Source organism: Dreissena polymorpha, chromosome 5, assembly GCF_020536995.1.
Source record: "Dreissena polymorpha isolate Duluth1 chromosome 5, UMN_Dpol_1.0, whole genome shotgun sequence".
Classification (NCBI taxonomy): domain Eukaryota; kingdom Metazoa; phylum Mollusca; class Bivalvia; order Myida; family Dreissenidae; genus Dreissena; species Dreissena polymorpha.
Window position 1 is genome coordinate 107432165 of NC_068359.1, and position 72089 is coordinate 107504253.

Consider the following 72089-nt stretch of genomic DNA (forward strand, 5'->3'; position numbering starts at 1 on the left):
ATTTTGGAAATACATTGATCCAATTTAGAAGGATGAGAGAGTCAACTAGGCTTAAATGGGTTAATTATAGTCTTGAAGGCCCTGTATTTACATGCCTGTTTACTTGGCACCACACACTCGTGTTACGTCACATGTTCATTGCCTCGCTAGCCGCCTTTCCGTGTAAATTATTTCTGTGAAAAACAATGTCACGTGAGAAGTTTTCGAAAATAAACATTTATCACTCAGTCCAATTATAAAATCACCCATTGTCCGACCTTTTTTTGTTTGAAAAATAAACAAAAGAAAACTCATACATACTGCCTCGTACTATGTGTATGCAGAAGTACGTATCCCCGTATCTATTGTTTTCACTCTTCGGATGCTGTAAGCCGCATAACTATTTTTGAAAGATCAACAGTTTGCAAAGATGACATTGACCTGACATTGGAGCGCAACGATGAGACAATAAGTGCATAATCAGACTATCCTATTAATTGTCCCCCCCCCCCCGTTAAAAACAAAGGGGTGGGGTATACTGACATTAACATGGACGTCTGTCCATCTGTCTGCCCGTTGACAAAAACATGTCCGCGGGTATTCTTATATACTTTCAACGTACAATATTGTCTTTACCGTAGAATAAAATATATAATCAAAAACTTTTTTGTTTTCAGCTTAATTGTTATTTTTGTTTCAACATACTGTATAGATCTCGCTTAAACTTTCATATTTGAATTACCTTAATGTGTAGATGATCGTTAAAGTCCCTATAACGCTCAAAATCAACGAAAATTTCGTAAAATAAAGTTAACAACTTAACAATCAGTGCTTATAGCAATAGCCACAATTTCAAAGCTAGATGTGGTATGATTACATAGATTTGTGTAGATACAAAATGCTCGTTTTTATTTATTTGTGGCCACGATAAATTCCATGTTAATTTCCTGCGATTATATCTATTGATACGACACACGAACACTAAAATGGTACCATGTTAAAACCATAATAAAAACGAGCATTTTGTATCCACAAATATCTATTTTACCAGACCACATCTGGCGTTAAAATTTCGACAATGGTCATAAAGAACAATGATTTTTAATTGTTTAGCTTTATATTAAGACATATTGTACGAAATGTTCGTTGATTTTTAGTAGTAATTCCTTTAAGAAAGGAATATTTGCTTAGACGAGTTTTGCAAAAGTTCAATTATATTTTACGTCCGTTCGTCTCTGCTACCAGAATCTTGTGTTCTCAATTCCTCTTTAATCTCTGGATTTGTGTCGCTCATACATTCGTAGTTTATGACATTAATATGAAGATATTCGTCAAGAAAGGAATTTTACCTGCGATTTGAGTTTTCCTAACTATGGTCATTTGTGCGTTTTTCTCTATAATTTATAGTCCTAAAATAGAGTGTTTGAAGCTTCTCTACTACTAAGTGAATCTCGATCAAACCTTTTACATTTCAATAACCTTACTGTGTAGATGGTTTTAAAGAATGGAATATTGGCTTCGAAGAGGTTTTACAGAATTATTTCCCTATGTATGTTTGTCCACTTTAGAAAATCTAGTTGACTTATCACGTCCAACCATCTGTGAGGCGTTCTAGTTTTCAATTATTGAACACATTATTTCATTAATTTGTCAAATACAGATGCAATTTACATAATGTAACAAGTAAATATAATAATAATTTTCCATAGGAAGAACATAAAGCTCTCATACGTGAGAAATGAAAACCTACGAATATCTGTAAATAACGTTATCTGTGTGTGGCCACTGGGATTATTGCGTGGGATTGTACAAGAGCAAAACATACGTTATTCCTCCTTGACTCGTGTCCACGTTTTCGTTAGAAGGCATTTGCACACACAAATATCTTACTAATGTTCAAGGTAATGTCAAAATACTAATTTAAGCGTATTTTCTTTATATAATTATTTTTAATTTACCTACCTTTTGAAAGGTTAAAATACTAACTAAAATATTTTCTTTATAGAACTATTTTTAATTTACCTCCTTTTTGAAATGTTAAAATACTAACTTAAGCGTATTTTCTTTATATAATTATTTCTAATTTACCTCCTTTGTGAAGTATAGTTACACGATAAGAACGCATGAATTATCATATTACACTCTATTCGACGACGTCCAAAATAGAATGATTTATCAATATTCTATTTCCGTGTGCTTAGTTCGCTAGACTAATTTCTCATGACCTATACTATATTTCAGAATTAATACCCTAAGTTTATTGCGAATTTATTCCATCTTTCGTGGACGCATTATTTGCGAAACGCTCGACTGTGATCTTTGGTCAGGAGAGCGGACGATGAATAGGTTTCTCACAAAGAATTGCCTACAATCGGCGCTTCGAGGCCGAACGCGATTGAGGACGTTCAAATTTATAACCCTTTATATTCAACATTAAACCGTCTTGACGACATTCATTTCACTTATGGTGTCAAATGCCAATCGGTTGTCGTAAATCCTGAATTCACATTGAAAATGCGGCAGTTGTGGAGCGTACTCAGTGTTTCTGCTCTCAGCATCTCACGTTGTATATTCCGTGACCATAGAAATGCACTGAACCCATAAGGATGTCCTAAGAGAGGTTTTATATGAAGGCATATATTGCTAAAAATAGCGTTTAACAATATTTATGTGGGCTCTTTGTTCAGAGACACGGTCCGTATGACGTATATTCGTGTGTGAAGGGGTATAGTAAAGTAGATTTAGGGGTGTTGCTGCAGTTTTGCTGATTTCTTTCCACCAAATAGATTTTGTTCAAAACTTATTTTCAAGTACTATATACAAATACTATATGAAAAATAAAATAAAAATATAAGGTCACCGGCCTTGTTTTGATTTTATTCACCATTTTATAACATGTACTTTTTCATTTAATCTGGAAAATCTCCAATTGCCTCAAATCAATTAATAACCTATGAAATAGACAACATATAGATATTATAAAAGCTGAGATACATAAAATACCATTTAATTAAAAAACACAATGCCAAAAAAATGGAGAACACAAGTTAAATAAGTTAAATTTAAAAAAATTAAATTTTTATGTCGTCCCAAAAAACATCAATTTTTCACTATTTTTAACACTAAAATGTAATTTTGAAAAATTATGTCAAATAGAATTCTGCAAAACTGCTCAAATATGTTCATCTACGTGTTGCCATCATAAAACACAAACAAAAAAGGAGCTCACCGCACTTTTAAGCGAGATTTTTTGTTTTAACTATCCCTACCCTCTACGTCGAATTTTATAAAAATACATCAATTAGGCAAAACCCAAGTACCGGTACATAGATTGTAAGGAATATGCATAAACATTAGACATTGTTTACAATCTTAACTTGGATCACAACAGCTTACCAAAAGACATTAATAAAAAACAATATTTAATCACGAACATAATACCATACAGTATCAAACTCGACCTTAATCATTAATAACTTATATGTACTTGTTCACAGATTTCGGCTTGTTTTGAAGTTTGTGATTAAATGCTTTAAATTGATTAATTTAAAATACATGACTAAAAAGCTCCAGTATGAAACAAGAATGAAATTTAAGAAATAAAAAAAAAAGTAAAAAAAAGTTAACCCCACCTGGGATCGAACCACTGACAATTGAATTATGAACCAACTCGGTCATTTCTGATGATACTGATAACAAAACTATTGAGTTGTGATAATAGCATCATCGGTGTTGCTATAAATATATTCTCGGTTAAATAAACTGCCGCAACACCCCTTAAGATAATGCTTCAACATATATTAACACTTCTAGTAACTGTACATGCTAAGCTCATTTTCTTCTAAATGGGTTTTCACTGGTATATCAATTTTAAAGTGAATTGAAGAACGGCGAAAAAAGATATAGAATATCGCAAAGTAAACGAGTTAATAGTGTTTTTATATTGATAATCTGTAACAGTGAAAGTAAGTTTTTTTTTAAATTAATATACAGATACTAAACGTAACCGAAAACATGTTCGATTCGCCGACCTTTGCAGGTACTGTCAGAAGACACACTGATTATCACTATTTAATGATAAGTTTCTGTGAACGATGTAATTCGCTATCTAAGTGAATATGGTTGTACAGATAAGATAATTAAACCATCGTTTGCCTTTATTTTCGCGCGATTAAAGGGAAACATTTCATTGGCACGTGTTGGGTGAAAAAGAGCCAAGTCGCTTTGTCATGTGTTGTGTTGAAAAGAGCAAAGTCTCTTTGTCATGTGTTGTGTGAAAATAGCAAAGTCGCTTTGTCATGTGTTGTGTGAAAAGAGCAAAGTCGCTTTGTCATGTGTTGTGTGGAAAAGAGCAAAGTCGCTTTGTCATGTGTTGTGTGGAAAGCAGAAAAGTCGCTTTGTCATGTTTTATGTAAAAGGAGAAAAGTCGCCTTTTCATATGGTGTGGAAAAGGAGCAAAGTCGCTTTGTTATGTGTTGTGAGAAAAAGAGTAAAGTCGCTTTGTCATGTGTTGTGTGAAAAGGAGCAAAGTCGCTCTGTCATGTGTTGTGTGGAAAAGAGCAAAGTCCATTTGTCATGTGTTGTGTGGAAAAGAGCAAAGTCGCTTTGTCGTGTGTTGTGTGAAAAGGAGCAAAGTGGCTTTTGTCATTTGTTGTGTGGAAAAGAGCAAAGTCGCTTTGTCATGTGGTGTGTGGAAAAGAGCAAAGTAGCTTTGGCATGTGTTGTGGGGGCAAAAGCAAAGTCGCTTTGTCATGTGTTGTGTGGAAAAGAGCAAAGTCGCTTTGTCATGTGTTGTGTAAAATCGAGAAAGGTCGACTTATAATGTGTTATGTAAAAGCAGCAAAGTCGCTTTGCCATGTGCTGTGTTAAAGGAGCAAAGTCGCTGTGTCATGTATTGTGTGAAAAAGAAAAAATCGCTTTGTCATGTGTTGTGTGGAAAGGAAAAAAAGTCGCTTTGTCATGAGTTGTGTAGAAAAGAGCTAAGTCGCTTTGTCATGTGTTGTGTGGAAAAGAGCAAAGTCGCTTTGTCATTTTTTGTTTGAATATAAGCAAAGACGCTTTGTCATGTGTTGTGTGAAAAGCCGCAAAGTCGCTCTGTAATGTGTTGTGTAAAAAGGAGCAACGTCGCTCTGTTAAGTGTTGTTTTAAAAGGAGCAAAGTCGCTCTGTTATGTGTTGTGTGAAACAGAGCGAAGTCGCCTTGTCATATGCTTTGCAAAAGGAGAAACACCGCTTTGTCAAGTGTTATGTAAAAAGGAGCAAAGTCGCATTGGCATGCGTTGTGTGAAAAGGAGAAACGTCGATGTGTCATGTGTTGTGTAAAAGAAGCAAAGTCGCTTTGTCATGTGCTGTGTGCAACTGAGCGAAGTCACTTTGTAATATGCCATGTTAACGGAGCAAAGTCGCTTTGTCATGTGTTGTGTGAAAAGGAGTAAAGTCACTTTGTTATGTGTTGTGTAAAATGGAGCAAAGTCGCTTTGTCATGTATTGTGTAAAACGGAGCAAAGTCGCTTTGTCATATGTAGGTGGAAAGGAGCAAAGTCGCATTGTCATGTGTTGTGTAAAAAGGAACAAAGTCGCATTGTCATGTGTTGTGTGAAAAGCAGCAAAGTCGCTTTGTTATGTGTTGTGTAAAATGGAGCAAAGTCGCTTTGTCATGTGTTGTGTGAAAAGGATCAAAGTCCCTTTATCATGTTTTGTATGAGAAGAAGCACAGTCGCTTTGGCGTGTGTTGTGTGAAAAGGATCAAAGTCGGTTTAGCTTGTGTTTTGTAGAAAGGAGCAAAGTTGCTTTGTCATATGTTGTGTGAAATGGAGCAAAGTTGATTAGACATGTGTTGTGTGGAAAAGAACAAAGTCGCCTTGCATGTGTTGTATGAAAGAGAGCAAAGTCGCTTTTGCGTGTGTTGTGTAAAATGAGCAAAGTCGCTTTACATGTGTTGTGTGAAAAGGAGCAAAGTCGCGTTGTCATGTGTTGTGTGAAAAGGAGCAAAGTTGCTTTGGCATGTGCTGTGTAAAAAGGAGCAAAGACACTGTGTCGTGTGTTGTGTGAAAAGGACCAAAGTAGCTTTGTGATGTGTTGTGTGAAAAAGGCAAAGTCGCTTTGTGATGTGTTGTGTGAAAAGGAACAATATTGATTTGTGTTGTGTTGCGTGAAAAAGGATCAGACTCGCATTGTTATGTGTTTTGTGAAAAGGAGCAAAGTCGCTTTGTCATATGTTGTGTGAAAAGGAGCAAAGCCGCTTCGTCATAATATGATGTGTGAAAATGAGAAAAGTCAATTAGTCATGTGTTGTGTAAAAAAGAGCAAAGTAGCTTTTTCATGTGTTGTGTAAAAAGGAGAAAAGTCGCTTTCATCATGTGTTGTTTGGAAAGGAGCAAAGTCGCTTTGTCATGTGTTGTGTAAAAAGGAGAAAGTCGCTTTCATCATGTGTTGTTTGGAAAGGAGCAAAGTCGCCTTGTCATGTGTTGTGTGAAAATAAACAGTCGATTTGGCATTTGTTGTATGAACGTATGAACGAGAGCAACGAAACCTTGCGTGACTTTAAAGTGGACAGGCTAGCTCCTGACCAGACGTTACGGCTGCGTTGACTGGTGTGAAGCTGCTCTGATAGACGTTACGGCTGCGCCGACTGGTGTGAAGCTGCTCTGATAGACGTTACGGCTGCGCCGACTGGTGTGAAGCTGCTCTAATAGACGTTACGACTGCGCCGACTGGTGTGAAGCTGCTCTGGTAGACGTTACGGCTGCGCTGACTGGTGTGAAGCTGCTCAGGTAGACGTTACGGCTGCGCTGACTGGTGTGAAGCTGCTCTGGTAGACGTTACGGCTGCGCTGACTGGTGTGAAGCTGCTCTGATAGACGTTACGGCTGCGCCGACTGGTGTGAAGCTGCTCTGATAGACGTTACGGCTGCGCCGACTGGTGTGAAGATGCTCTGGTACATTTTACGCATTACTCGGGTACATTTCTCGTGTAAATACTTTTGCCCAATTAACTTTTAATATTCTGAGAGATTCATGTTATAACTTTATTGAACATGTCGATTGCCATTGCATGTAACATGGTCCTCATGCTTTTTTTATCGCTGCAAATCTTGACATAAATGCACTCTTGTGAATTGCTTTAAAAGGTTCGTTTTGTCGAATTTGCAGTTGCATTCGGATTATAGCGAAATCAATTAAGCATATTGTGGTATTTAATTTTGATAAGTGTTTGAACGAATAGCTCTATTAAAATTTCTAAAAAATATCACTTCAATAAAGCAATTTAGTATAAAGTTATCCCATGGTGTATTTGTGTGTCCTTCATTTCTAAGCACATGCTACACGCACGAAAGGGTTTAGGAAAGATGACAAACCACATGTTTGAATAATAGTGTCATTTCTCATTTTCAAAGAAGTGCATTATTAAACATCATTTATCATCTGAGCTTATAATGTTCACAGACCCAGTTTTGCATGACGCCAGCCATCTATCGATCAGCCTATGCTTATGATTTTGAATCGTACGCTCCAAATGTAATCTGGAACTGTTCAAATAATGCACGGGTTACGTAGAACCTATAATGTGTTTTAATAGAAATAGTTTAGGAGATGGTTTTCATTACTTACTGTGATGCGATCATTTTGTATAATAACTAAGACGATAATATGTTCTTCCTCTTGCATCACCATATTTATCTTACATTCGACCGGTGATTGAATACACCAACACAGATATGATTGTTTAACATTCATACCTTTTGCACATCCTAGTTACCAACGAATGAGGACGAAATAATGTTTTACTTTATCGAATATAATAGATGGGCTTTCTCAAATTGTTTCTACGGATGACATGGCTTTAAAATTGTACCTTTAACGTATAAAGTCCTGCTGTTTTGTGGTACAGGAAAACGTTTCTTTATATTTCTTAAATAATAAAATCATACAAGTTGTTTTCTGGAATTAAACGTTGTTTAATTAAAGTCTTGATATATATTAATGTTTGTCCCAGAACTGAATAAAAACATGAATTGTTTTAATTTAATTTATAAATAAGTCAATACGCATTTAAAATATGAATTACCAAAATGTACCTTATATTAATTTCTCAATATTCTGTTATTAATAATCTAATGGTTTGACTTCCATTCCGGATTTCGTTTTTATGCTATTATGCCAACCATGTCATACATATTATTCTCCGTTTACGAAAATTTACCAATTTACTTGCAAGTTTTACACGAATCACAAATAGTTAATGGGCATAAACAATCAATTTATTCTATCCCATATTATATAAACCCTATTCGGTTGTATATGAAATGATCTTATTTGAATATTTCTTTTCTTCCAAGCGATACTATTCATTTGTTTTATGTCAAATATACTAGTATGTATTCCCAAGAATTTTGCTTTGAAACATGTTATATTATACGTGCTCTTCGCAAAGTGTACGAATATGTTTACTATATTAAATATGTCAAGTAGTATAGTTTCCTAATACAAATTCCCCATATCCTAGTATCAGAACAATAAGACAAGTTTTATGTTAATGCAATTCAAAACAACATCTTTGAAATAATGTATGTTTTTATATACAAGTATAATGATATTGTATAAAGAAATATAATACATCTTAGTGCAAATGAACGTGTTAAATTTGAAAATAAAAGTTACAATTATTATGTTAGGCCAGAGTTTTGTCAACGTAAAGTAATAATACTATAAAATATATGCAGAGCAATACTTGATGTCATCTCTACCAGTTATGAAACAGCGATGTGCAACTTTTACACATACTGTCAAAACGACGAGAACCACACGACGACCTATCAATTCACACTACACTATTGATTTAACCATTTACACTACACAATAGACATTTACACTAAATTTTGAACGTTTTCTTGTACACAGAAACCGTGTTGCGTCAAATAAAAACAAGGTCCCATACGTATTATCACTGATATACGAATAGCCATGTTTAGTATGACAATTCTGCGTGCGTTGATGAGTTCAATAGAGACATGTCAATGACATTTCATAAGAAATAAAAGTAATCTGTCTAACGTCGTGTCAGGCGTAAATGTCGTCTCTATCCTTTTCATGCATTTGTGTGCAATGCGTCGCAGCCGGAATGGTTTTTTAGCTTTGGAGTTTTGTTCAACAATTCTCAATCTAAAGGTATTTTAGAGTTAAAGCGCTGGCGTTTACTGAGAAATATCCTATTTTTATTTACTGCAATATACATGCAATTAAATATATAGAATCAGTTCATACAACAAACATCATAGCAGGCAACGCAACCCATCCAATCACATATATGTATTATTAATGCTGTTTAATGTCATCAATATAAATGTTATACTGCCCAGATTGTTAATGATCAGAATGAAATATGAATATGACAACGACAAAGTGTTACTTATGTTAATATTAAATATAAACACATACAGGATTTCAGTTACAGTATACGCCTATAAATGTCGATAAAGCTGAGTCACACGTGCTTTTTACATATAGTATACGCCTATACATGTCGATATAGGGGCCAACAATCTCCATATACAAAAATGCATTTTCTGAGGTGACGTCATGAAAGTTAGTTATGTTTCGCGACAGTATGCGCACAACAATACATTTAGTAACAAATAAATTTATTAATAACAGTTTAACACACTTGAAATTAACAGCATATTCGTATGGATGTGGTTTATGATATTACATGCTAACGTCTTTAAAGGTTGAACATTTGTGATATTTTTCTACACTTTCAATTTACATATTGCAATGCTTTGACAGTTTGACTGTGTCACTGTCCTATGACAATTTCACTATGTTACAATCCCTTGACAGTATGACTCTTTAACAAGCCTCTTACAGTATGACTGTTTAACAATCCTTTGTCAGTAAGACTGTAACAATTATTGAAAGTTTAACTGTCATACTTTTAAATAGCGAAATTTCTTTTAATAAGGTAAATGGTAATATGCCATTCTTTGGCAAGATGAAAGGGAAGTACTTACAATAAGCATTTTAACCCCTTGTCGGAATTAAATAAACACACATATAGTTTTCGCTTTAGTCGCTGAAATAAAACCAATTTAGCCGTTTATCCTTGTATTTAGGCTAAGACGCAATTTGTAGGTTACATAACAAATCATCATCGTTAATAAGTGATTATTTCTTTTTTTTTAAAGTCAACAAATGCTTTCTTAAATTATTAAATACTCTCAGCATTTTCTTCAATATCGTTAACTAAACATATTTTAATACATTTATAAATGAGAAAACATGTCTTTGAAAAGGTCCTGTAACTTGTTATCTACTCTTATATTTGTTGTTTACGTATGCAAGGTTCGCAGAACTACCCAACAGTAGTTCAAACTGTTAAACACATACGTTTTGTGTGGTGTGAAAGTCGGATGAAATCATCCATGTCAGACTAAAATCCATACCTTAACCATCATCTTTTAGATGATATGTATTAAAATATACTGCTATAGGAACATTCACGACGTGTTTGCCAACCACTTTATGCAACCAGAGCACACTAGTTTTTTTTAAATAAGTGATAAAATGACGATTTTGGAAAATATATCGCATGTTTATAACCAAACTGTTCTTAACAACATGAACGTGATGCATTCAGATGTCTGTTTCACAATTAAGATTTAAAAAACACACATTAACAATCTTATTTTTATGACATGAAAAGAATAAGTAAGAAATTAGTCCGTTATATATATATATATATTTTTTTTTGGTTTCAAGTATTATTTCTTGTAGTTCATTACCGAACAAATAATATTATATTATTTTCGGCAAATGTTATATAGGCACATCCAACATATGTTTCTGAGATTGAAACATACATAAAAATGTATTGTAGAGCTTGTACACGTCGGTTCCAGAAAATAATGATTCACAACCAAACATTTCTCTATTATTAAAAAAATTGAAACTCCATAACAATTAACAGGAGAAACATTTAATATTTGTATGTATTTTGTTTAAGGCAAGTTTACAATTGCCTATAATATACATTACTTTACTAACAACTCAAAACTAATATTACAATGATTGGAGCTGGTATTAAAGCCTTGGGACTGTCAATTCTACGCATTTGCAGGTTAAATACACTTGAAATGCATGTCGTACCTCACACTTAGTTATTTAAAAAAAAAATCACCATATCAAGCGTGTCGCCTTTCAATAAATATAAATATTGTTATTAAGATATTTTTTTTTATAAATCTTGTTATTAAGAAACAATGTGTGCAACAATCGCGCGTACAAAATAACGGTCTTTTAGTCAAGTGGATATATTACTCAATCACGTATTTCATACCGATGTCGTGCAGTTTGTAACATCTTATGTGATTTCATAGCGGTTACATCTCCATCGTATTGTTGCTATTGGTATTCATACGGCCAAAGAACCGCTCTCAATTGTCCTATCGGGACATGTCATCGTATGGTCACGTGATTCACAACTCTATCACATGGTGCGGAGGCGCAATATAAAGGAACGTTCGCAGAAAAAGGAACGGAATGAATTACCATACAGCAGAAGAGAATATTAACGCAACATTCAACTAATAGTTCCAACATAGGCTAACAGAAGAAGATAATTTAAGAACACGGACTTCGACTTAAGTTCTGGTGGATAACCAGCGACTGGTGTGGTTCAAACAGGCCTCGGAGGTAAGCGCCTATCAATAACAATAATAACGCTTATGTAATTAGAATACCATGTCAGATTTAGCTTTCTTACCAATGTCAGATTATATGTTTTTATAGTGTTGCTTCTTTAGAATTGGTGAAATACCTCTTCAAGCAAATATTTTTTTGTTAGGATCCTGAAGGCTCAATGAGTTATCGCGATAGGTCACTTGTATATGTTTGCAAACGGTTTGCGAAGAAGAAATATACATTAGTAAGGCGATAAAATTTTAACTAAGATATTATGCAAAAGGAAAACATATCTACTTCATTTAAATAAAGGATAACAAGCCTATTTGACATTACTGTCAATCGAAATAACAGTTCATGCTTGTCAGCTCATGAATTCAGCTTATTTTGTTCTCAAGTAGTCATCGTCAGCGATATTGCCAATGAAAAAGAACTTAATGTTTTACAGCGATAATAAGCCAAACTGAAATCTGTTGTGCCATCGTGTGGAATAATGAAAGAATAGCGTTCTTGCGACATGCTAGCTAATGAGAGTACCGAAGGTTACATGTTGGAACTAATTTTATTTTCTCTGTGTCGGTGCACTTTGTTGCTTTTTGTATCAGACGAGTGAAAAGACACATACAACCTTTTATATTCTTATGCGTTGTTGGAAATTTAATTAATTGCGTGGCGTCGTTAAACTATCAATATTTTAATTGTTCAAAATGCACGCTTTTATTCTATGCGTTGGTCCGAACACTTGTAATTGAATGTAATTAAAGTGAATCATGTAGCTGTAAAAATGAACACGGATCAACGAGAATGTTTTTATTGATTTTTATTCATTTAAAGTATTTGTAACTCAGATAGCAATAATTTGTGGAACAGAAATAATTGTCCTAAATCTTTAAAATTGTGGTCGATGTGTAACAGGCTATACAATTTATATGTGGACATACATATATTTAGAAACACGACATTTCATATATTGAAGTCTGCTTCACAAATAACTGTTGCGAGAACACCGAACGCACAATATTAAACATCGAAAGAAAAACCTTATAATATGAATGAAACGCTCTTTGGTGTAAATTATTCACCGAAATACTGTAAGGAAATTAAACGCTTGGAAAGCAGTTTGTCCTAATTTTCCTTTATGGGTTAGGTGGTAATAATTTAACCTAACAAAAGCAGCAAAGGAATGTAACTCATGCGCGACGCAATCCTTTATCCGCTGACAATATATATGTCCACGGCCATTACAGGGAAATCTATTCATTGCCAGAACATCGTGAACACTTTGATTATTTCGTCCTTCGTATTGAATGAATTGCATTCCTTTGAATTGGGTCGAGTAATGGCAAAATATATTCGACTGAAATGAGTTCAGTTCGTGTTTTAAATTACCTCAAAGTAATTCCGAAGATAATAAAAAAGAAAGAAATGGTCGTTTTATTATAACTAGTTAACTTGTAATAGGTTCACAGACTTTTCATTGATTATACATGTTTAGTTTGTCGCAACTTTTATTATATTGAATTGAAAAAGAATACAATCCGTTACATGTTTAGCTGTATGTTTTGTTTCAGACAGCATTTGATAGAAGCATACTATTGTGTTTTGCCTACATATTGAGAAGGTGATGTAGCTCTGTTTGAAAAAAAAGACACTATTTGATCGTAGTAGATGCATCTCTGGAACTTGTAAATACGACTTTACAATATTTTTGTCATGTATACTGTTTATATTTTAATTTAAATGTAAAAGCAATACCAGTACAACTAATTCATCAACATTCTAATGAGCTATTTCATTTCTTACTAACTCATTTTTAGAGAATGGCTTGAAGCATTGTGTAGTTTTTTTCTATTCTGGTTAAATGACCATGTTATATCGCATTAAAACCTAACATGTTCGTTTGCACGCGTTTTTACTTTGTTGTCAGTCAATATTGTAATTGCAGAATAATCTTTCCATATTTGTCTATTTAATCTCTTTAATTAAAGAAACGATTACAAAGATATGATTTTTTTAATAAGATATATACAAACCTGTAAAATAGCTAATATTTTTTAAATCAACGAAGCCTTTTGTACGCTTGGGCATTTAAATTTTTTTTAAAGCAAATATGGTAGATAACTGGATTAGTAGTAGGAAGCTTAAAACAATTAATGTGTTAGTCACATTTTGTGAAAACTGCGGTATATTTTACAGTTTTGCTTTAATTTCCATTGACGATACCAGGTTATGCTTATCTTATAGGATTAACTCCTCACGAGAATGTGAATGCGTTACTTTAAGTTATATACTTTCGTCCAAACAATCGAAATGCGTCATGTTTATATTAACACGGTTTTATATAATTCACGAGTATGCAGTCCATAGGGAGTATTTCTCATCTATATATGAGTTTTTTTCCTGTTAACGTTAAACAAAAAGAGAAAGCTGTGAGTTTGATGGTTTGCTCACAAAGTCACACATGTGACAAAAAAGCGAAATTCCTGAATACATTTATTTTTGTTTCAATTAATCTTTCATGTTGTTAATAACATTTTCCCCACTGGTCCGTATATGTTTAAATGGGCTAATGATTCAATTAAAAACAGTACCTAGATAATTAAAATCATCAACTGCGTCGATTGGTTGGCTATTCTAGGTCCTTTTGTTCATGTGCTAATAGTGCCTGCGTTTTCGAAAAACGACTATTTTTGTTTTTGTAGAATTTACAGTTAAACACCATGAACCACAATATGAAAACAGAAGATCTTAGTGCCTCTGAGTTTCTTCAGGAGTTTTACCTATAATAGCCATATCATCAGTAAATATAGAAGGCATGAAGTTCTAGTTTGCCTTCATGAAAACTATTGCTAAAACGTTTAGTTAATGGCTGCGGTCAAAGAATGCTAACTTTTGGAATGAATCGCAAAATCGCCGAGTGTTTCTGATATATTATATATGGAGTGTACATTGAATCGGATACAAGCATCACGTTTCCTTTTCAACCAATGGTATAAGCAGATTGTTTTCATCCTGATTAACAAGATAAGGGTTACGACTGATTTGTGTCAACACTTCACTTTCTGTATCAATAAGGAAATTGAAGGGTTTATGGCAATGGAGGCCGTATAGAGTCAATCAAATAAAGGCATGATTTTTGTTTACGGTCAGTCCCAAGCGGTTTTATAAGATCTGCGTACAAATGTATAACCGAGGCGTCTTTGGGAATCTCCGATTAATAAAAACAATATTTAACAGAGAGCTTTTGCATATTAACCAAAACCTATTATGTAAAAGAAATAAGATTTCATTTGTTTAAATTAGGTTTGGTATACTGTATGATTATGGGTTTGTAGTATAAAGCACTGTTAACAAATTATGTTTAAAGGTGTGTATTTAAACAACGTTCATTCAACTTTTTAATTTGAAAAAAATACAGCTCATTTAAAAGGTACTGAGCAGAACATTCAATTTAGAAAGATAATTTAGAAGTGGAATTGAAAAAACAATTATTTTCATTTACTGAAACGTATCGTGACAAGGTTACATTCCTTTAATATTCTTAATCCGTTCATCAAGGGGTAAACTAATACACGGCAATTGTTATTAAGTGTTTGATTTCGTACTTGATTAGAAATATTTGCCAATTTGATAAGCATATTAAAAAATAAATTTATATCATTTTATTTTCTATCGAACTCCTCAAAGTTTGCTTTAATAACAAGCAGCAACCTGTTAAATTAACACGTTCAATTATTGCACTTAATGTCACAAATTATTGACAAAATTTCCAGCCTGTTGTCTCTTTTCGTCGAAATATTGTCAAACGGTTTCGTTAAGTCCTCCTTTAGTGCATATTTGTATTCATTGAGAAAAAATAATTCTTAAGGTTTCTTCATTGCGAGATGCCAATTTTTCTGTTCTGAACTCAGGTCTTTAAATACGCATTTGCATTTTGGAAATGCAGAATATTCATAACTAATTCCATGAAACAGATTTGAATATAAAGACGACTGTTTATTCCAAATGTTTTTAGTATTACAAACACAACATGAAATACGTTTTTAAGTCATTTGGAAATTTGGTTAAACTAATGTATATATAGTGCCCATATGTGTGTAACTGAACGTTTATTATACGATAACTTATAACAGGCTCTGAGGAAGGATGGAGATTAGTAAAGATCCTATTCTTCTTATCAATTTTAATTTTAAGGCGTTAACCGAAGACTTTTGATTTAATTTAAGCGTTTTACTTGTTGCTACATAACAATATATTACAGTACCGCTTTGCAACATTTGCTACATTATTAGTCTCCTGTGGATTTCACGGTTTTGCAAAAATCTATCGGACGTATACAATGTAGATACAATTATCTCCGGATTATGTTGCAGAAGTTTCAATACCTCAAATTTGTTTTCAACATTAAACACAAACATACTTAAGGCAACAATATTGCTCCTGACATTCAAATCGTACAATCAATGTGTATTTTGTTCGCAGAAAAGAGAGCACTAGGTCTGTGTTTTGCTGATAATACGTTTAAATGTTACATGAGTACGTTGCATATGCACATACGGAATGATAAAGCTGAAAATTAAAATAAGTAAAGACGAAATTATTGTCATTTTATAACGAGACATACGGCAGATTAAATTATTGCTAATATTATGATATAAGTGTTCACATGTACAAACAAACGCAATATAGTTAAATTAATTCAGACAGTATACACAGTAGGTATTCATAAATTTATGTCAGTATGTGGTAATAACATTCTCGGTCGAGACGGCATCATACACTTGTTCTAAGGAGTACGGTTAGGACAAATAAATGCATGACACATAATTTATGTGTTTATTCAACCTTATTGTTATGAGCATGGACAACCAATGAAGATGTACACACAAATATATAAAAAGCGTATAACACAAACGCAATGTTTGAAGTTTACACGATTTAATGTATTTACATGACACAGCTTTTAACATGCTATTCGTCAGTAAAATCACATGATTAAATACACATCGAGTTTATTGATAATTACGGAGGTTATTGAGTAGTTCGTAATAAATAATTTTCGACATTTGTTAAATATTAAAAATTTAAATAAAGTAATACAGTGGACCAAAATAACACTAAAGACCACACATACATAATGACGAGTATTTCATTTCTACTCATGTTTCAACGTTTCAAAAATTAAGCCCGCTTATGTACATAAAGCTAGACATCTGCTGACAGTTAAAATAAAAGCCAAAATAATTTCCTTCATAGTAGCACCCTTTTCTGTACAACCTTTACTATAAATTTGATCAGAAAAAGAGAGATGCAAAAAGAGAAATACATACACAAAAGTTCAATAACTATAGACGAAATAAAGTAACACATTTAATAACCCGGTAAACAGAAATAATAGAATCCTTAATAATTCGTATTTAATGGATGCTTGCAGACCAGTGCAGCATAATAAATGCATAGTATACATGATTACAAATAAGCATAAGCATGTAAGCAAATGTATTTGTTCATAAACCGGTGTATTATAAGAAAAGTGTCTTTAAGGTTAGTCACTCATAAGAAGAATGGTGAACGTCTGAAGCATTTGATGTTGATTATTACAAATGCATGCAATTAATACGTTTCTACTTTCAGTAGAAATGTTTTTGCTTAAATGCAGATACTAAAATAACAACATGTCTTGACCATAATGAATGGCTTATTTTCTGTTTCATCGAATGAATTTCTGCTTATATAATTAGGTGTCATTATAAAAATATAATCCGTTTTATTCGTGACGATTTGCTTAGTACCAATTGAAGGGAACAGTACTTCTTTTCTTGATGAAATGAAGAGAAAATTATACAGCAACACTCACTAATAATCCCGATTCTGAATTCATTTATGCATTTTCAGAATAAGTGTTTGTTACGGGAGTCATGACCGTTGTTAAGGACTGAGATTGGTTTGCATTTGACGAGAATATCAATGAGATACCTTTGCCGGAAAACATTTTGCTTCAATGATTAACAACACCTTCAAAGCGCGCTGCTTTTCATCTTTTCGCCAATTAAAGCTGAAAGACAAATGGCATCAGGTTCACAATGATTTTTGCAAAAGTTTTATTCTGAATATGTATTGAGGTTATTGCGTTCAATTGCCATTGTAAGATTTAATTTTAGAACAGAGTGTACGCGGTTATCATTATATGCATGGTATGTCAGAGGTAATAAGACAAATCTATCTCTACGAATGTGTTGTTTCTGGACAAAAATGTGTTTGATGGGAGACTCATACATTCTTCACACTAATTAGTGTCGTCTTTGAAAAAAGTGATATGTAGAGGTTATTGTCCTCGCGCTAGCAATGGTACCGTCTTTTAACTGATTGAAGACAATAGCAATAGCTCAATGTATTGTTATGTCGTCATCATGCAACTACAGTGTATTAAAACTGATTGTACTTGTCATCAAAAGAGACAAAAAGCTTTGAAAAAATATTTTTATCGTAATTGACTTACACATCTCATTTTATTTTGAAATGTTTTTTCCTTGTCAAGCAAAGATCTAATTTAGATTTTTGATATCACAGGTTTTTCCCATTTTTAACAAATTCAAATAACTTTAGCCAATTAAATTTTTGTTTTATTTATCGATTCTGTTTGTTCTATTTAATGTTTAAACAATGAAGTATCCTTCTTTTAACTGATGTTGTTGATATTGATGAAGAACTCTTAAAAACCTTTGGAACAATTCTTCTGCTAAGATAAAATAAAAACTTTCTTTGTGAGTTATTCGTTATCGTTACAGAAGCGACAGCTGTAAAAAAATACTTGCTTATATCCTTCTCAAGGTAAAAAACAATCATTTAATATATTTTGTATAGCTACACACAAATACATTGTGCGTGTGTCCTTTTCAATTTAGTGTTTAAACAGTTTGCAATTCACAAATCTTTCGGGTATATCGTGATTGAAAACTTGATTATTAAAACATAATTGACACAGTGTTTTATTTTAAAATAGTGTCACAAGACTTGCGCCGGCCAACACTTATATTAGTACCCATAATATAATATAATATTAACATTTTATATCACGACAATTTTTAATTTGAATAACCATTATTTGATGATGTCATACATATATTAAATATACGAGAAGAGGTTGCTTTTGTAGCATCGTCTGTAGTGGATAATACAAATTCTGTTCTGTACACAATCATTTGAAAATTCTTAAGGAAATCATTATGTAACAACAGTAAAGTTTTTTTATGAGGCTTGCAATTAAGGTTTAGTTCAGTGTTGGGCATACCCGTTCTTATCAAACAATAATCATATACCGTGAAGCATGATGTACGAGTGTATTGGTTTTATATGAACCATTATTAATATATGAATTAAATAAACACTGAGAACATAATGGATAGAAGAGTAAGCCGTTTCTATCATAAAACTTCAGCCGCGCATACGTGTCCTAGTTACACGTGGTATCCCCCTTTACGTCCCCGTGATCTCAACATTAATAACTAGCATCTCAAAATAAATGTAACAAGTTTATGAAATTAAATACAGTCATTAAAACACTGAACAATTACATACATTTGTTCTCACATGGCATGCTTATTGTTATTATGATACTGAAAAGGATTGAAATATTGTTGGAGCATAGCGCAAGACATTGGTACCATATGTTGAATGTAGGTCTACAATGTGTATTTCAAAGTCAACAACTAGTTCATATTACTTTATTTTATTCAACTTTGGCAAAAACGCAATGGATATATCTACACATTAATTGACGGTCGGAATTTCGATCATATTTAGTTGACGTTAAAATGATACTTAAACAGATTTTGTCGATTAATGATGAAAATTCAACAATCAGTGAAGATCAAAGTGCGTTCGATCCTCCGAATATACCGTAGTTCTCAAAAAGCCTCAGTAAAATGCGTCAGAGCGATTAGGTAGACGTAGTAAACACATTACCACAATTCAAGATACATGTACTTACATACTTTGAGGTGATTGAACAATTAGTTTAGTCATAGGATGCTAAATATTCTGTAAACAATGCAGTCTCACATATTTCTTACTTCTATTAGCAGTATTATCGCTATACCATGTTGGTTTTTGATATTTCCACAGCCATTTTGGTATTTTTTCCCTCCCCAGAATATTATGTTTCTTACTCTTTCATCAAAACGTTGTTGTCTTTTATATTGAGTTATAATTTTAAGACAGTTTACTGTGTTTATTTATATCGCTTTTGTTGCTGATTTGTGTTTAGATGAATTTTAAGCTAAAATACATGTGCATGCTAATCCTGCTTCAATTGCAATGCATAATGTTACTTTTCCGGCTAGATTGAACTTTACCGGTACTCAGTTGTTTACCACTATCGACAAAACGGTATCGGCGGTAGCCCCTGATACTAAGAAAATATATAGGATAGAACTGATTATTAGCTGTTGCGTTAGGTGTTAGGTTTTAGGTGTTGCGCGCTTAGCAACAATAATATTATACGCTTTTCCATTCTTTTTTACGTATCGGTAAAGTTCAATGGTCCCACTTTTACTTTCAGATCTTTTGGTTGTGTTTGTGCAAAAAAATGTATACAGTAAAAACTTAGAACAGTGGTCAGTCAAGGGAAATTTTCAAAGTGACCGTTGTCGACGAATGACCGCTATTCTAGGATCACCACTTTTTAGATGGTTGGTCAGTTGGTAGTATTGCCACGTCGTTACCCCACCCAGTCATTCGCACATAGTGTAAAATAAAGGCTCATTGCCGATAACTAGGCGTAAGCATAATAACATAAATAATTTATATTAAATAATACAGAATAATGTCTTATAAATTGATTAAATTTCAATTTTAAAACTGAATCTATGACTTTATCAACGATAGAATTGTTGTTTACTAATGCACCTCATTCATTTAGTAACTCCGAGAGTTCGTATTACATTCATAGGGACTTATTTTTAAGTAAAGATTGCCACGTGTCATTGACATCACGTCCAATCAAATATAAAAATGGACTCGCTGTCATAAACCGAAAGTACGGTTATACTGCATCGTTCTAATTCTATGAAAAAGACGCCACAATCTTGTTTAAAATATTTAGTTTTCAATAAAAGTTATTGCAATGCCTTTTATATTTTTTCCTGAACAGGCAATCACTTATATACATTTACCGTCTTCTTATAACACAACTCGCCAGCTTAGTGTTGTTTTTAACACCTTATCCGCGATAAAGATCTTTTTACTTTGTCAAGCGCTTATGCTTAGTCGTTATGAATGGGGCAAAAACTGGCTTATAATACACATTCTTATTTTTACGTGCACCTGTTTCGTTTATGTTCTTAATTTTCGTGACTCGAAACAACTGACGCGTGACCGTTGTTTTCAGTTCAAACATGAATTCCGGAGTGAAATACTTCTCTTTATACATCAATAACATATAATATTGCATTTTGGTTTGTGTCAGCTTATGTCTTGTAAATTGATATCAGGCCACCGCGGGCTTTAACTTATGTATATGTACAAGGAATAAAGTATTACTGTGGATATTTCAAGAGACACTTGGACCAAGATCACAAACAACAGCACCTTATATTAAATTGATTGTTAGTTTTCTTGGTCCAATAAATCCTCACACGGTCACAGAATAATAGCACATAAATACCATCCATATGTATTAGATAGGTAATTACGAAATGTGTTTTGGTCATATCCCTCGAAACATAAGACAAAACATTGATTTTCTGGGCGTTTCGCGAATGATCCTTTATATAATGTATATGGTCAAGATATTGTGTTGAGGTTCATTAAGAAGGCATTACCTAGTATGTGCTCAAATGGTAACATTAGAGACAAATAAACTCCAAAGAAAAGATAATCATGAAAGAAATTCGATCTATAATCCGCTAATCTGTTATTAAGGCAAGTGACCAATAACCATCGTTTTATTGGTCATAGCATACAACACAACACTTTATCTAACATTGGTTAAAATTGGCATCAACGCCATTTAACGGCGGACCAAAAGCATTGGGGGTTTAACGAATAGTCATTTGAAAGACGCGACAAACCTTACACTGTTCCTGATAAATTGGCAGCACAAATCATCTTATGTGGATGAGATTGAGCATTCACAAAAAAATTATTCACCATTTTGGTTGTTATTTATTATTAATGTAGCAGTATAAAGGTAGGCAAATGTTAATAGTTTTGGAAACAACATGAAACATTGACTTGGAATTGTGGGACACAAAACTGTTATATACAACCTTACAAATCTATACAAAACAGAAATGTGATATACATGTGCTATATGTGACATACAATGAGGTCAGTCCGTATAAAAAAGAGATGTGTGAATATTTTAGGAGAAAAAAATGTCCAATTATATATATTGTACTGTCACACGATAACAAAAACACACCATATTAAAGTATCGAAAGATTTATTTGGTTTACTTGGATTCATTTCGGGATATATATTGTGCTTTACCTTTTATCAAGAACCCGTTATATATAAATATAACCATTTTTATCACGGTTTTCCACTTATGTTGTAACCAGAAATCAACAGTGAGTAGAACAGTGCCGTTATATAATCAAATATTAAGGCTCAGCAATCGCAAACAAAACAGCTCATTTAATCTGTATTCCCATCATGAACGTCAATTTGTTCCAGACATCATGCCTAATGAATAATAACCGCGTGATGCTTTCTGCCTTTACGGTTGTAGCAAAATGGTATCTTGAAGCAAACGTGTGTGTTTTAGCTGTTTAGCGGAAACTGTTACATCGACATGAGTGGCTGTTAGCAATGTCCCAAGACGGCGATAATCTTGTTTCAAATTTGGAATATCAAAAGGTTGAAATGATGCTTCATTAATGGAGAAATTCTGGCGAGGAAATGCGTTTTTCTTGCCTGATCATACAGATAATAAACTCTTACCAGATTAAATTAGTTACGTATGTCTATGTCAATCGTTTACAACCTTATATACTGCGTATTCATGGTTTCTTGTGTACCGTACTTGCCTAATATTTGCTTGATGCTTATGATTAAAGCGAGATTATAGGATTTTTTAATAGGTGTTAAATTGTAATATATTGATAAAATATGTGACAATAACACAAAACAGGCAAGAAAAATTATACATTGAAGACGAGTTAAATAAAATGCAGCAAAGACAAATTAGCGCCTCGAGCCGATTTTTCGTACATATTTTCCTTCAATAACCAAAGCATTGGTCGTTTTAGTAAGTGTTCGTGTGTCGTATGAATAGATGTCGTTGCATGAATTTAAAATGAACCGTTAAACTAAATTTAGATTCACATCGTGCATGCATGATTTACATGCTGGCACATTCGACTGTACAGACATTTCGATTTCAGAATTAAATATCTGGCTTATTTCGCATTTTTCGACACAAGTTCTTCTTAATTTTTATTTTAATTTATATTGAAATAAATGTTTAATAAGTTTTTTTACACATTATATATAATTTGATAAATATTTGACAACATCGTATAATCTCGCTTTAAGTAAAGTGTATGATTGATATTGTGCGTTTCCAAGAACAAAGAAATTCTTATGTTATTTATTGAAAACTCTTGCATGACAATTAGACTTGATCTTTAGTGTAAAAACCCATTATGTGTTAGGGGGTATTATCGACATATGTGATTCTTGAATTGTATACATTATGAACTGGATTCGTCAGTCCGTCTGCACGAACATATATGCATCCCTAAAGTTGGGGTAATCAACTTGCCTCATATGGCTTGGTGGATTTTGCTCAAACTTTCCCAATCAAAAGACTTAAAAAAAATCAAAAAGTTAGCACAGTTTTGCCTGATAACAGTTTGGGCAAAAAGGTTTCCTTGAACTTCTTTTCTACTTCAGAATATATAATTCCTTAAATTGTGTGAACCCATACTTGCAAAAACATGATCAACTGCAAATTATTTACAAAAAGTTAATTGTAAGGGATAGATTTCTAGCAGCGAATCATTTTTACAGAACTTATTAAGGCCATCTTCCTCGTTTTTTTACACGGGACACAATAATAATTACACCGCAATTGCGTGTGCAATGATGGCTTTTTCACTTTTACAAGTATATATAAATATTAGTTTATGAGGAAGCAAGTTTTCTCTGACTCACTTTTCCATTCACTTGGTGTAAATCATGGTGGTTTGAGGTTGCTTACTTTTGTGATGAATAAGGAGAATTATCGTACAAATGTGACGTTTTAACTGTTTCTAAAGAAGCAATACTATGAGCGATCTTTTTCTTCTTTATAGTCGAGTATAAGTGTTCTGACTGTATTGTTACATTACACCACTCTTCTGAATAATCATAGGGTGTGTGTATATTAATGATTTGGATTACCATTAAGTATCAATAAAACTAATGTTTTTTTAAGTGTACGATCAAGTTTTAATTTTGTTCTACACTTTTATGTTGAACTTCCCAAACTAGATAATATTGTATCTTGTACAGATTTAACGTATGTCATAATATACTTATAGCTTAAGCACTTAATCGTTTTAATAGATTTTCGATACATGCGACACTAGGACAAAATATTATTCGACTCACGCATCATGTTTTCATTTGTCTTTTCCTATCTCCATCGCTAAGATTCATTAAAAACTTCTGAGCTGCGCATATAGTTAGTTATTTATACCAAAGTAAGTGTGAGGTTCGGCTAGCCGTTAATCCGTCAAATGATTTGTAACATGGGCGTTTTTTGACCATTTTATGTTTCCAAGTAATGTATATGTACAATTATCTGCCCTGGTTTCACTGTTAAATATATTAAGGCCATGACAGAGTGTGTAATAAAATATTATTATTGCGTATTCCAACATAATAATACAAAATCAATGACTCAAAATGTGTGACGTACAATTCCTAAAATTAGTTAAGACTAGTAAACAGTAATTGATAACCTAATTTAAATCTTATTGTTATGTATATATGTATTTCCTTTTTCCGGAAGTATTGATAATACTGTTTTTCGCAAGATAATAAAACATAATTTTAAGACCATTTCTCTAATTTGCATTAAAAATATATAAATAAAAAAATTAATTTACATTATTTATGATTATTATTTTTTTCTTACAAGTATTAAACAGATTCATTTTATCTCGAAATTTAGTTCGTCTACATTAAAATGAATATAGAAATACAAAGCAATTATATTTTAGTAATGTATTGCGTTCGTTCTTAAAGTACTTTCTTGATATTGTAATTCATAAAACGTCTTCTCAAATAATTGACCATCGAAATCGTTGATGTTAGTTTAAATCACTTGTGGCAAACGATTTAATTATCTCGTTTACTCATTCTATTGCATGTCATATATCGTTAAAACAAATATTAGCATGAGATCTCTTTTGTTTCTTGGAACTGTTGTCAAACTGTATCGGTATGTCATTGTTTACTGCCTGTTCTAGTTATATATTCAAAGAAACAAATAAAAATGAAAATACCTTAATTAATGGATGCCAATTATTCGTGTCTGCGCTTTGAGTGATAATTTGCATTTTAGTGATAATTTGCATTTTAAATGCTTACGGTAAATAATTAATTTCTCGAAACAGCATTTATTTTACCCTTGTAATCTAAATGTACGACTAAGAAATATTTTTCATAGTTTCATCTTAAAAGTAACATTTTCTTAGCTACCGTCTCACCGGCTAGTGATTAAAGGATGTGTCAAGCGTAAGCATCTTTAACTAAGCATACCTCTACATAGGCGTGTTTTAGGGCATTGTCGTTGATGGTTGCGTCCAAGGAAATAATTGATGTTGGCCAAATCGTTATATTTTTTTACTTAAAAAAGATCCAACACGTATTGACAATATCTTAATGTGTGTTTTACTCAAAACGTTATCTGGCAACATATATATTAAGATCTATTCTAATGATCTGATAAGTTGTTGCTTTATGTACCTAAAGTGATGTTGTTCATTTCATTTTTACGCGACCATATTTTATGTATTAGTTTTCATTTGATGGAAAATGAATTCTACTTAAAGCAGTCGTATTATTTATCATTTTACTCGTGCAAATATGAAGTTAATCATTTTGTAAGACTGCTACGTTTGATGTAATAGCAAAGGTACTAAACATTCTATCCGTGCTGCATTAAAATAACGCTGTAATTAATGGTAGGAAAATATGACATTTTTTCTAATTAACTTCTGTCTTAGTGTTCTCTGAATGTTAGAACACTACGTTTATGGTATGTTTAACATTATTTACTATTGACTATCAGCTCCTTACATAAAACAAACTGTTCCAATAATGTGTTCACATCTCAGTCATATGATCTACAATCCAAAAACAACGGGCTGCGTCTGTGAATGAACTAAAATACGTCTCGACTAGTAATGTTCTAGAGCAGTTTTTTTTAATCTTTATCTTTGATATTCTTGTATATAAGTGCACACGTTAATTGAAATATTTGTCGTCAGTCAAAATGTATAACAACATTTAATATTTTTATATTCCTACCTCATTAAGTAATTATTACTTAGTGTATGCTACCACAACGACCGCAGTTGTCCACATATATCTGGATACGTTTCTGAACGCAAAATAAACTGTGATATGATGCTACCGTTTTCATATATCCGTCAAATATCAAAGCTCAGCAGTCGTGAGACAACACAACTCATTACAACCGTATTCCGATCATGGTCGCCAATTTGTTACAGACACAAATCCTAATGAATAATATCCATGTGACGAATGTTGTACAAAATGAAGGAGACCAACAAGGATTAGTAGCTCACATGTGTGATAGGAGACCAACACGGATTAGTAGCTCACATGTGTGATAGATTTTCAGCGAAAACGTATAACATGTTTAATTTTTTTAGACATGTCCAAATAAAATGAGTACCTTATGTCAATGTGGAAAAGTTTAACAGCTGAAAAGAATGCTTCATTCACGGATATAAATGATAAAATGGAAATGAAAAAAAGTTGTATGTCTAGATTATCTTTTTTTTTACATCGCTATATAGATTAGCATTAACATTAACCGAGCACTGATATTTTACTTACTTGTGTATGTATCTCCCAGCTGACCATTTATGTTGTAGTCATTAATAAATGTAAAATGGAAGTTGTGTGTTATGTAAGTGGAGAGAAACTTGCTTTTATTTTTACTATGCGCGTTTTCCTAGAAAATATATCACTTGCAAGTGATTTATTGTCAATAGTTTACAATAATGCTATTCGCTCTGATTTTCTTATGCTAAACCAGTGATATGGGCATGGGGTATAACGCAATATTTGTTGACATATACCAAGTGATCTTTTAAATACATGTAGCATAAAACTGTATTGCAATTCAAAGACATTTCGATAAAATATTGAGATTTTTTTGTTTTACATATAAAACAAATTGAGACAGCACTAAATGACATTCACACATTTGCACATTTCTGAACTCGATGCCATTTAGCATAACGGTTGCTTAAACCCAGCTCCAATGCCGTTAGACTATTGTTCATAACGAGTATGTTAATAACGTCATGTGTACCGGGAATTGTTAATGCGTAAATACTTTTTATCGTAAAAAGTTCGAATCAATAACGCACACAAAATGTTCAGCTAACACGATAAGACGTCTGCAGTTTTGTATTAAATTTGTTCACATTTAATCTGTTACAAAGACATTTAAATGCAAATTGTCAATGAGGAACACGTTATTAAATATCAATGGAGACAGTCAAGGTATGTTGAAATTCCGCTCTAAAGACACTAAACTATTTTGTAGTAAATTAATGTTTAAACCGCGACCCATATACTTCATGTATAGTAGTACCGTCTTCTTTACAAGTTTTTTTTTCATTTTACGAAACAAAAAACTCGAAACAAAAATATTGTTATTTGTGTTCATGTCATTTGAAAAGACAAAAAATGTATTAAATTATTTGTATCAAATTTACATATGCTTTAATTGATTGAACATTTTTAAAAACTCATTCGTATTGAAATCCATATTTCTTAAATCGGATCTTAGTTCGTATCCTTATATAAGCCATTAAAATACAAATAGCGAATACAGCATATTACATTGTATTTCCAAGTTGTATTTATTCAAAATTTAGTTCTTTAGAAATGCATTTATACATTATTTTAGACGTAACCTTAAATGTAAATTTTACTACGACCTTTGTTTGTTTGAAAATAGTCCCTCAATCAATTGTTTCTGTTCGATAAACCATGGAAGTTTTGCTAAATCTGCTTTAATCAACCACTCCACGGCATGAGTAAACTCATGGCGCATCAATTTCCAACTAATTGTTATAATAAGAATGCAATACTGTTGCAATAGCTGGAGTTTCACTTCTTTATATTATATTTAATTATTGTATTTGCCATAGCAACCTTACTGTCTTTAAAGCAGGCCTATTGAAAATTCTGCAAGCGTGTCACAAACACTGATACCCCAACAACTTCGCAGTCACAGATAAAACACTTTATATTCTACACTGGAAAACAATCACAGGGCCAGGATGCAGCAAAAACTCATCGCAGCCAAAATTATGTTTTCGAACATCAACACACTAAGGTTATTCAGCTGTTCAAGTTATTGCACAGTCAGCCAAGCAGTTAAAGGAGATTAACACAATATTTCGAACTATTTATGCCGTAATGGTCATTTAGGCCCAGGGCCAAATTGAGGCATACATTATTCGCTCCCAAAAATCTATTCTTCAAGATCACTTTAAGGTAAAAGGTAAGGTATGGCAAACAACTGAAAAAGAGTGAAAACAAAATACTATGGGACCATTGATATTATATTGGAAAACAGATGAATTGCCATAACTTTACCAATACCCATCAAAGTCCCAGTTCGTTATATGATCATCTACATAAAGGTCATGGAACAGTGTTTATTGTATCCCAAAAAACATAGCAAATGATTACTACGTCTAAGGAAAAAGCAGAAAACGCTTAAAATATAAATAAGATAATAAAAAAAAAAGTAAGTAAAAAGTGAACCAAACCCGATGTCGGAAGTTATACTTTATTCTCGGATAATTGGAAAGATCGACTTTCTTTTTGTAATTCGGGTAGGCGTTGCAGTTCTGATTATAACAGGTAGCTAATGTGTTTATTGTATTTTGTATGCAAAATTGAGCTAAATCTGTAGTGTTTTACAATATTTTAAATAATGAATTGTGTATTAAAAGTACATCACACAAATAATGGAAATAGCGCCGCCGACATCAGTGTAATTATTCAACCTTTATCAGTTGATTTCGTGATAACATACTTTAAGAACTTGATGACCATACATATTTTAAATGTATCAACAACATAATCCTTTGTTACGTGTGCAACGGCGTCGTGATTAATTAGCATTATATGACATAACAATGAAATACCTGTATCGGAAAGTTTGGTTCAATCACCTACAACACCTTCAAAGCGCCTTGACATTCTTGATTGTGTTACTTAAAGCCGAGAGACTAATGGCGCTATGATCAAAATGACGATTGCACATCTACGCCCTCTGTCATGTCTGTTTTTTTATGGAATTGGAAATGCTTTATTGTTTTTCCTTTCAAAGCAGTGAGTGCAAAAAACGATTACATGTAAAAATAGAACCAACATGAGTTATTACACTCTTAATAACGAGTTCCATGTTTAAAAAGTTGCGGATAAAAAAAATCAGGTCTGGTTCTAAACTTATTTTTACATTTGTTACAACAATTTCGCCACAATTATAATATACATAAAAACATGTTACAGATGATGAATGAACATGTTTCTGTTTTATGATAATACATGTTTTCATATGTACACAGATATTAAATCGTTCAGCAATAACATATCGCGTATTTTACAGACATCAGAAATGGTATTTTTGTTTTAGTATGTTGTTCACATCCTACTTGAACATAAACAAAAGTTCAAACCATTCTTGTTCCGACACTTACGTGTAAGATGTTTGTTATGACAGGGCTTGGTCATCCGTAATTTTTTAATACTCTTTGTTTGCTTACCTGCAGATCGATTCGGATTTTATTTTTTTTATAAAATAACAAAAAGCAGTTCGAAGGTTTAAGAGGTTGGTTTCCTTGTGTGGTGTTTGTCTGGTTTACGTAGCTGGTTTACATTGTTTAAGGTAATGAATTTCGCTTTTTTAAATTTTATTATCAGTCTGACCTTTTGCGTTAATCATTTCGTGTCTTTTCTTTCATATATAAGTTAACAGTGCTGTAGAGTTAAGGCTATTATTTGAACACGTAAAATGTATACGAACTGAAGATGACCAGAATAATGACCAGAATGATGACGCTGACAGTTATTTAAGTTATTTGAATGAACTACATACTGCGAAGACATACTCTCGAATCAGACACAATAAAATAGAAAAATACTAAATAGCAGTGTCAAAAGGCTGTACACAGGCGTATGTGAAGGCAACAATCAAACAGAAGAACACGAAGAGCGTTGACCAGAGTTGGCACACATGTCTTTGTTTAACATATTCATTGCATTCAAGTCGACATAATCATACTATAAAATCGGGTAGCAAAATCATACGTAGTAGAACGATGAAGACATATAAAGGCACTATCATTATAGTAGTGCTACATTGCTATCATGCCATAAACAACCATTTCACTCACAGCAGGTAGAAATGTGTCCATGTTTTGAACAGTTTAGGTAACATAGTTTGAACTGTTTTGTAAGCTAAAAAACGGCAATAGCATTAAAAAACCAATCCAGCATAAAATAAAGTGACTATTCATAATCAATTCACTGATATTAAAGCACTTAAAACGTGTCTTATTTTAGCCCAATGCAACTGTTTGGTGAAAACATACCGCTTTTCTTACACACGACAATCAAGTATCAGCGAGCGCACGACAAACGCATCCATTACACCTGTATTCCTTTCATGATCGACAATTGGAAACCATCGTAAAGCCTAATGAGTAATAGCTTTATGAAGATTTTACTCTTAATTGCGTACGTCTAGTAGCTTATGTATGGGTTTAAGATGTTAAGAGGAAACCTTATAACGGACCTAGGTAGCAATTATTATGTTGTCCCAACACTGTGATTATCTGTTTCAAAGGTGGCCCATTCAAAACGGTGGGCATGTACTTCATCAATAAAAACAATGTGATGAGGAATTTCTTGATAACATCAGATCAGCGTACTGTCAACAGTATGTTGTGTTCAACTTTTAACAAATAGTATATAATTTACTTATTTATTGTTGCGTTTATATCATACCTGCAAGATTTTGTTCGTGTTTAGATGAAGACTAAACTGTTTAAGGCCACTGTGCTTTCCTTAAAAAATAAGAAACTTTTATTTGATTTATTGTAAACATATAACACTATCAGACAAATAAAAAGTCGTTTAGGCATCCGATTTAACTAAGAAAGTTAAGCTTTAATTTGTGCAAGGGTATACACTACTCAATATTGACAAATATGACCTCTTTTATAATTTTAATTCGTTTCAATTTCTAAAACATATCGCGAAAGCTATACTTTAATAATAAATACTTTCCACATAAAACGCAAATTGCAAAGTATATCATAAATGTGTCAATAAACGTTACCTTAAATGATAAACATGATAAAGTATTTTAATGATTGAACGCGGTCGTTAAAGATAACGTTAGTAATAATTCAGGAAATCACCGAACACAAAATGTGATGTTTTTCTTAGTTCGAACGCTGGCATAATGTCGACGTTACAGCAAATAATATTACGGGAATGTTGTCTTCCTGATAACCTAATAACGATAATTATTGAAAAGTGTCAACACTATTATCTCCTTATCAATGCGGAAATGGATAGTTTGATTGCAGTGGATAATATTAAGCTTCAATTAACGAAAGGCGCGAGTTCGTGAGTTGACTTTCCAGAATGTTTTGATAGGATCAACCTGAAAGTGTTCATTAAAACGAAGTCTTCTTACCTCGTACATGAACATTTTTCACCCGAAAATATGTAAAAAAAAATATTTAACGCAACTGCGTGCACTCGATCTATGGTTAAGCATACCATAAATTTTTGCCTATTGCAAGCACTCTTAGAGGTAAACATTAATTTATATAAATATCAGTATGTGCATTATTACTAATAGTGATACTTTCCTACCAGTAATTATTCAGTTGGCATATTCATTCATACCATTGTTTCTTATTTGACAGTCGAAATAATTGATGACAGTTGGCATTCTAACAACGAAGGTACCTTCAGCATGTCACACATTATTGAGACTACATCATGGTTTACAGGCAGTTTCTAATTTTATTCTCCAGAACAATGACAATAAAATGTGCATTCCTTGTTATGCCAATTATTGTATTGTGTTCCGATGCTTTAAATACGTTTTTGCATTTCAAATACAAAAGATAATACCCATGTGGTTTAAGGTTGAAGCGTCATTGATATTTTCAAATCTATATTATGCAGAACAAAAAAATTCATAAAACAAACATTATGTTTGAAAAAATTTATAAAACACATTAAAAAATAATATTTTTTATTGAACTAGCAGTTTCCCATTGTTTATATTTATTAAAATAGGTAGGGGGAGTAACTGGTATAATAATTTCGCATTTATTTTAAATTTCAAGTCAAAAATTTTAATAGTATAAACATTGATTAATACTCTGAAATTGTGGACATTTGTCAAAAGATATTGCTTTGTAATTTTATCTGCAGATCAAACTGAAAAGTGGCCGATTTTTTAGGTACATTTAACATACGAAAATGGATAGTTTACATGTCATCATTTTCTGTTCATTAAGTAACATTCACCGATCTAATTCTATTTAAATTTTCATGCTAGGTGAGTTTTGAACCCAGGATTATATATGTGAAGTTTAGTTTCAACCAGTTGCCTAACACTAAAGATTTTTCTTAAATAGTCCCAAAAGTGGCCGGAATTATGTACATGACCAGTAAGTCAAAAACGTTTTTGGCTAAATATTAGTAATTGGTATTGATATTTAATTATTTTAATATTTACTACCATATAATTGTTATGTAAACTTTCACGAAGATCATTCAAAAGAAACTCTTTAAATGATTGTAGGAATTGAGCCCAACAATAATATAATTTGACGGTAATTAAAAAAAAATATGGTGTGTTTTTTCAGATACCTGTTTACTATTTTTTATTGTAATGTCATATGTTATTGAAAAGCAAAATTTAACAATTCAGTTCAATGTTTCTTTGTTTATTTGTTTATAAAACTTATCATGCATGAATGTTCTAAACATGGTAATTCCGTGTGCCTTCGCCTCAATCGAAATAAAGTAAATTGTTACACGGACATGATATCGAAAACAATATTATGCTTGTATTGTGTGCGGCTTATATCGAAGATATCAAAGAAAACGATCTAATTAATCTTCATTATGATAAAAAGTCCAAATTTGTTGATCCTATGAATGAATACAAGCCGAAAACAGTGTTACCTATAAACGAGGCTGGCGAGCAAAGTTTAGAATTTTATAAGTCATTGGAACACAACTGCTGAAACTGGCCATGGGCTATAAAGACAGACACAACCGTTTAATATATTTCATCTTACCAAGTTTCATTTAACTGTGACAATTTTAAATTTACCGTCATAAGAAAGAACAAACGGAAAAACATCGTATGCAACAATAGGTAAAGTTATACATATCCATATCAATGCATTTTGTGTTTAACAGAAATGAAAGCATCCGTCTGAGTCTAATATTAAATGGTTCTGTTAAAATTAATTACTTAGACGGGAAAACGAAATGTAGTGTCGGTTAACATGATCACAAGACCCACGACAACCTTCTCGGATCTGTGGATGTTGTTGCGAGGGATAGATAGAGAAGCATTTGTATACTCTGTTCCTTAAATGTGTCATTTTAGCCGTCGTATCAGTTGTAATTAAATATTTAACGACTTTTTGTTTAAACATGGAAATAAGCACAAGTTTATGCGATGAAAGCGTTGTTAAACAGAGGTTGTTTAGCGTTCATAGATCTTCATAACAAGCATTGTTTTTCTGAGTAACCTTTTTTTACTTTTTTATGTTTTGCTATTTGATACTGTAGTTTTAATTAAGAGAACTTTCTGAAACAACGAACTAGTAAACAAACATCGCGTTAATGTCGATTTAGAGGAAACTTTAGTATACAATACGGGTTTCCGTTACTGTATTTTGTAAAGAAAGGAATGATGTTCTTAAAAAAACATAAATAGCAATAAACCTATTTAACACACATAAAATGGCGACGAATGGTTTTATTGGAACCCTATCGTGCGTATCATTCGTATGTGAGGCGATGTATTTATTATTTAATATATGTCTAGTTTACGATGTTTTCCTTTGCCCTTCATTTATTATTCGTCAGAACAGCATGCAGTCTAAATCCAGCTTACCACGCTGACGCGTGTAGGGGATGCACGTATAAGACCGTATTGCTGTCACTTCACATGGTGCTGGCGTCTCGATAGCGATAATAACAGAAGGTATTTCACGTGCAAACACTGATAACCCTGAGTACAGATATGTGTTTATGATTATATTGACATGGCATTTACTACTGAATTAATTACGTAATTTCAGGGAGTGCCTGAACTTTCAAAACCCATTTTACGAAGACTGACACACGGTCGAAAAGATCCAAGCAATTCATGGATTACTTTATATATGCAATTAAGCAGCCTGTTTCCACTTAAATCGCAACAAATGCAGGCCTATACAAAACTTAAATAAATACATTAATGTTATATAATGAAAGTCTTTGATCAATTCCAAATTGAATGTATACCATTCTCAATTAGTTCGTTAACAAAGCATAATTGCTTTGTCTATTTAGTGATGGAAGGAAATCATTTTGCAATTAATTGACCGTCGAAATCAATGATGCTTCTTTAAACTCTAAAATAATTATTGTATTATCTGGCGTTGTGATTATCCTTAACGTAACAGATACTTGACAGGTATTTCCGATTGTTATCAGGTGTAATGTGATGGAATTCTGTCACGAGGGTTGCTGTTGGCTTTACATTGTGTCGGTTATTATTTGTCGAAGTGATCGCATTACATTCAAATTAAAAAAACTGAACGTTTAGTACGTTTAAAAACATTTGTGGAATATGGTTATCGAATATATATTAACTATGTTGTGAGCAAATGCGACCAATTTTTAAACGTAGGATATGACACGAGTTGACACTGTATACTATATTTATGAAACGTGTTAAACAATTATGTACGTCATTGAGACTTCCACCGTTTGCCTTTGGCATTTTATTGCTATTTGTGCATGCGTTTCCTTGTGGAATTTAAAATGCAAAAGCTGCGTCTATCAATAAAAATATATTATCTTTGAATTGCTTAGATAAAAATGGTCGTTGGTCAGTCTTCATGCAATTTGTGTTTCAAACAAAGTTTATGCAAACGCGATAACTTGCAAACCTTTTTTTTCCAATAGTAATGACAATCACATACACTTATATGTAAGCAGTGTGAACAGTGTTTGCACAATACAATGCTCCTGCTATCAGGACGCGACCATCACGGACAAATTGGCAGATATACGGTCTTATAATTGCATTTCCCATATTTGTGACGTCTGGTATCGTCGGTCTATTCAGAACACTTCCTTTGTGAACGATTAATAAATTAAATGCAACCGGTGTTACACTTTACAACATTCTTAAACTATTTGTAAATTATTTTTGCGAGCTTACTTACAATTTTCGTGGATGAATTGAAAAGCGATGGTTTGAGATAACAACGGGTCCTGGAACTTGTTTATCACATGCTTTTCAATTAGCAAAAAAAACATGAACGTTAACGTCATGATAAAACCGGAAGTTAAGATTACGTAGCGTCACTTAAAATTGTAACGTTATTTGAGCAAACTAGAGTAATGCGTTATATCTGTCAAATGAAAAGATGCCGATGAAAACGCTTTGAAAGCCTCCTGCACGATTTTTAAATAAAAAAGTATATTGTTTCCAATTCATACACAACAAGGTTAAGCTGATGATACACTACTTATATGACTCTTTATGGCATGCCTAAGACTAAATGTTAGTTTCTATATGTGAATCAGAATCAAACTATTAGTATTTCTCTTGATTAATATGACATTTGTAGACATATTTTGGACGATTAAGCACTGATAATCAACATGTGTTTGTGTTTGATAAACAAATTATGCAATTATAATATAAAAAAAACAAACATATATACGTTGTTTACAATTTATATATATGCACATTTACTTAACCACAATGTAACAGAAAGCTGATTTGTGTATTCTGTGTTGCGATAATTAATCTCTGCTCACAACTTACTGTGAATATATAATTGGCATACACATATATCGGAAATGTTGGTTTCGCTTATGTATGTTAATAAGTTTGTTGAGAAATTCACGGCCTATATATTATTATAAATACTGTGTAAATAATGTCAAATTTGATTAACCCTACTTTGATTATATTGTTCAGTATTACAACATTTGATGAAACGTTTTTAAAGCAATATGATTATCTAGCCCGATCATTATTTATCTTTTCATATGAACGTAATACAAAGTTGGAATACAAGTCATTGACTAAATAAACGATATTTGTTTCATTTGGGGGTAATACCGTGAAATTTTGTTCTTAGATAAGCGATGCATGGGTATACTTTCTCGAGCTTTGCTTAAATAACATTCCTTGCATAACCCCGACAGATACACATATCCATGTTATTTTATTATTTTGTTATTGTTATGATTACCGGTTTCGTAATATTAACTTTTTAGACGCTGTATGCAGGTGCTTTTTGAAACATGTACCCTTACGTGATTGGGTTGAAAACTTAATATTTCAGCGCTACCTTGGATTTTAATTAATATTTGACACGCTTTAAGAATGTTATATGTTGTGGCTGCGAATGTATTCATATACCTTTACACTTACATGGTAAAGGTCATGCGAAATGAAAACGCAGATGTGTTTTCGTAGACAAGGTGGTCAAATAGTTGTTTACGTCTGCTATTCTAAACTGTCGAAAGCTGTAAGGTGAAGGTTTTGTTATTGTTATTGCTCATAAGCTGTAAGGTGAAGGTTTTGTTATTGTTATTGCTCATAAGCTGTAAGGTGAAGGTTTTGTTATTGCTCATAAGCAAAACGTGTTGTATAATCTTTCTATTTTAAAACGTCAACGTTATTAAGTCGAAAAGGGAGCCTGGAAAACTATAAGGCGAATAATTGAACCTTTAGCACATAACCGGATTAAAAATACTATTACATTATTATATATAATAATTATATGTTAAAATTGAAATGAAATTTCTACCAAGATGACAAGCCCAATAGCTAGTGACATTAATAAATACCCATCGTAGATTGGTAGTAAGCTTGGTTCAAGACAACAGAAGAAACCACGAAGTAATGGTATTGCATATAATATTTTAAATATGCTCACATTCGGTGTTAATATTTATGACTTATAACTGTATTTGTAACATTTACAGTCATTTATCGTTCCTTTTTGGTGACTAACACAGATGAATAGTTATATGGCATGCATTAACACTTTATTTGAAATAAATTTGAAATTTACTAATTTGTCAATAACATTGTTAGTAAGAAAGATATACGATACATATCCTGAATTGTCTCATATTCCATTAATTAGCATGACGTCAAGTTACATAAGATACATGTTCATTGTAAATAAGAACAAAATTGGGATCTTATAAATCCAAATGGATTGCTAACGAGTAGGTTTACAGCCTTGTATATGTTCTTTTTCTGCCCGAAGTTTATAGAATATCTTGTTAGAAATATCTGGTTTAAAGTAACATAAATACTCAAAATCAACCAATATTTCGTTAATAAAGTAAACCCATAACAAAGCAGCGTTCCTTATACCAATAGTCAACATTTCAACGCTAGATGTGGTATAGAAACACAGATGTAACGAGATACAAAATGCTCGTTTTTATTGTTTTGTGGTATTTTTATTTCCTGCAACGATATTCATTCAACTTGGTACATGATTATCATGTGTTGAATATATTGTCCTCGGAAAAAGTAAAAAGAGCACTTGTATCGTGTTAAATATATGTTACCAGATTCATTTCATTATTAAATATTTGTATTCATATCGTTATTATTAGACAATAAAGTTCCCATATTAAATTCGTAAACTGTCTAAATAGTTACATCATGTAACAGCTATTTTTTTGGAGCTGATTATATAGTTAACGGTCGTTATCATGCGTTTATTTATACTCATGATTTGCTTAAAGAGGCCGTTTTACGCATTGGTCAATTGACAAAATGTGTTGACAAAATGTTTCAGATTCGCAAATTTTCGTTTTATTTATGATCTTTTGTGAAGAAACAGTAATACTGAACATTAACCATGGTCTATAATATCCATGATATGCATCTTTTGACGATTAAAAAAACCTGAAGATTGTAAAGCGTTGCAACGCGAAACGCTTGAATAATTTAGAGAGTTCTGCTGTTGTCGGTATATTTTGCGACACTACGAGGATTGCTTATATAATGTATAATATACATCACTCATAGTATTAGCACTGATGGCCGAGTGGTAAAAGCATTAGTCTTTTACTCCAGGGGTTAGTGGTTCGAGCCCAGATGAAAGTTACTTTTTTCCTTCTTTGATTTTATTCTTATTTTTTACTTGAGCTTTTTAGATCTGATGTTTATATTTATCAATATAAAGCATTTCATGACAAATTTCAATACATGCCATAATCTGTGAAAAGGTCCCTTTAACACGTAGGCCTGTTTTTACTACAGCCTATGCGTTCATTTGTCAGCCATTACAGGCGCAACAATTTTTTTATGACTGTTTTATAGCTGATATTAAGTTTGTCAAGAGTATTGTACACATGGGCATATGTTGACGAACAAACACCCGACGCTTGAAATCAATGCCAATACCCCGCCTAATAGTTAAAAGTGATTGTCTACATGGCAAAAGTGTTAGCAGGTTGTTGCTAATTATCAGTCATACCTCATTTTGATATTTATTATATGCATTATACCTCAAAAACACGAATTGCGGATTTTTATTAACTGTATTAACCAATGTCATTTAATTGCATTTATCCTTAATACATAGATCTAGAACATTTTATGTTTATGATAAAAACGATCGTTCTAAATGACAATCATCGTAAGGGTTATGTCTCCTTTTTACAACGAAACAAATCTAAATCACACTTCCAAATTTGATACGGATGTGACGAATCTCGTAAGTAACCACTACTGTTCGTTTCGTGTATTGGATACGACTTAAGTATATTCGACTGTCCAGAATCGCAGGTGATCAACGTATAAAAAAAGGGCGATGGACTCCTATTTTATTATAACTCAGCTCGGTTTGTGTATTGCATTTAGAATCTTCTTTACATTTTTCTAAGATATTTATTCAACAAGCCTATGAATCATTAGTTGACATATTTGATATTGCAATGTGAATATGTAATGGAATGCGGTTAGCAATAAATATGCACAATTAAAACAGCATTATGTGTACAGAAAAAACATGATATAATCTTTTTACACTAAATACATGAGTCTCCTCGATATCACTTAATTGATTGTTGCTTGGAGGCTTCATGGTGCACCGGTGTAGCCTCTTTGTTAAGGACTGAACGCTAAATAAAAAATAGCACCATCGGTTATAACATACATGTTATTTTAAAATAAATGAATTGTATTAATTATTTCGTTATATTAATGTGTGCATGGCAACAACTTTAATTCGAATTCATTTAACAAGCTTTGAAACAATCGCTGCGATAGTTTTTATTGGAATGCAATATACTCCACCATATTAACACATATACTTAGGCGAAGTGTTATTCATTGATTCTTGTGCAATAGTTCGATTAAGCCCGAAACTCGATACAAACTGTCGTATAAGTCACAACACAAAGCTAGCGGTAGAATATGTATACTTAGTTTTGAAAAAAGTCACATTAATGGGTTGTTTTGTTTGCTGTTATTCGTTGGTTGATTCATATGTTAGTGACCAAAGAGAAATACCATAATTATTTTCTTGATTAAGGTCCTTTTACTTATTATATGAAATTAATTAACAATACGATCAGCAGAGCTTTAAGCAAAGTCAGATCTTTGTAAATGTCGATGTATTAACGCGAATATAAATTGAAGTTTTTTTCTGTATATTAAATAGGTCAGATTATTATGTACATGCAACACAATGAATGGTTTAATTATTTCATAATTTAACATTAGATACTAAATACGTGAGTACATTAATGCAGGTGGTATTTTTGTACCGTCGAAACTCGTTATTTCAAAGTTCCGCGAAAAATACTTGGAATACAATGCCGTTGCTTACAGCAACACCATTTAATGAAGGGTGGTTCTTTGTAACATTTTTCAATAAATTTTGATAGCATACAGTTTGCAACATACACACATGAGCACGTTGTCTACACTTTGTATACGGTTTAACATCACATGTGTGGTTTCTGTCAAAACGTTCATCAATATTTATTGAAATGAATCGGCCTTAATTGTTCAAGAGCCCGATTTCTTATACGACCTGTCGTGAATTATCTCGACCCAGTAATATAGTAAGATACAGAGGTCTCAATTGAAAAATTATACAAGCATGGTGAGGTTGTGTCTATTTAATGTTGGTTTCATAGCTTTATATTGCCAAATATAAGTTTAATATTGTTTGTAAGCTAAATGCATGTTTTATCATTTACAATGTGGGGAAAATACAGTAGTGTATGCGAGGTTTGCCTAACATAAATATATGTTTATTTAAACTAGTTCGATTTTGACTTAATAAATAACGTATTGGCATCACAGTTGCATTCAAGACAGCAATAAAAACCGTATATAATACAATATCATTTTGCACAACATTCGAACATGAACGAATGTTTGACTTAATTTTATGTATTTCTTACGTTATTCGAAGAAACAATAACATTTGAGATCATAAGTATACTTTAAACACGCAATTTCTCGCAACACTTCTTATTTATATGACCAGTTTTCGCATAAACTCACTGAAATATAATTTATTAAAAACCACTGTTAAGAATTGATTGGTCAACTTGCATTGCAACATCGCTAATGCGTGCACCATAACCCATTTAAGATTGTTTTGTAGTGTCAGTTTCCTTTATATTTGTAGTCCGGATCTAAACTATTTTGGAGATTCGTTAAATCTTGCCCATACCAGAATAAGTCCATTAACCACATAGTTGTTATATTTATTGATTTTCGTTTCGGCAAAGAGAACCGCGGTTAGCAAGTATTTGCCATCTAAAGTAGATGAAAATAGTTGAACGTGACCTACCGTGTCTACATAGAACGTAATAATTCTACCAAATATCGATGCGCAAATTAAATTGGTAGTGAAAATGTCGTATTGTGTTACTGCACCTAATATTATGTGAATGTTTTTACTTATTATTGTGTATATATATATTTCACAAAACAAATGTCCGTCATTTAAGTGGTATTATTACTGATACCACTTTATGACAAAGAAAATCAAAGCCATAGTAGCAGATAGTGTTTGATACATACTTAATATAATGTTTTAAAACAATAAAACAACGCGAAGTTAAAGAATTAATAAGAAAACAATTTGTATCTCAAGCTTCACATGGTTTCCCGTTTTAATACAACGTACACGTTGTTTTTTTTTTAAGTTTAACATACTTGTTCTTTGACGTATTTATCAAGCAGCCCTATTTGATGAAATGAGGTACTCTACGTAAAATGCCGGTACGAAAGTAAACACATTTAAGAATGTATGAGGCCGTTCTCAAATGATATTTTGTCGTTTGGAAAGCATAACATGAATAGAAATGCGTCGCGTTGCCACTTCAAAAATATGTTTTATTGATACTGTTTAAAAGAATTTTCCATTACATAATATTGTATTAATTATGTGGTTCCTGTTGCCAAATGTATTCCAATAACATGTTGAAAAAACACCACGTGTTCTCTGGAGATCTTCTCATTTACGTTTTAATTATTTATTAATTCAAATTCAATTAGTTGTCATTAATTTCAGGAATTGTCTATTAGTTCTACATTCTACCTTCTTAACTTAATTGGGACCGATGTACGATAGGCGTTATTGGATTTGCCTTGTCTGGTTTAATAAGGTACCTGCGTTCGTCAAGCCTTCGTGTTCATTCTTTCATTAGCCTGCGGATATGCTCATACGAAACATTTAATCTCGTATTTTTAATCAAACTAACACATACGCACCGCAAAAAGGGCATATACTACGTCATGTTCATTATATCACCGTGAATCCCTCAGAGATTTGTAATTCGATTTACTACATTATGCTTGCGTAAATAAACAAATACTACAGAATAAAAAGCAATTTATCAATTTACATATATTGAGATAAACTGAAATGAAAAAAAAAACCAGCATATAAACATACAACGTTTTTGGTGTATACTGTCTGCGTGTGTTGTATTATTGGACCAAAATGTAACGAAATGACCGTATACATAAAGCGGTTAATGCATTATCAACTTGTACCATTGTCGAGGCAACACATCTACCATACAAAATATGCCAATACATGTATGATCAAAGTTTTTCTCATTTCAGGTAACAAACTGTGATCTGAAGAGAAGTTTCAGCAGCAGTCAAAGAAGCGAAGACATGTTGGACAAATTGGCAGCCGGCGTGTTCCTCTTGTGCCTACATACCAGCCTCGCTACCGACTCGGTATGATTTAGAAATATAGTTATCGCGGTATCATGGAATCACGGCGGTGATGGTTATTTATGTGTTATTATCATTGGTTTCTCGGCATCTCGTAGTAAACATGTACAATTAAAGTATATTAATATAGATTGCTCAATATAGTAGTTTTTACGGCATTGTTTAGCTATGGTTTATGTAGTAAACGTGGTCTCACGTAGTTCACATGTGCTATACAGATGTAATACATGTAGTTTGCTTGGTATCACGTAATGTATAATAGTTACTATATGTGTGTAATGATTGCAGTTATCGTCATATAACATAGTGTATATGGGACTTTTAAACTATTAAACATGTAGTTACCTCGGAATCCCGTTGTGACTATGGTGATATTAAATTTACATTAAAACTCAAAATAAACGAATATTTCGAACAGAATTTAAAAAATAATGTTAACACATAAAAATTAGTGTTCCTTATAGCAATAGCCAAAATTTCAACACTCGATGAGAACAGTCAACATAGAGTAAACGCGATACAAAATGCTTTTTTTTAAATATTTGCGCGACAATATATAGTCCATGAACTACGTGAGAACTACGTCGTGCTTCCGAAGCTGCCCGACGCAAATCAGGCGCTAACTCGTAAATGATAGGATATCGTATCCGGAAATTCACCGGGAATATATTGTGACACAAAAAAATAAAAACGAGCATTTTGTATCTCGTTAAATCTATGTTACCAGACCAAATCTAGCGTTAAAATGTTGGCCATTGCTTTAAGAAATATTGATTTTTTATGTGTTAACTTTATTTTTGGAAGTATTGTTCGAACTATTCGTTGATGTTGTTTCACAACTGTGAAAAATACAACGTTATCAACAATCTATTGACTCCCTAAAGGAAATATTTATTTCATTTCAGGTGGCCCTGACTTCAGACACTGACGCCCATGACGTGGACAAGAGACCTTTCGATAGCATCGCTGCATATCGGGGATTCAAAGGTTTTTATGTGACAATATTCTATGTTGTCAATAATGTATTTCATCTTGCAGTACACATTTCTAAGATCTACTGCTGATTTATTGAGAAAGTGATTACTAACCCAATATCGTCCATGTTACAAATTGTGCAAAGACAATTGAAATAAATTTCCAAGTTTGGCATGAATTACTTTATGCAAGTTTTCTTAGATAAAATCTCAATGTGTAACTTTTTCAAATATTTGTCTTGCACTTTCACAACGTGGTTAACATTCCACATGCATTTGCTTTTCTAGTTAGCGGGATGCTTTTTACAAGGAATTACATGAAATTCCCGACGAAAACACATTTAAATGCTTTTCTAACATAAGATTTTTAAAAACACTACAACATGCATTTTGTTATCAAAACACTTTCACATGAATATACATTCTTGTACATGAATACAATGTCAAAATTCCGTACATTTAAGGATTTGCTGACAAACGCCCATTCGACTCCATCTACGGCGGTCGTCTGCGCGGGTTTATTAAGCGCCATCTAGACAGCATCAACGGTTACCATGGCTTCTCCGGTTTTAACAAGCGCCCTATGGACTCGATTAACCGCGGAGGATTCAGCGGATTCGTCAAGCGCCCAATGGATTCCATTAACCGCGGAGGATTTTCAGGTTTCGTAAAGCGTCCTATGGATTCTATCAACAGAGGAGGATTTTCTGGATTTGTAAAAAGGAGGTTCGATTCAATTGGGAGCAAAGGCGGATTCAGAGGCTTTATCAAGCGAGACGAATCTGGAGAAAGCGAACAGGATTTTCAGGATGAGTTCATTGAGTAAATCGGCATAAATATTCTTTCCGTCTGTTAAATATGCAAAAACTTGCGTTAAACATCAGTCGCATTATATAAGTGTATGTTTTTATATCTGGAAATGCAATCCAATTTTGCCATAAACAGATCATTGCATTGTTTCTATTTCTTGCAAATGTAACGTGACAATACAAGTTATTTTAATAACATGTTTTTGTATTACTAAACCACCCCTCCCAATATCAATGCGATATGACATTTCATCCGTTTTGTCCGTTAATGTGTCATCAAGTATTTTATAGTTTAGACAATTTTATCTTACAATTATTATAATTTTCATGTTGAGATACACAACACATATGTCCACCATTAACCAATCCCATTGATGCAGTAATGCAAATCCGCTCATTTTGTACCCATATGCTTAAATGACCTTAAGCTCTGAATGGAGGAATACTCGACCATGCTACGGTTTACAATGGACGTTTTAATAACTGCAATATGGTCTGAGGACTATTCACTCGAAAAATCTTGCCTTCATTCCCAACGATGTTAGGGCATACGATAATCACACACATTAACAAATGAATCGGCACTTTTCTGACACGTCGCTGTGACCAAAATTATTATTGCATTGCATGAACACCAGACTTTGGTCTTACAACTGATTACATTAGTTCATAAAAAGCGAGCGACAATATTTAAAAGACTAGTCCACAAATTGTCGTTATAACAGTATTTTAATTTTCAGGTCACATAGTCAAACAATAAAGAACAACGTATTGCTGGGTCCATATTCACCTAAGACTTAAGAATAAATAATCGACTTAAACTGAATACAAATAAGTCCGCTGTTCGAATATAGAGGCTATCACTAGTGAATATGTCATTAACATTTGCTGTGGCAAACGTCTTTACCTTCAATCTAAACGTCAAGCGTACCAGAAACAGTGTAAACTTGAAATGCGCCACAGGCACGGGAGCCACAACAACAACTGTATTGTCATAGACATGTAGTTATCACATAATTGTTTACGTGTACCACGGTGTCGCGATACACTTGCATTAGTCTAGATGAAAATAACAAAGTTCCTGTATCAGAAAGTTTGGTTCAATTATTTACAACAACTTCAAATCGCCTTGGCTTTCTTGATTGTGTTACTAAAATCTGAGAGGCTAAATTTATTTTTTGATTTGGGCATGCTCCAGAGTCTTTATTGTTGTAAATATTAAAAAAACGAGTACAAAAACGATTAAATTATGAACCTAAACCAACATGGTGTATAAGACGCTCATATATACTAACTTTCTATATTCTAATAGTTATACAACACAAAGACGCATCTAATAATGTTTACATATAATATGTTTGTCAATGAGAATGAGCTGAAACTCGCATCATTGGTATTTTACTAAATTTGGGTGTGAAGTGTCAGTTCGTGCCAGTAGGTATTGATCACACATTGAAGCACCAGCGGTCATTCTGAAATATTATTTGAATGAATAAAACACCATCGATCTCAAAATGTACTTTATTCTCTGTTTTAAACGCAAACATCATGTCAACGTTTCGGCCAATAATAAAACGGGAGTGTTTCCTTCCTTCTAAACTGCTTCGTTTAACTTTAACATTGTGTAAGCACACTACGCTTCTCATATATGATGAAATGTGTAGTTTAGTTTGATGGCAATGGGTAATAGTATACTTCAGTAAACGATTAAACCATTTCGTGCACGTTCCGTCCAGACAAAGTTGATAGGATATACAAACAAGTGATCAACCCAATGTGGAAGTTGTCATTGTAATGTGACAAACTAAAATTGCTTCGGAATATAAATATATGTTTTACGTTTCTTCACTGTTCATTATAATTACACACCGTAGTTTAACATTAGGTCAAGAAAACATTATCAAGTTTATAACGCATTTTTAGAGCATTTGATGATATGTTAACAATGTTTCTAGTTAATTCCTGCATATATACATTCAGCTTGTTGCTGTAGCAGTGAATGAGAAATTCATTAAAACTTAACTCCGTAGAAAACGGAGGCCAGTCGGTAATCACCGCAAAACATGAAGGGATTTCGGACACGTCGGTAATTTTGATACGTTACTTTCCGATTCGTTGACTAGGTGGCGTACGCTTCGTCAAAATATTAAGGCTTGCAAATGTGCAAGTTGGTCAGATCTCATGCGAATGTGAGCGGGACAACATTAAAAGAAAATATCCAGTACTCTGACGTTTACATAGAGAATACTAGGTTAGCGTTGAATACAGAGAAGTTTATGAAGCGAGGCTTAGAACGCCGGGAGCGCGAGCCTTGGCGAGCGCTTTCGGTGTTCGAGCCGAGCAACATAACCTTCTCTGTTTTCAACGCTAACCTAGTATTCTATTTATCCCATTTATTTCAACGTGACATTTAAAATAAAAAAGATCTAATAACCTGAACAATAATTTTAACTAATTCTTAAAAGTGATTAAAATCTAACGAATGCAACCATGCGTAGTGATATACAATGTATTTGTTCTGGTATGCAAAATAGTCTGCAAAAAATCACACAAAAACTGTACAACGAGAAAAAAACATCACCATATGCCTCGATTCAATTTTACGCAGCATGCACATTTTAATACATAACGACCGCGAAAAGAGGATTTTATTCATTTTATTTTAGAAAGAAAATAATCAAAATCAAATATGGCGGCGATTGTTCCTGACAAAATAATGTCGATGCCAAAATACATGTACATGTAGAGTTGTTCTAAAAAAAGATTATCAAAAAAACTACTCGCCTCATTTGTCCATGGACGCTGCAGATTTTGATGGGGTCTTGAAGCCTTCACATCCTTTAGTTTGCGATCCAAACACAAGATAATCCGTAAAAATGAGATTAAGCTTTGAAACACTTGTTATTGCAAACGGGTTATTCTTACTGAATAGACTTTCATTGATAATCACAAAGACAAAGTTTATTCATCAAAGAAAATACCCTTACGTTTACTTACTTCCAAAAGCAAAACAATTCGAATAGACTACTGAACCAAAATACACACCCATCAGTATGCTCTACACACAAAAATTCACATCAAAATAGGCACGCACATTCTGAAAATCAATAACACGAATAAGCTAGATCTACATGTAGATCTATATCCTTCGTCTCACCGGTTCCATCCGAGGTAAGTAGTCCATAGAATATGCACTTTTTCATAATTACATCCACGATACATAAACACGAAAAAAAGCGAGTTTTCAATGTTTTATTCCCAGATATTGCATACTACTAGTAGACTATTATATACTTGTTTCGTGTACACCTAAAGATGACACCACACAAATGACGCAATAAGTATGTCATTTTGTGACGCAATCAATCAGCTGATTCATTTTAAGGATGGCGAAAATTATGTCCCGCGACTAGATCTCAAGGTTGTAGCTTGTATTTATAATATTAAAGCCTAAGTTTTCTGGACTCTATAGATTTCTTTTGAAAAATCATTCAGTGGTTGAATAAAAAGTAGTCCGTGCACGCGCCAGGTATATCCCACAGTGTTGGAGACAGGTTAGTATATTCCATAAGGTGTTATACCGTCAATGTCGCGTTGAAAATGGGATAAAATCAGAAATCTGTAGCATTTCGGGTGTTTACGTTGGCTTTGAACGATGCTGCAGGGGCTGCGGAGTTCCTGTTGCAAGTGCAGCGGCTTTTCAGAGAGTTTGAAGTACGGAAATCGTACAAACGAGTGATGGACGATTCACCTATAGCCTGGTGGTGACGAAAATTTAGAGGTCCATTGAACTGTCAAGATATTGAAGGTAGAAACTTCGTTTAAGGCAACTGTCCCCTGTTTGTCTCATTGTATATATTTGTTGCAACTTGATTTTTCTTAAGTATCGAACAATAAGGAAGGCAGCCGGAGAAAAATTACCTCGCTTAATAATTAGTTTACATGTCAAAGATCGTTGATACTAGCCTGTGATCTATTTTGTTGGCTAAATTTCTTTGTCAAATGAGAGCCGTAAGTCGTTGTTAACTAAGCATTTCTAGTTTTATACTCGAGGACAAAAGCAATAAATTTGCATTCATTGCGGTGCCAATTACTTTGTACTGCTTTGTAAGCCTTTGAATACAAATTTGCATTTCAAATACAATCGATACATAATGAATTCAATTAAACGTGAATGATGAATACGAGTAATGATTCAGTCGCTTTTTAAAATGTTTTATAGAACTAAGAAAATAGCAAAAAGGGTAAGTTAAATGAAGCATATGCTGATTTAATCTATTTCAAAGATAATTAAGAATGAGTATTTTTATTGACGTTCGAATATGTGAATGTAATCTACGATATCAAGGAACAGTTAACTGTTCACTTACCATGAACCTAAATGTTTCAAATGATTTAAGTTCTTTTAAGCAATACCAATCAAATTAGTTTACGATATTTAAACAAGTTGATTATCAATTAACATGTTAACGTTTTATAATCATCTTGTTGAAACGTATTAGGTTGTTGAATTAGAAAAAATAGAACACTTCACGTTTCTGTTTACATTGGTTAAAACTTTTCCTTCATACATATTCAAAACATTGTTGTTCTGTTTGCTTGTACATTAATCTTACTTAAAAGAAATTATAAGTACATTATCTTAAAAATAATAGTTGGTATGTATTATGTTTGGCTTAAGTGTCACCTATTTTATGATAATAGTTGTTCAATTATCAACCTATTAATTCATAAAAGCCACATTGCAGTGGCACGCTTAAAAAATTCGACGACCGAATCTTATAAAGACTTATCTTAAACCCTTGAAAGAAAATGCAGAAATTTTGAAAACAATATACACATAGATAAATCCATTTTACCTTTGACTTTTTACCAAGCTTCATTTACCTGACATAGTTTCAAGGTGACCGTCTTAAGAAAGAATTAACAGGCAACAACTGTTTATAACAAAACTCAAGAACAACATATTCATAGAAATTAATTAAGTTTGGGAGGCGATATATTAATGATATTGATATATCCCAAAGAAACGGTAAACGCATTGCTAAAGATTGGACGTTTATTATTTAAAATAGAGTTTGAAGACTATTGTCGTCCTATACACCGATGTAATTTTGTGAACAAAGGCGACCACACTATAAATATAGGATCTGACATGAGCTGCGGCATATTTTATTAAACGAGTTAACCCATTGAGTCAGTAAGCAAGCCTTCAGCCATTTGGGTTTTGGCATTTATTTACGATTTATGCTTGCGTTTATTTGTTTCATTTCGATTAGGAAAGGCTTCTTTATTGCGTCTTTCTATGAATGTATGTTATCTTTGAATTCCTTTGATCGTAAAGGCCATCAGTCAGCATTCGTGCAATTCTTTTTTCAATAAAAATTATATCAAACACGACAAATTGCAAACCTAGCGATAACGTCCATATAAACACATGTGTCAGAAATACGGCCTAATAATTGCAACTCCGACTAGTATGGTCAGTGGGATTTTGAATGCTTCTTGTGTTGAACATTCGTTTATTAAAGGCACCCGGTAATCACTATAACACAGACTTATTATATGCTTAAATACCAGCTGAATTTTTATGTTCCGCGGGTTTGGTTGTGTGTTTGTTTATCTGATTGCTTGTTTGTTTTATGTATATGTATATAATCCTCATAATGCAGTACCAGTACCTGCAACAACACCAGGTGTAATAGAAATGCCTACTTGTGTTTCCTCATTTAATGAAAATGTGTTAATTATTATAATGATCCGTGTAGTATCTACTTTATTATTCATCTTTCACATTTCTCTAGACAACTAAAGAAATAATTAATATCTACTCTTATACAGATGTGAAATATTCGTGTCTGATTGTTTAATTTGTTGCCAATTAGTTGACGTTAACTAATAAGCAAAGAACAATAGTATTTACGTAAATGTGTCATAAATCCAGGGAGTTTACGTTGCTCGACGTCGCTTGAGGATATTACATTTATTTAACAAAATAATTAAGCGATATGTTTGTCACAGGTGAAGCAAATGAAAACGCTCAGAAAGCTTTTTGCAGATTTTTAAAATAGAAATATGTGTTATATTTCTATATCATAGACACAATGTTAAACTTGTTACAGAATACGTTTCTTTTAGGATATTAGATCTTTATTACATCTTTATTGGATGCTTTATTATAAATATTAGTTATTACATGTTAATCAAAATCGAACTATTGTCTTTCTTCGTAGAAATAGTTTTGGTGATTCAGCACTGAACACATATTTTGTCTATAATGGATACAGAAGTTTATCGTATGTAACTATATATCTAAAATAAATTAGAAATGTTTGTGTTTCAGCAAACAAGCTATTAGAATTGAAAAGGTTTTAGAAGTAGAAATATATTTTTTTACAATAAGATGTATACAAACTTACTTAAACATAACGTAACTCAAGGCTGGTCTGTGCATTCTGTTTGCCCAATGGGATAGTATGTGTATTCTCAAAACTGTGAATATTGAGAACTAAATGTAGATACTGTCATACAAATATATTTATACTGTAAGATTTCGGTTATGCATGTTTATAGAGTTTCTTTAGGCTATTTAAACCACGAAATAAATTTTTCTTACAGGCTATATTGAATTTCTTCCACTTTAAACATCAAAAGGTGCTGCTAAGCCACAGTTTGTGATAGGTTTGCTATTGAAAGTAAATATAAGACAGGTTTCCGACATGTCAAAACGAGATATTTTAGATCTGTCTCTTTGTTATAATGGGGAAAAGCATTAATTTACATTTGAAGTGAAAGTAAATACCAGATCTTTGACATTGGTTTGTATATACTTGTTAAAGAAAACTTAAAGTGAACAAAACGCATATGTAATATATCGCGAACAAAAAAATTGGATCGACACTTACACGCCACTTGGTGATGGTAGGGGTGTTTTATTACCGTAGTACTTTCTTTATTGTGTGATTTAGTGATTGGGCTAAACACTGTACATTTCAGCGGCATGTTGGATTTCAATTGATATTAACCGCGGAATCCGATGTCATTTGTAGTGTGTATTGTCTTAATGCTACTTTTGTCGAAGCAAAAGGCATAACGACTTATACGGACTCTGTTTGAGTCGTTTTGACCCTAGCAGAAACAACCTTTACCTATACAACAACAAGGTCACGGTCACGCGGAATGGAAACGCAGTTTTGTTTTCAACATCAAGCCGAACAAAAAGTTGAAATATTTCTTAAAATTCTACATTATCAAAGTTGTAAGGTTAAAATTAAAAAGGGATTTCTCATGGGTAAAACGTTTTCTTCTCTTCCTATTCCAAATGTTAACTTTATTTAGTTTGGAAAACATTATGGGGGATAATTCAACGTTTTGAACAGAATCGGATTGAAAATACTCGTATACTTTTATATATGATATTCTTAAATTAAAATGAAATTTGTACAAAGTTGACAATCACCAATAGCGTGTGTCTTTAATAAATACCGTCCATACATCTATTTAGTAATTTTGGTTCAAGACAACTGAGGAAACCATGATGCAACGATGATGGTATTTTATGATCTAAATATTTTCAAATTCGACAAGTGTTGAATTTTTAACATTTACGTTAATCTATGTTTACTTTCTGACGTTTTAATATGATGAATAGTTAAATGAAATGCACGAAAATGCACATATGTCAATTGACTATAAATTAACAAAGTGGTCGATAGTACGTTTATAAATAAGATATAGGGAACAAATCATAAGAATATAAATGTGCATTTTAAAAAAGAACTATATTGCACATGGTTGTGATCTTATAGAATTTTTTGCGTTGTTAAAGATAAGTTTCACAGCATTGTATGTGCTTTTAATCTGCACGAAGATTATCGATAATGTTATATATTATTATATAATTATATTAGATATTGTGTTAGAAAATAAAATGTTATCACAACATATAATTTTAATATCTTGTTTACATGAATTATTAAACTTAAATACAAAAAAAACACAAACTGGTTTCCTATACAGAAAAATATGTATATATTAGAATGTAGCATAATTGAATGGGGTTTAAGTCTAGTGATGTGTAAGGGTGGTTTAAGTGTCTGCTATTGAAAGTTAAAAAAATGATTCCGACATGTTGTCAAAACAATATATTCTACATCTGCTTCGTTAGTTTAATGGGAACAACTTTCAATGTACATGCGCAGTGAAAGTTAATAATAGATCTGTGTTATTGCTTTTGTATTTACGTGTTATAGAAAGAGTGGTGAAAAGTGTTAGAGTGTTTAAAAGGTAAGTATGTGTCATTTAACGCGTTTCATAACATTGCATACCGTGTTCAATTGAACACACATAGTTTAGAGTTGCCCAATTGTTTTGTAGCGTATCTAGTATGTTTGTTACATTCACCGGGCGATAAACAAAAGGCAGTTTTGGGCTATTCTGCAATCACATTACCGGTTTTAGCGACTATTTTACAAGCTATCAAATTACATCTATGTTCTTATATTAAGTTTCTATTTGTTACGCACACATGACTGAAGCAAAACAATCTGTGTGGCTTATTCGCTCAATAATATTTACGCGGGTGAATTGTTCAAAGCTACTAATTCGCCTTCCTTGAAAAAGACACTTGAATGAGCTTTGAACAGACCCTTTTACGACAACTGCAACATATATTGCATGGTGTTTTTTTTGCGTTTGAAACATTGCTTAAATCAACACTTATTAACTTTATACTGAACATTTACTCAAAAGACCATAACATGACATAATGTGATAACTTTCATTATTCAATAATTGTACTGATATCGTTATTAAAAGACATTAAAGCTTTCTCGAGAAAATTCGCAAACTGTCAATATAGCTGAATGTGCATCATATGATATGTACTTGTTTTAGAACTGTTTAGACAGTGTTTTTGGACCGGAACGCTAAACATTAGATGAATGTAGCACAAATAAAGCTCAAGTCCGTTGTATAGACCGTTCTGGAATCGATAAATTGACCGCCGCCATATTGTCAGTCACGTGACTGTCCGCCATTACACTACTGCCAACTTCTGCGAGTCAGCGATTCCAAAAGCCAAAGACGTAGCGAATACCCGCTTCGCCGATGTCGGATAAATAAATTACTTAATGAAGTATTTTCAGGCGATTATCACTTTTTTTTTGTTAAATTGATTGTTTGAAGTTGAGATTGATTGTTACAAATAAAAAAAATAAAATGCTCTTGTGTGTTTGTTTTGTGTGTGTAAACAAGTGGTAATAAAAATTTGCCGGTTTAGTCGCTCATATTATTTTGATTTGACATTTTACTTATAACTTGTTATAAACAATTCACGCATATATTGTTGTGTTGATTTTAATAGCCGCAACGTTCAAGCAGATTATACTTATTAAAGATTCTCGCGAAATTAATTAACGCTGTTTGAAATGGGTAAAACTCTATACTCTAAAATCATAACATATTGTTTTAAGTATGGTATTTTTGATACGCCTTCCATTATTTTTCTTGTTCTAACTGAAATCAGATATAAACAAATTGTTGTTTGGATGTACATTTAATTTTGTGAGCTGGAATTATGTCTCGTACAAAACCCCGAACTTTTGGGAGAGTGATATTGACGTGTTGACGATCGTTTAGGAGATTATATGGAAGATGGAGATAAAGTGAATATATCTAGTTGAGTAGATTTTCATCTTTGGAATCATTTAACAGCTATAAAGCTAAACATCTTCAAAAATGTTTGTTATAGATTTATGCAGTAACGCAAAACATATGGATAACGACGCTTTTATAGTCAATTAATCGAAACGAAACTCCGAAAAAAAAACACCTAAATAATATTTCAAAAATATATTATTTAGTGCCAAACGAATTTATTAATACATTTATTAGCATCTTAAAAAACGCGTCATTAGCATCAAAGTAAAGATTATCTGAAGACTGAAAAGCCGACAATTTGACACAACAAAGAGCTCTATGCATAAGCCGTATTATTTTTTGCAGACAAGCTTCAATAAATTACAATAATAATACATCTAATTAAAAAAAAAATTATGAATGGCATGAGTACGCTAGTATGATAAACACATGAGTGATAGAAAGTGTAAGGGGTGCATTGAAAATAAACGTACTATAAAGCCCTATTAAAAGCGAAGTGCATGACGGTATTTAAATGTAATTTTAATTTGATGGGTTTTGTACAGAGAATAACGCTATTGAGGAATATTAACATACAACTGAAAAACACAACTTTACATGATGCAAATTGAACTGTGTATTCATGTATATTGAAAACTCGTTACTAGTGAGTACGAGTTGTAAATATCTAACATTTTAACACACATATATCTATATACATATTTTTTTATAAACATTATTTACCACCGTTGGTGTCAAATGTAATTTCTTCTTTTTATGATGTCGTTCGTGCATTGCCGTAACATTAAATCTTCATACGAAATTACGTAGTTTTAATTAACCGATACCCGCTAAATACTTTAAATGTTATGTTTTTATGTAAATTTTATAATTATTAAATACTTTTTTTTCATAAATTAAACCAGGGATTAAACGGGCTAGTATCTTTACGGTGTACAATTTCTGATATTCTATATTGGACTTTTAATTTGTACAATATGTTACATATCTAATGTACGCAACTGTTAAGTATGTCGGAGGTAAATTATTAAACCCAATGACTGCTAAATACTACCAGAAAGAAAAGACATGGTGGCATCATCAATTGTGTTTTATGACCAGACTGCCATCTGCCACCCAGTGTGGTTTATGACACCCGGGAGGACACCATGTTGTTAGTTAAGTCTGGATAATATCTGATCAAAACGAGATAATCGGATTATGCAGAACAAACGGGCAATTCAACACTGGAATGCAAAGGATTACGCGAGTTTAAGATTGATGCAAATAATCAAAGGATAAATATTGCATTTAATTTAACTATTTTCTTTAATGTGTCAACGAGTTTATTTTCCTAGACAAATACCTAAAAACATTTTTCTGTTATAACAATAGCTTAACATCTCCTCTAGCAGAAAAACTTTATTTCATACAATTTGCATGACAAACAAAAACGTTTTACAAAAAGAAAGAAATTCATCCTTGGAATAATCGGTGCTCTCTTATATATGTTACCGGTTGTTAGGCAGTAGTGTAATGGCGGACGCGGAGAGTATTCAGGGGAGATAATTGGGTAATGACTAAATTCTGGAACGGTCTATACATGGACGTTATGTTTACATAGGTATAAGATGCAAATATCCAAACATTTCTATCAACAGCTATTCGGGTAATGGGTTGTCAAAATGTTTGATATTTGCGATATACGGTCGCCATGATAACTTGTGCAAACACTATTTTCCCTGTAAACCGAATACTGGCTAGATTCATAAAAAGGAAGCCGTTATTTTTTTTAATCGAAAGAGGAGTAAAGATGCGCAGGAAAACAACCGTTATTACATCGGCACAAGAAGCTAAAAGCCAATATAAATGAATAATAATTGTTTATTGTTTTATGAAATAATTGAGACGGAACTGTTTAAATATTTCGATAATAACCAGATGAGATAAACATATTTGAAACCAAAATAACACATATCGGTTGATAATTAGTGCTCAATGTCGGTACCTTTGTCTGTTGTTTGTTTTTAATTTTACTACGAATTTGGGTCAAGTTCCATAGGTAAATTAGCTTATAATCATCTTATATTATTTAATTTGAGTGTATATATCGTATTGCTTGTATGACTTTCAGATTTGTTTTTAAACGACTTACAGTTTCTCTCAGCGTTTTAATGAAATAACTGCAAGTATATGTTGTTCCTAATTTGATAAATTACGGCGGTTTTCACCTAAAACATAACATGCATATTTTTAAGTGAATAAGATATTTGATAAAATGTGAAGCATGATGTATAACAATAACCATTTAGACGTTTCTAAGCGTATTTGGTTGGCTGTGAAAATCGTCAATGGAAATCGTGCTTAAAAACTGGCCTTTGCAATAATTATGTTGGTATAGAGCATGTGTTTAAATACTGTTCACAGTTATACACGCGGAGTCAACATTTCATAGAAACGATCGACCAGATTACTCCAAATTTTATACAATGCTGACGAGTCACGAAGGTATATGGCAATAGTAAGAACAAACAGTTTATGTTGTCTCTTCTACTTGTTCAGTCAATGTGTATTAACAACAAACGTGCGTATGTGTTCTTCGAATACTAGATTAAACGATCAATATGATATATGTTATAAAATCTATATTCTTATCATGAATAATACGTACATAAAGAATAGCGGTGCCAACGTTCTCAAAACAAATGTAGGCAGGATCCTTTTACGTTTTTAAATGATAACTTGACTCGGCAATACGTATTCAATAGACTATGAACCCCGTTCTGAGTATATAACTTGTTTCAAAGTTTCAACAAACAAATCGCTAGGAGATCGTTTCATTCAAGGCTCAAAACCACGTAACGATATTTCGTACACTGTAACGATAGTTGTTCAGGGACTTTTACGACTTTTGCTCCATATTTTTACGCTTAGAATAATACAAGTATAATCGTATTACAAGAACTACATATTTTAATGGGCTATATAATGATATTATGCAGCACGTGATTTATGAATTGTGATGACTATCAAACCATAACACTTTTATGTGAAATAATAAATTTATAAATGCTGCATACATGATATTTATTTTCAAGGAGCATTTGTACACCTAGGAAAATGCCGCTTGAAATGGCATTTATACTGATTCAGCTGAGTAACACAAAGTCAACTTATGCAGAATTTAGTCTTGATTGCATTGACCAAAACATTTCGCCTTAAACTAAATCAACTAGATATTAGGCGTGAGACATTACTATAGCATTATAAATAGCAAATACGTGTAAACTTTCTTTAACAATAATACCCTTTCTTTAGTTGCAACATGTCAAGATAAGTCCATTTGTTTCCGTTCAATGAACTTCGGGTCTATTCATTGTGAAGCATGGACTAATAGCTTTTCAGAAATAAATATTAAAGGGCCATTTTCTTAGATTTTGACATGTTTTGTCATATTGAGGATGAATTTCGCTTAATGATTATTTGTAAATGTAATACAGAATTACGCTTTCGCTTTTCAAAAAAGAATTATTAGTGTAAGCCGAGTATGTTAAAATTCATTCAGCTTATTAAACCACTAACACATCAGAACTTATACAATATGAACCAATAACAACATATTTTGGCGGATACTAAGCTTAAGAGTATATTAAAAACATGCCTGATATGTAAGTCTGCTTTTGATAGCCACTGTTATTGGTCGAACTATATAAATTGTCTGCAGAAGTTTGTTGTCATTGTTTGTATCTGATAATACAAATGGTGAAATGTTGTTAGATAAATCCACTAAATTAGAATATCCACCTTGTTTCAGTAAAACATAAACTCGAAATATTAATCTCAAGTCGAATGTGTTTATAACATTCTCCATAACATTCTACTCTTCAATTTATATATCAATTACATTCCCTTGACATGCTATATCATTGAATATTTTATATGTGTTTATGGCTATGTACTGATTATATTCGCCAATAAAATTGTCTGTCTGTCGGTCTTTGCATATTTGAAATTAAGCGTCATAGCGTGACTTGAAATGAGACTTAACTTCAGCAACCATTCTAACATCATATCTGATGTAAGACCCCTTAATGTAGTTTGGTTTGTCTTAAAATTTTCGGACATTTGAATTTTTTGATATTTTTTACCTAAGTTATCGGACATGAAACAAATTATTGTTATCAAAAAACTATGAGTTATTACGATAAATATTACTAGAGACAGAAATTCATAGACTTTTTTGTTTTGTTTTCTGAGCATTATTATGTATCTGAACTAGTCTCTGTATTACATCCAGTAATTAAATCTAGGTGTCATTTCTTTATTTATGTTACATGTTCATGAACATTATAGAATGTGTACAAAGTGACGAGGAGCTTCTGATCAGCACTTACGTTCCAGCAATTGTGACATTATAATAATAATAAGAGTGTCGCCATTTGATTCGTTGATTGTGTATGGTAGTTTACTAAAAAAATGCATTTTTTCCTTAAACTTGAGCCTAAAATAATAGTTTTGCCTATGTGCTACCGCGTTTATGTGTATATTGTATACGTTTGTTGAGGAAAATCACTTATAAAGACCTATGCATTCCTAACTTTTTGATTCCTTTACTTTCCATATTAATTAACACGTGTATAAACTACCGACGGATTAATAATTGAAATTATACAATATACACTTGTATAATGCAGGAGCCAACATACAGGGACAGGCAGGCTTAATATTTATTTAACGCATAAGGCAGATTTAGTTCTTTATGTATAACTAAAATAGATGTTATTTTGTTATTATGAAGCAACGCATACTTTTCTAAATGCACATGACAAAAACAAACTAACAATCTCCGCGTTTAATGCTCTTTATATGTCACGTAATTTTGCGGTTACTTTTTAATCATGATTTTCTCACTCGCAACACGTAGTCCATTCTTCTACTCGTGCACGTGCGTTCATTTTTCAGCCATTAAAGGCGCAATATGTATTTGTTTTTGACTGGTTTTACCGCTGATAGAAATTCCCTCAAGAGAATCGCACACATGGGCATATGTTGACGATCAAACATCCAACGCGACCCTAGTCACCCAAGTGATTCCAGTCCAGGATATTGTGTATCTTATCAAACAGGTAAAGAAAGTCCGAGTAGAAACTGCAAGTTGGAAAATACCACTTGTGTTTGTTGCCATTATATATATATATATATATATATATATATATATATATATATATATATATATATATATATATACATACAATAGTCTCCAAACTCTATTTAAAGTAATAAACGTCCAAACTTTAGTAACGTGTTTACCGTTTGTTTGGGATATAATATAATATATATATATATCCCAAAGAAACGGTAAACACGTTTCTAAAGATTGGACGTTTATTACTTTAAAAATAGAGACTAGTGTCGTCCTATACACCGATGTAATTTTGTGAACAAATGCTACCACACTATAACTATAGGATCTGACATGATCGAGCTACTATTCTGTGACTTATTTTATTAAACGAGTTCAGCCAATGTGTCAGTCAGCAAGCCTGTAATCATTTAGCTTTTGGCATTTATTTACGATTTATGCTTGCGTTTCTTTGTTCCATTTAGATTGGGATAGGCTGCTTGATTGCGTCTATCTATGAATGTATGTTATTTTTTAATTCCTTTGATCGTAAAGGCCATCAGTCAGCCTTCGTGCAATTCTGTTTTCAAACACGAAAAATTGAACACCTAACTGAATGGTATTAGTAATGATAACGTCCATATAATCACATGCACTTATCTGTAACCAGTGTGAACAGTGTTTGCCCAACTAATCTCTTCTATATGCTATTGCTATCAGGACGACAACACCACGCCAAATGCAGAAATACGGTCTAATAATTGTAACTTATATATTTGTAAACGACTGGTATGGTCAGTGGGATTTGAAATGCTTCTTGTGTTGAACATTCGTTAATAAAAGGCAACCGGTCAGCACTATAACACTGACTAATTATATTTAAAAATTCCGTTGGCGAGCATGCTTACAAATTTCCTGCGTTTAATTAATCGTTGAAATGACAATTAGTGTCCTTTTGTGTACCATATGCTTTTTAATAAGCAAAGAAAAATACTATTTACGTAAATGTTATTATAAAGAGAGAGTTTAGGTTGCTCGACGTCGCTTGACGTTATTACATTTATTTAGCAAAATAATTCACGCGATACGTTTGTCAAATGGTCCAGCATTTCAAAACGCTGAGAAAAGCTTTTTGCAGATTTTGAAAATAGAAAAATGTGTAATATTTCTATATCATAGAAAACAATGTTAAACTTGTTACAGAATACTTTTCTTTTAGGATATTAGACTCTTTATTGGATGCTTGATTATAAATATAAGGTATTAAATTTTAATCAGAATCGAACTATTGTCTTTCTTCGTAGAATAGCTTTGCTGATTCAGCACTGAACACATATTTGGTCTCTAATGGGTACAGCAGTTTATCGTATGTAAGTATATAACGAAAATAAATTTGAAATGTTTGTGTTCGGCAAACAAGCTATGAAAATAGAATTGATTTTTTTAAAGTAAAAAAATATATTTTGTTTATAATAAGTATGAATACAAATTAACTTAAACATAACGCAACTTAAGGCTGGTTTGTGCATTCTGTTTGCCCTAGGTGATGTGTTTTCTCAAAACTGTGAATATTGATAACTTAATGTAGATACTGTCATACAAATATATTTGTACTGTAAGATATAGGTTATGCGTGTTAATAGATTTCCTTGAGGCTATTAAAAACCACGAAATATTTTTTCTAAAAGGCTATATTGAATTGCTTCCACTTTAAACATCAAAAGGAGCTGATATAGCCACAGTTTGTGATAGTTTTGCTATTGAAAGTAAATATAAGACATGTTTCCGACATGTCAAACGAGATATTTCAGATCTGTCTCTTTGTTATAATGGGAAAAAGCATTCAATTTACATGTGAATTTTAAGTAAATAATAGATCTGTGACATTGTTATTGTATATATTTGTTAAAGAAAACTTAATGTGAACAAAACGCATATGTAAAATATTGCGAATAAAAAAATGGATCGACACTAACACACCACTTGGTGATGGTAGGGGTGTTTGTTGAGAAATTGACTGCACACGCACAATTATAAATACTGTGTAAATAACGTCAAGAATGATACGCCTACATTGATTGTATTGTTCATTCTTATAATATATACACACGTGTCAAATGTTCTCACGTTACTTAGAAACCATTTCCCTGAATAACACCTACACTATTTGATTCTGTTCATTATTCTTTGCCTAGAAGTTATTTTTAAGACGTTTTATTACCGTAGTACTTTCTCTATTGTGTGATTTGGTGATTGGGCTAAAACTGAACATTTCAGCGGCGTGTTAGATTTCAATGAAATAACCGCGGATGTCATTTGTATTGTCTTAATGCCACTTTTGTCGAACCAAAAGGCATAACGACTATAACGGTCTGTGTTTGAGTCGTTTTGACCCGAGCAGAAACAACCTTTACCTATGCAACAATAAGGTCACGGTCACGCGGAATGGAAACAAAGTTTTGTTTTCAACATCAAGCTGAACAAAACTTTGAATGTTTCTTAAAATTCTACATTATCATAGTTGCAAGGTTAAAAATTAAAAGGGATTGCTCATGGGTAAAACGTTTTATTCTCTTTTTATTTCCAAAGCCAACTTTATTGATTTTGGAAAACATTATGGGGGATAATTCAACGTTTTGAACAGAATCGGATTGAAAATACTCGTATACTTTCATATACTATATTCTAAAATTAAAATGAAATTTATACACAGGTGACACTCTAAAATATATTGTGTCTATAATAAATACCGTCCATACATCTATTTAGTAATGTTGGTTCACGACAACTAAGGAAACTATGATTCAACTAAAATGGCATTGTATGATCTTAATTCGGTATTAAGTATTGATAAGTATCTGTGAAAGTCAATGTATTTGTAACATTTACGTTAATCTATGTTTACTTTCTGGCGTTTTACTATAATAAATATTGAATGAAATGTACGAAAATGCACATATTTTAAATTGACTTTAAATAAACAAAGTTGTCCATAGTAAGGCTAGTAATAAGATATGGGGAACAAATTTTTAAAATATAAATGTGCATTTTAAAGAAGAACTATATTGCACATGGTTGTGATTTTATAGAGCTTTTTTGATGTTTCACGATTATAAATGACTGATTGACGATTAGTTTCAAAGCATTTCATGTGCTTTTAATCAGCACGTAGATTATCGAATATCATGTTAGAAAATAAGATATTATCACAATATATAATTTAAATATCTTAAAATGAATTATTAAACTAAAATACAGAAAACATATACTGGTTTCCTATACAGGAAAATATTTATCTATTAGAATGTAGCATTAGGTAATGGTGTTTAAGTCAAGTGATGTGTAAGAATGGTTAAAGTGTTTGCTTATGAAAGTAAAAAATGATTCCGAAATTTTGTCAAAACAATATTTTCTTCATCTGCCTCTTTAGTTTAATGGGAAAAACATTCACTGGACATGTGCAGTGAAAGTTAATAATCGATCTGTGTCATTGTTATTGTATTTATTTGTTATAGAAAGAGTGGTACACAGTGTAAGATTGGTTAAAGGTAAATATTTGTTATTTAATGCATTTCATAACATCGCATACCGTATCAATTGAAAACACATAATTTAGAGTTGCAAAATTGTTTTGTGGCGCATGTTTCTTTCATTAACCGGACATTAAACAAAAAGTAGTTTTTTCAATGACATTACCGGTTTTAGCGACCATTTTACAAGCAATCTCATTACATCTATATTATTATCATAAGTTTCGGTTTGTTACGCACACATGACTGACACAAAACGATCTGTGTGACTTCGATCAACAGTATTAACGCGGTTGCATTGTTCAAAGCTACTAAATTGCCATCCTTGAAAAAGACACTTGAACAGACACCTTTACGACAATTGCAACATATATTGCACGTTTATTTACGTTTGAAATATTGATTCAATCGACACTTATTGCATTTACTTAATAGACCATGACATGACATTATGCGATACATTTTGTTATTCAATAATTGTAGTGATATCGTTATTATAAGGCATTAAAGATTTCGTTTGAAAATTCGCAAACTGTCGAATTAGTTAAATGCGCATCATGTGATATGTACATGTTTTTTAGAACTTTTAAGATACAGTGTTTTCGGACCCGAACGCTAAACATTAGACGTCTGTAGCTCAAATGAAGGAAGCCCGTTTGTATGTATGGACGTTATATTTACATAGGTATAAGATGTAAATATCCTAGCAGTTCTACCAACAGCTATTTGTGTAATGGGCTTCTGTCAAGATGTTTGATACTTGCGATTTACGATCGCTATTTGCCCTGTTAACCGAATACTGGATAAAAAAGAAGCCTTTATTTTAGAAATGTTTGTTCGAAAGAGGAATTAAGATGAGCCGGAAAACAACCACAATTGCATCGGAACAAGTAGTTAAAAGCCAACATAAACGTTCAGTGGCTGTCTATTGTTTTAGAAAAAAAACACAATGACACGGCACTATTAAAATAAACTTATTTGAAACCGAAATAACATATATTGGTTGCAAATTAGTGCTCAATTTCGATGCCTTTTGTGTTGTTTGTGTGTAATTTTACTACGCATTCGAATCAAGGTCCATAGGTAAATTAGCTTATATAATCTAAGAATGTTTAAGCTGAATTGTATTTATCCTATCGCGTGTATCATTGGCGTTGTACAGCACTGCAAGACTTGAGGTTTCTCTAAGCGTGTCAATGAAATAACTGAAAGTATATTGTGTACCTAAATTGATACATAACGACGTCTTTCACCTCACACATAAAAGGTATATTTAAAGTGAATAAGAGATTTGATAAAATGTTGAAGCATGCTACATAACAATAACCATTAATAATTTTCTAAGCGTAATTCGTTGGCTGTAAATATCAGGAATAGAAATCGTTCTAAAAAACTGGCCTTTGAAATAATTATATTAGTATAAATCACTTGTTTAATTACTTTTCAAGTAATACTCGCGAAGTCAACATTTCATATCAACGATCGACTCCCAATATAATACAAAATGCTGATAAGTCACGAAGGTATATAAGGTAATAGTAAGAACAGTTTATGTTGTCTCTTCTACTTGTTCAATCAACGTGTATAAGACAAAAAAACGTGCGTATGTGTTCTTCGATAACGTAACAAGGTTAAACGATTAAGACGATAAATGTTTTTTAATTTATATTCTTATCATTCCAGTGAATTACATGAATAAAACGTACATAAAGAATAGTGCCAACTTTCACGAAACATATGTAGACAGGATTCTTGTACGTTTTTACACGATAAGTTGACTCGGCAATACATAGTAATAGACTAAAAACGTTCTGAGCATATAACTATCTTGTTTCAAGGTTTCAACAAACAAATCGCTACGAGATCGTTTCATTTAAGGCTCAAAACCACGTTACGATATTTCGTACACTGTAACGATGGTTGTTCACGAATTTTTACGACTGTTGCTCTTCATTTTACGCGTGGACTAATACAATTATAATCGTATTACAAGTAATATATATTTTAATGGACTATATAATTATATTATGCAGCACGTTATTTATTAATTGAGATAACTTTCAAACCATAACACTTTTATAAATGCTGCATGCATGTAATTGATTTTCTATTAACATTTATAAACCTATGGAAAAAATTCCGCTTGAAATGGCATTTAAATTGATTCATTTGAGTAACACAAAGTCAACTTATGAAGAATTTAGTGTTAATTGCATAGACCAAAACACGTCGACGTTAACTAAATCAAGTAGTCATGAGACAGTACTGTAATATTATAAACAGAAATTGCGGGTCAACTTTTTATTACACTAGTATCCTTTATTTAGTTGCAAAATGTTAAGAGAAGTCTATTTGTTTTCATTCAATGAACTTCTGATCTATTTTCATTTCTGAAACATGAACTAATACATTTTCCGGAATAAATATTGGTGGCTATCTGTGCCAAGAACCCAAAGAACTATTTGGTTGCCTTGAATAATTTTAGTAAAATCAAATCCAGATCGACTGGATAAGAATTAAGCGAAATTAGTCATAAGGTACTTGTACGGAAAAAAGAAAAGGCATTATAAAATAAATAGGTCGTGCCAGTAATGCAATCTTCGAAAACACAAACCAAAAGAGTTCTGGAATACTGTTCGCTCGAAATGTATAAATGGATCTAGCAGCATAGTACCAAATGAATCCGAGAATATTTTTCAAATTAAGTTAATAATATTCAGGCTTCTTTAGAAGATATTTTTCACTGTTTTACTGTGAAATTACGTTATTTTTTCGACGAAATTACGTCATAAATCTGGAGAAATTATCCAGTTAAACTCCTTTGCACTGTAAATAAACGGTAAAAAAAAGCATAAAATATAAGAAAATTTGGTGGATTCGATGAAATATCGATTTTATTTCACTCGTGATCATAAAAAAACATAAAATTAATAATATTGTATATGACCACTCGTGAAATAGCATCGTCATTCCATCGAATCCAACAAATATCCTCTATATATCAATCACATTCGATTGGCATGATATTTTATTGAAATATTTTATATGTGTATATGGCTATGTACTGATTATATTCGCCAATAAAATTGTCTGTCTGTCTTTGAATATTTGAAATTAAGCCCCATAGCGTGCCTCGAAATGAGACTTAACTTCAGTAACCATTCCAATATCATATCTGATGTAAGACCCCTTAATGATTGTTTGTCTCACTATTTTTGGACACCAGAATTGTTTAATATTTTTTATTTAAATTTTCGAACATGAAACAAATTATTGTTATCGAAAAGCTAAGAAGATTTGCGGTAAATATTACTAGATAAAAAAAATCATAAACTATTTACAGTCTACTCTCGTTATCTCGACATCGGATATCTCGATTTTCTAGATATGTCGAAGTAAGCTCAATGTCCCAACTTTTTTCCTTCTTTATCTATGTTAATAAACATCGCATGTCTCGATTTTCGCTCTGTCGAATAATTCGATATCTCGATATAAAAATATGTCCACAGTTCCGATTTTACATATATTTACTGTGGTTTATCTCGAAGTGCGACAAACTGTCCCAGTGTCGGCAAAGGTGAGAAATTTTTTTTTTGAACTTTACCGTCCCGCTTCGCCCGGCGTTTCCCGATACTGTGCGGTAGATAATTGATCCTTTAAAGGGATCTTTTCACGCTTTGGTAAATTGACAAAATTGAAAAAAGTTGTTTCAGATTCGCAAATTTTCGTTTTAGTTATGATATTTGTGAGGAAACAGTAATACTGAACATTAACCATGCTCTAATATAGCCATTAAATGCATCTTTTGACGATTTTAAAACCTAAAAATTATAAAGCGTTGCAACGCGAAACGATTGAATAATTTGGAGAGTTCTGTTTTTGTCGTTAAATTTTGTGAAACTACGAAGATTGCTGATATAAGGTATAAAATACGACAAGAACGTGTACTCGGCGGAATAGCTCAGTAGGCTAAAGCGTTTTTACTTCAGGACTCTGGCAGGACTCCAGGGGTCACTGGTTCGAAACCTGCTCCAAGCAATGTTCTTTTCCTTTTTTTAATTTTATTCTTGATTTTTTACTGGAGCTTTTACGATCCAATGTTTACATTTAACAATATAAAGCATTTAATGAATAAGTTAAAAAAAATGCAAAAATCTGTGAAAAGGCCCCTTTAATTGCATACATGACCACACGTCTGTAATGTCGTTAGCCATTAACACTTGAGTAAGGCCTGTCACTTTGTAACCTGTGGGTTTATTTTATACTGTACTAATAATCGATTGAACTTTGCATTTCAAACTACAAAATTTACATGTACAGTTCAGTATTCTAGAACGTGATTTACGCATGTTCAGATGAAAAACACTCGTCTTGAATGGACGTCAATTGCATCATAACTTTAAATAGCAACATTACCGGATGGATGTTTTCTCAACAGTTTAGAAAATGATAACCACATGTGTTCATGCAATTCAGTAACATTAAAAGGTCATTTAAAGCATTTCAATAGCAAATTTAATCGTGCCTCGTAAAAACGCGTATATATCAGGTAATAGATAGGGTAATAGAGAGTAGTATGCCGCACGGTGACGGCTTTAGTTAGACCACTTAGGAGATGTAAAAAACAAGGTAAATTTTCGTCTCATTTTTTCTTTGAAAACGCTAATCGGATATCTCGAACACTCGTTATCTCGATATTTTTTTTGTTCCCTCTGACTTCGAGATAACGAAAGTAGACTGTATTTTATTTTCTGAGTCGAAGATTATTAATAAGTATTACAGAACTAATCTCTGTATTACATCCAGTAGTTAAATCTAGGTGTCATTTCTTTATTTATGTTACATGTCCATGTACATTATTAAATGTGTACAAAGTGACGAGCCTTTTCTGATCAGCTCCAGCAATTGCGACTTTGAAATAATTAGAGAGTCGGCATTTGATTCGCTAATTGTGTATGATTGTTTGCAAAAAAATCATTTGACTGAAACTTGAGCCTACAATACTAGCTTTGCCTATGTGCAACCGCGTTTATGTGTATACTGTATACGTTTGTTGAGAAAAAATCACGTTATAAAGACATATTATTAACATAAAATATGTCGATTTTTTTAAATCGGCGCATTCCTAACTAGTTGATTCCTTTACTTTCTATATTAATGAACACGTGTATAAATTACCGACGGATTAATAATTGACATTATACAATAGTCACTTGTATAATGCAGGAGCCAACATACAGGCACAGGCAGGTTTAATATTTATTTTACGCATAAGACATATTTAGTTCTTCATGTATCACTAAAATATATGTTATTTTGTTATTATGAAGCAACCCATGACAAATGCTCATGACAAAAACAAACTAACAATCTCCGTGTTTAATTCTCTTTATATATCACGCAATGTTGCGGTTACTTTTTAATCATGATTTTCCTACTCGCAACTCGTGGCCCATTCTTCTTCTCGTGCACGTGCGTTCATTTGTCAGCCATTAAAGGCGCAATATATAATATTTGTTTTTGACTGGTTTTACCGCTGACAGAAATTCCCTCAAGAGTATCGCACACATGGGCATATGTTGACGATCAAACATCCAACGCTGGACACCAAGGCCAATATCCCGTTCAGCCAAGTGGCGTTTAATATCGGGCAGTTGAACCTCGTAGAAAGTAATAGAGAGTTGTTTCTATCTGTTAGTCATACTTCATTTTGATATTTTAATATGTCAAAGAAACGAGTTGCGACATGATCTATGAACACATGTGTTTATGATGAAAACGATTGTTATTGTTACTATAAGACACTCATTATAAATGTTATATCTCATATACTTTTCCTTTACATGTACGTCGTTTGTTTTTGCTGATAAAACAAGGCGATTAATTGAACAATATTTTTTAGCATGAGAGTTCATAAGAGTACCACATAACATTTCCGGGATGTGTTATAAGTCAGTATCACACGTCCAAATTAGTTCGTTTCGTACTTTTACTGATAAATACAAGGCGAATAGTTGAACAAGAGTTTTTTTCATACGATTGGAACGTACCATATAATCACTCCGGGCTGTGTTATAAGTCAATATCACACGTCCAAATTCGTTCGTTTCGTGTATTAAATTTTACTTAAGTATTTGCGATGGTCAAGCAATAGCACGTGATCACCGTATACAACAAAGGGCTACGGTCTCGTAATTTAAGCAACTCAGCTCGATGTATGCATTGCATTTAGCATATTTTTTTATTTTTACGCCTTTCAACGAGTATGTGAGCCCCATCGTAAATCATAAGTTAAAATAAGTCTCCTGTACCAAATGCATTATTACAAAAACAACAACAAAAATAGGTTTATTTGTTCCGGCCCAATATATATGAAGAAATCATAGTATTGGCATTCTATAAAATATAAACAACAGTAATTATGGTGAGACGTGTTCAGTAAATAAGCATAATGCTTATAGATATATAGTCAAACATTTTAGCGATAGTTTAATGTATTGGAACCAATATCGGATGTGGGTGTTATAGTAGCACATTTACGAATGGAACAGTATTGCTCAAACTATACACAATATGCGGGTTCGACTTCAGTTACAGCAAACTTGCAAGTAAAGTATATGAAAAGTCAAAATATTTACCCAATGCAAAAGTAGTTGTGGCTTAGTTCCAGACATTATAAGCACAAATAAGTTTTCTTATATAGTACATTCCAACTAGTTGTCCATGAAATATAGTTCTCTTATATAATCATAAACAGGACAGACTAATAAAAGTAATATTAATTTTCAATACTAAACACAAAATGAAGTTGTTCAACGTGCTCAACCAAAGTTTTATTTGCGTGGTGTATTTGAGCTTCAGACGGAATCCTATATGTCATTGCCAGTAACCGCGATCGGCTGTTTGTTGTTTACGTCATCATATACGTATTTAACACAATCGACTAAAAGATAGTCGTTTAAAAAAGCGTTTTTGTCATTATCTACAGTATGCACTTTTTGAAAAAATCGTATAGTTTCGACTTAGATTTCATCACATTCCCGGGCAAGTCCCCAGCTTTCCTTTTGGACCGAAATTTTGCCGAGATTCTATCTCTTACCATCATATTTGCACACCTTATAAGTACTTGTCTCGTTGCCGATGTATTTGAAAAACGGTATGCAAAGTCGAAAGAGTTCTCATTTCTCACACCCAACTGCCTATAGAAGACGTCAAGCAGTTTCGCTTCAGTTTGTGTCTGGATTTCGTTGCCATCGGCTTCAAGATCGAATACTTCCAGGTTTTGCTTCTGGACGTCTTGGTCAAGCTTCTCGTGTATTTTTGACGATTCCGTAAGCTTGAATTCCAAGGGGTTAAGCTTTTCTTTCAGGCTGCTGAATTGTTCAGTTAATTCTTCGTTTTTATTGTTGAGATATTTATTTTTATTTTCAAGGTTTTTTACCGCCTTGTCAAGGGAGTCAAACTTATTTTTAAGTAACTTGACGCTTTTATATATTTCAATCAACAAGATATTTGAGAACATATCTATTTCTTCGCGAGTAAATATTTCATTAGGCGTGGGGTCGAACACGAATGCACCTTGTTGAGTTATTGGAAGTCGGAGCAACGAGTCCGGAGATGTATCCGGCGTTGTGTCGGCGGTAGTGATCTGACTATCAGTGGTATTTGAGCCGACATCATAGTCGACATTAGTTACTGCTCTACGAGTAGAAGTGCTCTTTACTCTGTTCGTCTTCGGGGGTTCTGGGTTTGATACTTCACCTTGCACGACGAGCACGAAAAACAAATACGCGAATGGTTTGAGTCAAATTGATCACTTCCATCACTGTTCCTGTCTGTTGCTTTTGCGATTTCGGCATTCTCGTCGGTATAAAAGATCCGATTCTTGCTCGCCCATTATGGTAATCCATGTGATCCGTGAATTAATATCCAGGTTCAGAAAGCACGATATCGATACCTCGTCAAGCTACACTGTTTCCGCAATCAGGTACAATCAGGAAGAATCAACGCTAATTTCAATGCCTATTCAATAATAATGTCGCTAACCGTAATAACACTAGGCGGAATAGTGAATTACTGTTCACTTGTGCGCTTATTTTGTTGTATGCATGTTTCACTGTTTTCTCTTAATAGACATAGATTGCTTTATTCATATAACTTTTTCTTTAAACATGAAATTCCAGAATCAGGCACTGCCACATATTCCATATCTAAATAACTGCTATCCGTATATATTTTTATTTTCACAATATTTCGATTTAAAATCCATTTAAATCCATGCCATGTCACATATAGAATCAAAGCGCTGTAGGCACTGAAGGCCTGGGGCTAAATTTAGTGTGACGTAAAATGCATTTACGATGTTTTTACCGAATTTCTCCCTTTGTCCGAATTTATACGGATTGACGCTAGCGGATGAGTGCAGAAGCTCAGAGACTGTAAGACAAGACAATAGTTGTGTATATACTACAGTGTACATAGACGGTGGAGGACAACACGATACTGGTTGTGGGAACGATAACCTTTTGTTCAACTCTACAGATCTGGTAGAGGTTCGTCTACATAGGCGGTGAAGATATACAACAACAACAACATGGCCGCAAAAAAAACTGTTATTGTTGGTGTCAAATAAATCACTTTCAATAGCCTAAAATAGCCTTCCATTACATAATTAACAGATCAGGAAAACACTCATACTTCCTTTGTAATGTGTATACAAAAGAAAATCCACTTAAGCCCAAGACTCACTTTTGCCGGTAGAGCCCCGGTCCATCCCGGTTTGCTAACGCCGATCGACCGGCGAGGACCGAGATGATTCGTAGAAATTGTTAAAGCCTTTCACACTATTTCCCGGTGCCGCCCCGTTTGAAGCCGGTCATCAGCCCGGCAGAGTCCCGGTCAACCCGGACTGGCTACGGTTTATCCCGGTAAAGCCCCGGCAGAGCCCCGGTTGTCGCCTGTAGTGCCCCGGTGAAAGCCGACAGCGTCCCGGCATAGCCCCGGTTGTCGACGGTAGTGCCCCGGTTGATCCCCGGTGAAAGCCGCAAGAGAGCCCAGATATACCGTAACACCGCCGGGACTCACCGTGTCTATACCGGAATCAGACCCCGGAAGAGCTACGGCAACGCCCAGGTTTTACACCGGTCGTCGCCGGTAATGCCCCGGCGGAGCCCCAGTGAATGCCGGCTGCGTTCAGGCAGAGCGCCTGTTTTCTTATATGCCGTAGCTATACCAAGACTCTAACGGCATTCACCGGGGCATTGCCGTAGCTATGCCGGGGTCTGTATGGGCCCCGGTGGAGCTACGGTGCCGTCCCGGTTGTTCCCGGTGCCGCCCCGGTTGTTCCCAGTGCCGCGCCGGTCGTTGCCGGCGACTCCCGGTTCATCCAGGAGGTATTAAACATTTTAATACTTTCCCGGTGGAGCCCCGGTTTTCCCCGGTTCATCCCGGTCGTCCCCGATGGAGCACCGGTTCATCCCGTTAGAGCCCCGGCTCATCCCGGTAGATCCCGGATCACGCAAAGGCATCATAGTGAAACTGGGCCTTTACCCTGATAAAGAACGGTGTACAGATTA

The 72089-nt window shown here is 32.9% G+C and overlaps 1 protein-coding gene across 1 annotated transcript; it reads left to right on the forward strand.

The window, feature by feature from the left end:
* Positions 1-11474: 11474 nt before the first annotated feature.
* On the forward strand, positions 11475-44419 carry LOC127882097 (orcokinin peptides type B-like). The gene is made up of 4 exons (XM_052430528.1): positions 11475-11668; positions 42324-42443; positions 43346-43427; positions 43879-44419. Exons 2-4 carry the CDS (start codon positions 42378-42380, stop codon positions 44238-44240), a joined length of 510 nt encoding a protein of 169 aa, XP_052286488.1. The 5' UTR covers positions 11475-11668; positions 42324-42377; the 3' UTR covers positions 44241-44419.
* The last annotated feature ends 27670 nt before the right edge of the window (positions 44420-72089 follow it).

What these genes read in the sequence shown, in the direction of transcription:
- LOC127882097 (XM_052430528.1), top strand. Translation starts at nt 42,378, where the DNA reads ATGTTGGACAAATTGGCAGCCGGCGTGTTCCTCTTGTGCCTACATACC. An exon ending in CCAGCCTCGCTACCGACTCG is followed by an intron (nt 42,444 to 43,345) that starts GTATGATTTAGA and finishes ATTTCATTTCAG; the next exon opens with GTGGCCCTGACTTCAGACAC. An exon ending in TGCATATCGGGGATTCAAAG is followed by an intron (nt 43,428 to 43,878) that starts GTTTTTATGTGA and finishes CGTACATTTAAG; the next exon opens with GATTTGCTGACAAACGCCCA.